Below are 60,524 nucleotides of genomic sequence, written 5' to 3' on the forward strand. Positions count from 1 at the left end.
CAGGCTTTGTCAATGTCAGTGATTTTAGAACACTGAAGGGCCAGATTTTTAAAGGTATGTAGGTGCCTGGTGTGATTTTCAAGAACAGGAGTTTGGGGGTTTGAAAGTGTAGGGCTGCTCCCATCTCATCTGAGGCAGGGACCTTCTCACCTCTAGCTCACACACATCAATTTGCTCCCAGCTGGGTATCAATTAAAAGTTATTCCATTCGCTGGATATCTGACAGTCCATGGTATCTGGGCATCTTTGAAAATTAAGCCCTTTTGAAAATGCCAGCTGAAGGCTTTGGGAAGCGGAAATTTACCCAGCCTCAAATTTTACAGTTGGCCTATCTTTTATCATTGGTCAAACAAAAACAACAGAAAGAATCAGGCCTGAGCTTTGGAGTGTTCAACGCCCGGCCTTGCATTCATCGCTGTGCGCATAGGGACCATTCATCCCTCAAGTCCACTAGTGCCAATGTTGGCACAAGCATCTAAGCTGTATGAACTGGATTGGGGATTTGTGTACAGTTCATAAGAACGGTCAGGGCCGGTTTTAGCCAGTGCGGGGCCCGATTCATGGGGCATGTACTCTCCCTGTGGCACTTCGGATTTCCGCGCTCCAGCAGTGGAAGCAGGGCCATAGGGCTCCGGCTGGGGGAGCGGGGCAGCCACACTTGCCACTCTCGGGCCAGGGAACCAAGGCTGCGGTGATGCGGAGCTCCGGCCAGGGTAGCAGGGCCACGGGGAAGCAGGGCTCTGGCTAGAGAGTGAGGTTGCTGGCCTCTGGCTGGGGGCGCCAGACCGCGGGGTTGTGGGGCTCTGGCCAGGATAGCGGGGTTGTGGGGCTCGGTCTGGGATAGCGAAGCTGTGGGACTTGCTGCGCTGCGGCGGGGGGGGGGTGGGACTGCGGAGCTCTGGCCAGGAGAGCGGGTTTGCGGGGCTCTGGCCTGGGTAGCGGGGCCGTGGGACCTGCTGCGCTGCAACCAGGGTAGTGGGACCGTGGAGTTGCAAGGCTCTGGCTGGGGTAGCGGGGCCACAGGATTGAGGGGCTCTGACCGGGGGAACGAGACCGTGGGGTTGCGGGGCTCTGGCCAGGGGAGCAGGGCCAAAAGGCAAAAGCTGACATTAACATTGTTTCAGTCTTTGTCAGGGGCGGCTCCCGGCCCCAGCACGCCAAGCCCGTGCTTGGGGCACCAAGCCACGGGGGGGGGGGGGGGCGCTCTGCCGGTTGCTGGGAAGGTGGCAGGCAGGCTATTTGCAATGGCTTGCCTGCGAGGGTCTGATGGTCCCGCGGCTCCGGTGGACCTCTTGCAGGCACGGCTTCGTGGAGTGGGCATGTCTTTGTGCTTGGGGCGGTGAAATGTGTAGAGACTCCCCTGGTTTGTGTGTTACTTGACATTGTGTATTCATTGCCACCATAGAAGGGAAGGGCTCTGCATAGATGGGAATTTGCCTGGGCATCAGTAGAAAATGTTAAGTAAAATTTACATTAAAAATTAAACCTGGCGCTTTGTCATCTTGTGTCATCATTTTTATTTCTTAGCTTTCAGTTATTTAAGTAAACTCTAAAACTTTCCTACTGACTGTTTACTATCTGACATTGTATCTCTCTAATCTCCTTCATAACCATCATGGACTTTTTTCCATTTTAATACTATCCCATAGTATCAGAGACAGTGAGAAAAAATAGCAAATAAAGGTACATGACTATCTTTCTATCTCTATGGAGAATGATAGATATACCTGCATCTGTCTCGCATAGAGACATGTGATGTATTCCCCGATGGTCATACTGGGTCAGATCAATGGTCCATCTTGCCCAGTATCTTTTGTTTGTGTTAAACCTGCTGCCTATTAATTTCATTGGGTGACCACTTGGTCCTTCAATTATGTGAATGAGTAAATAACACTTCCCTACTCACTTTCTTCACACCATCCATGATTTTATAGACCTCTGTCATATCCTCCCTTTGTTTTCTCTTTTCTAAGTTGAATAGGCTCTTTTAAAATAGTCTTTTAAATCTCTCCTCATATGGAAGCTTTTCCATATCCCTAATCATTTTTGTTTCCTCTCTCTGTACTTTTTCTAACTCTAATATATCTTTTTTGAGATGGGGTGACCAGAACTGCATGTAGTATTCAAGGTGCAGGCGTACCATGGATTTATATAGAAGCATTATGATATTTTCTATCTTATTATCTATCCCTTTTCTAATAGTTCCTAACATTCTGTTAGCTTTTTTGACTGCCGCTGAACATTGAGCAGATGTTTCCAGAACAATATCTACAATGACTCCACTTTCTTGAGTGGTAACAACTAACGTAGACCCCATAATATTGTACGTATAGTTAGGATTATGTTTTCCAGTGTGCATTACTTTGCATTTATCAACACTAAATTTCATCTGCTGTTTTGTTGCCCAAACACCCAATTTTGTGAGATCCCTTGGTAACTCCTTGCAGTCAGCTTTGGACTTAATTATCTTGAGTAAATATGTATCATCTGCAAACTTTGCCATGCCAGTGTTTGCCCCTTTTTCCAGATCATTTATGAATATATTGAACAGCACTGGTCCCAGTACAGATCCTTGGGGGACCCCACTATTTATCACTTTCCAGTAGGAAAACTGACCATTTATTCCTACTCTTTGTTTACTATCTTTCAACCAGTTACTGATCCATGAGACGACTTTCCCTCTTATCCCATGACTGCTTATTTTGTTTAACAGCCTCTGGTGAGGGACCTTGTCAAGGCTTTCTGAAAGTCCAAGTACACAGTGTTGAGAGTATCACGCTTGTCCTCATGTTTGTTGACACCATCCAAGAATTTTAATAGATTGGTGAGGCATGATTACTATTTACAAAAGCCATGTTGGCTCTCACTCCAACTTATTGTATTCATCTATGTGCCTGATAATTCTATTCTTTACTGTAGTTTCAATCAATTTATTGGTATTGAAGTTATGCTTACTGGCCTGTAATTGCCATGACTGCCTCTGGAGACTTTTAAAAAAAATCAGTGTTACGTTAACTATCCTCTAGTCATCTGATCCAGAGACTGATTAAAGCGATAGGTTACATACCTCAGTTAATAATTCTGCAATTTAATATTTGAGTTCATTCAGAATTCTTGAGTGAATACTGTCTGGTCCTGGTGACTTATTACTGTTTAATTTACCAGTTTGTTCCAAAACCTCCTCTATTGACACCACATTCTGGGACAATTCCTCAGATTTATCACCTAAAAGGAATGGTTCAGATGTGAGGATCTCCCTCACATTCTCTGAAGTGAAGACTGATGGAAAGAATTCATTTAGATTCTCTGAAATGGCGTTGTCTTCCTTGTGTGCTCCTTTAGCACCTCAATCATCCAGTTGGTCCACTGACTGTTTGACAGGCTTCCTGCTTCTGTTGTTGTTATTGTTATTATTATTATTATTTATTATTTTACTGTTAATTTTTGTTTCTTTTGCAAGTTCTTCAAAATCTCTACTTAGGCAAAGCAACAGAGCTCCTTAGCACTATGCCAATTTACACAAACTGGGGATCAGGTCCCACTGACTTCAATAAAATTACAGCTGATATATATTAATGTCATGAATCATTGCACCTGCTGCTTGATGAGCTGTTGTCTGAGGTAAGAAAAAAATGGAATTGCTGAGAAAGAAAGAAAGAAGTTGGGCCATTCATCCCAATAGAAGAGGAAGACTAGATACAGAAAATCTTAGCAACACTGAATTCCTTCAAGTTCTATCCTGAGGATTCAATGAATCAATCCTTACCCATTAAAAGTTACACTTCTAATTAATCTCAAAGGCAAAGAATTAAGGACGTGCAGAAGAGTTAGGAACTTGTGACTTCAAATATGGATTTGAAACTGTAATGGAACAGATCCCCAGCTGATGTCAATTGACATCGCTCCATTGGAGAGAGTGGGCCAGATCCCATCCTGTGTAACTCAGCATAACTCAGCTGAGCACATGGAAACCACTGTGGACTAATACAATGATGGGTGCATGACAGGTGGATAGACTAAACAATCCTGATGGGTGAGAACTGAAAGAATCACATGCTGAGACAAACTCCACAAAGACCAGCACAGTAAATTTTCTATCTCAATTACATATATTTGGGGGGATTAATATACAGGGGACATTTAAGAACATAAATGTGAAATTACTATCTGACTTGTTTTTGACTTTTAGTATCAATGTAATGAAATATCTACTGCTGGTCAGAATTTTTGGTTATCAAAAATTTCATCAGAACGTACATGGGGGTGTGAAGTTGGTGGTTGAGGGCTATGGCTGTGATGATGAGAAGGTTCCCCAGTGTGGCGCTAGACCAGGAGCTCTTAGTTCTACTCCTCGTGATTTCCCATATGTCCTTGAACACGGTCAGGATAGACAGGGTTTGGCTGCTTGGTTCAACTCTAACCCAGGGTTAAAAGAGGATAGTCTGTATAAAACACAGTCTGGGTGCTATCAACTTACTAGTTATTCAACTGTTACCTTCTTACAACTCTCACTTTGATAGAGAAATCACACAGATGCAATAGAATAAATGGACTTGAAATTAATGCTTTGTCAGAGAATATTAATTTTCTCCAATTTATTTAAAGTTTAAGGCAGGTTGGAAATTTCTAGCTGAAGCTTTTATAATGGACATTGTTTTTTTTTAGATAAACAACAACAAATCTCAGAATCTGTCTGCTTTTCTCAAACATATTGTGTAAAGAATCAGAAAACTCAAAAAACTCAAACTCACAAAACACACATTTTTTGATTTTGTGATTAAAAAAATCTAGTTTTCAGTATAAAGATTTCATTTGCCACAAATTTTTTTTTAAAAAATTGATTTTGCATTTTCAGTGAAAAGTCAACCTTTTCCTGAGAGGTAGAAAAAATCCTATCAGCAGTAGATAATTGATTAAATGGAGAGTAAAGTCTTAACGAGTTCATATTGTGATTCATATTTATAATCTGAATTTCCTCCTGTATGATTTCCCCTGTATATTGTTAATTGAAATAACAAACTTACTGTGCTGATCTTTGCTGATTTTATTTTTCCAAAATATGATGCATTCAGAAGTGTTCTATCCTGACATGGCCCTTGCCCATCCCTCCACAGGCAGCACATGATGTCCTGGGAAGGAAAATGTCCAACCAAATTACTGTGACCGAATTCCTTCTCCTGAGCTTCTCTGAGGCTTGAGAGCTGCAGATTTTACACTTTGTGGTGTTTCTAGGGATTTTCCTGCCAGCCCTGATGGGGAACCTCCTCATTATTGCAGCTGTGGCCCTGGACCACCATCTTCACACCCCCATGTACTTCTTCTTCATGAATTTGCCACGATAGACTTTGGATTCATCTCTGTCACTGTCCCCAAGTCCATGGCCAATTCCCTATTGAACACCAGATCGATTTCTTATTCTGAATGAGTTGTCCAGGTCTTTCTCTTCATTTTCTTCTCTGCGGTTGACTTTGGTTTTCTCACCATCATGGCATACGACCGCTACATCATCATCTGCAAACCACTATACTATGAGTCTTTGATGAACAGGAGAGCTTGTATTGAAATGGTAGCCAGTGCTTGGATCAGTGGTATTTTCTGCCTCGCACTGCACACCGGGAACACATTTGCATTAACCTTCTGTGGAGGCAACATGATGGATCAATTCTTCTGTGAAATCCCACAGCTACTCAAGCTCACTTGCTCTGACCCATATCTCAATGAAGTTGGGGTTATTGCCTTTTTTGCATGTTTAACTATAAGCTGCTTTGTTTTAATAATTATGTCATGTGTTCAGAACTTTACCAAGGTTCTGAGAATCCTCTCTGAGCGGGGCCAGCATAAAGCCATCTGCACCTGCCTCCCTCACCTCACTGTGGTCTCCTTGTTTGTTTGCACTGGGATCTTTGCCTATGTGAAACCACTCTCCATCTGTTTATCAGGTCTGGATCTTGTGGTGAGTGTGCTCTATTCCGTGGTGCCGCCAATCATGAATTCAATCATCTACAGCATGAGGAACAAGGAAATTAAAGGTGCTGTGAGGAAACTGACTCGGTGAACATTATTGACCAAGAATAAAATTTCCAGATTTTTCCCATGATCATGACTTCATTCTGTCTGTCTTTACAGATAGAATTATTGTCTCCACAGGAATGTGATGTGCAATCTCTCTATGTGAAATGAGTGGTAGTGATCAAAAATCAGTTAACTACTGTTAATGGAGTTACTTTAGGCTTATGCCAGTGTAAATTAGATAAGATCGAACTATCTATCTAGTTCTCTCTCTCTCTCTCTATTGCAACAAACCTAAACAAATCTTTAGTTAACACTGTAGTTTAGTTAAGATTGTCCCCTGGAGCTGGCAATAGCTAGTGGTAATCATCTGCTTGCACACTAGCAGCATTGACTATGTCCACTGCAGCTGTATTGAATGGTAAAGGCAGATATTGGCACACACATAGGAGGGAAATAGGGGTTGTCAGCCATACCTGTTCTACCTCTATTTCCCCCCAGTTCCCTGTCATTCACTGTCACGTCTGCCTTCACAGTGCCCCACCCTTCCCCTCCACTCCACCTAGCTCCCATTCCTCTCCAACTGACCCACCACCCCATTTATCCCTCACTTTAATCACCCCTCTGTTGCTGCCCCCAAAACTCCTTCTCAGGGGAGCCTTTGACAACTACCAAAATGCCTAGACCACTGCCAGTAGCTGGACTCCTGATTATCTTGCTCATTGCTAAAAGCAGCTCAGGAGTTAAGCCATCACAAGACGTGAGCATGAGCCTGCATCCTTCCTGGTAAGCTTTCTTTTGAAATTGCTGAAGTTTGCATCTTAGAAAAACAGGAAATCTGGCTATAGTTTCGACTGCTGTTATGTGGAAATACAGCTGCAAGGCTAACAGCTCAAAATTGCTTGCAAATTTTTTTTTTAAGTGACGTGTTTTAACACGTTTCTTGCTTACTGGTTGGTTTTGATTGGTAAGCTATGTAACACTTGTAAGGATAAGAAGGGGACAAGATTTGGGTTAAGTGAACTCTGCTGTGAACCCATCTTGAGTTCCTCAGCAGCAGACAGAAGGCTGGCCACTGGAAATCTGTCACTGGACACCGGAGGACCACTCCAGACCTTGGGGTAGCTACAGTTTGGGGTGCTCCAACATAACCTGTTGCTTGTGTGTGTACCTGCTGGAGGCTAAATAAAGTAAAAGCTTTAAGTGCACTCTTTATATCCACCCCTTATCAGATGGGTGTGCTATGTCCCCATTGATTTATTTCCTGACACTGCCTCATAAGGAGTAAAGTTACTGAGAGCTTTGGGTTCAGAAAGGCACCGGGTAACACCCGCTCCCATTGCTCCCCCCCATCCTCTCTGCCCAGCAGGAACGTGCATGTGTAACCTATTTTCATTCCAAAAACAGTTTCAGCACCTTCCAAATTTTCTGCTGTGCTTGGGTGACACTTCCAAAAATTAAAAATCCTTGGACAGAGGCAGATGCCACCTTCTTTTACTTTCAGACTTTGACCCACTATTAGAGTCAAACGCAGTGGCCAAGTGGGGCTCAGATTTGATGGCCAGACCATTCTTGGGGGAAGAGGAGGGGTGGGGCCACGGAGGGATGGGCAAGGGCAGTGTCAGGATAGAGCACTTCTGCCTCCTCACCTCTGATAATCACACCACGAGTCAGGTGCATTATCATCACAGCAGTGTAAATCGGTATAGCGCCCTTACAGTCAAAGGATGGCTCCATTTCCACCATCTGACTATCCATCCAAGATGCGGCTCAATAAAAATCAGTGTAAATATGGAAAAAGTTACAACACAAATGGAACAATCTTAGGAATGATGGTCCTGCTATTGTGACAATGGAGAGCTATTTTAGGAGAGGAGAATGAGGCACTGCCTGCACTCTGAGCTAGGGATGTGATTCCCAGCTTGCATACACACACTTGCAATAGCTCAATGAGAGCTAGTGTGAGTATAAACTGCAGTGTAGCCACCATAGCATGGGCAGTGACAGTGGAGGCACAGCTGAGCCCTGATGAGTACATTCCTGCAGGGCACAGGTGGGTTTGTACCTGTGCCCATGGCCCCACAGATACACTGCAATGTGTACTTGTACTAGCGCTCATCAAGCTAGTGCAAATATGTAAGCTGGAAATTACACCGCTAGCCCTTAGTATAGACAAAAGAAGTTTGGCTAGTGTAGCCTAGCAAAACCCCAGCTGAGAGGGGATATGATCACTCTCTGCAAATAGATCAGGATGGTAAACACCAGCGATGGAGAAGAGCTGTTGATGCTAAAGGAGAAAGGAGAAAGGAGAAAGAACAAATGACGATAAACTGGCCATGAGTAAATTTAGACTGGAAATGCAGAGAAGGTTTGCCTCCTTCAGAGGAGGGAGGGCCAGGAACAGCCCTTAGAGCAAACAACTCAACTAGATTAACAGGGGGATGGGTCAGTTTATGATGGAGATTATATGACAGGATTGCAAGTCCAATCCTCTACTACCACTGGTTTAAATCCCTCCTCTGCCTGATGAGGAAAAGGGACTTGGTGATATGAAAAGGGATCTGTCATCTCCCAAGGGAGTCCTTTAACCACTGCACTGTTGGATATTCTGAGACGAGTGCCCTCAATTTGACCTATTCTATCTTGGATAAAGACATCACTGGGACAAAGAGAAAAGAAGCACCAGAGTGACTCTCTAGCCTGGTGGTTAGTGCAATCCCCTGGGAGGTAGCAAACCCAGGGTACAGTCCCCTGCTCCAATGACTCTGTAGTTATTTATTGACAGGGAGCCCTTCCTGATAATACCCCATAGTACTGATGATGTGGCCAGTGGCACTACATCCTTTCTCAGAGCAAGTCCTTGCCACTGTTTGTCTTTCTCTGGTCATCCACACTTTTGCCCTGTTATTCAATCCCAGCTGATAGATTTGATTTTGGGGCTGTGGCTGGGTCGGTGACCAGGAATCACAGGAGGGAGCCTGACCCATCAGAGCAAGGGGGACCAGTGGGTAGGACAGACCCAGCGGAAGTCTCTCTGGAGAAGCCCAGAGTCTGGAATGATCCTGAGGAGCAGAGAGAGCTGGACCTGATGCTCTAATTGAAGGGTAAAGACTAGAAGAATTTCAGGGCACAGGGAGTCTCTTGAAGGGGACCCAGAGGGGACCCAGGGTCAGAGAGGACTTGAGAAGAAGCTCTCCAGAGGGGAGGATTGGCTGGAGTGACCTGTACTGCAGGGCAGGAACAGAACCCGCAAAGGGAATTAGGAGCCCAGGAGGAGTGTAATGGCCTGGTGAGTCTAGAGAAGGCAGCCCGGAGAGACTGGCTTTGAGATAAACTTTTATTTTATGTCAAAACCAGACCCCAGAAGCAGAGATAAATTTACATGCACCAATTGTAGCAGTTTATTTAAATGGGAAAGAGGAGAAACTAAGGCAGTGGCAAGTCTGACAAAACACTTAAGCATGAGATTAACTTCCAGTTTTCAATGGGACTACACATGTATTTAAAGTTAAGCATGCCCTGAAGTGGTTTTCTGGATCAGGGCCTTAGTGCAAAATATTCAATGGAGGGGAGTTTCAAATTCACAACCATGAGTGTTCTGAACAGATCCTTAGGTTGTGTAAATTCTCAGAGGTCTGTTAACTTCAAAGGAGACATAACAATTTACACCAGCTGAGAATTTGTCCCTTCCTTTTTAATGACCCTGAATGGGACAATGAATGGCTGAGTGGTCTAAGACTCTGTTTTTTCCCACAACTGGGTGGTCTGGTCTGGTTTATCTATGGAGACATGGGTTCAAATCCCACTCCTGATATATCTTTTTGTATAAGTAGGAGCATTGCCAGCAGATAAAGGGATGTGATCATTCCCCTCTATTCTGCATTGATAAGGCCTCATCTGGAGTACTGTACCCAGTTTTGGGCCCCACACTACAAGAAGGATTTGGAAAGAGTCCAGCAGCGGGCAACAAAAATGATTAGTTTCAGAGTAACAGCTTTGTTAGTCTGTATCTGCAAAAAGAACAGGAGTAAATGTGGCACCTTAGGGTACGTCTATACTACCTGCTGGATTGGTGGGTAGTGTTTGGTGTATCAGTGATCAATTTATTGCTTCTCATCTGGATGTGATAAATTGATCCCTGAATCAATGCCCATACTCCACCTCAGCCTGAGGAGTAAACGGAGTCAATGGCGGAGCTGCGGGAGTCAACTCACCTCTGTGGGAATGGCCAGGCAAGTTGAACTAAGTTACTTTGAATTCAGCTATGTGAATAGCGTAGCTGAAGTTGTGTTCTTAGTTTAACAGCCCCCCCACCCTGCGCTAGTGTAGTCCAGGTCTTAGAGACTACGAAATTTATTTGAATATCGGGTGACCAGATGTCCCGATTTTATAGAGACAGTCCCGATTTTGGGGTATTTTTGTTTATAGGATCCTATTATCCCCCAACCTCTGTCCCGATTTTTCACATTTGCTGTCTGGTCAGCCTATTTGAGCATAACCTTTCGTGGGCTACAGCCCACTTCATCGGATATATAGTGATATATATATATATATATATACATACAGAGAACATGAAAAGGTGGCAGTTGCCCTACCCATTCTAAAAGGCTAATTAATTAAGGTGAGCTATTATCAGCAGGAGAAAAAAAACTTTTGTAGTGATAATCAAGAGCCCATTTGAGACAGTTTGACAAGAAGGTGTGAGGATACTTAACATAGGGAAATAGATTCAATATGTGTAATGGTTCAGCCATTCCCAGTCTCAATTTAAACCTAACTTGATGGTATCTAGTTTGAATATTGTTTCAAGTTCAGCAGTTTCTCATTGGGGTCCGTTTTTGAAGCTTTTCTGTTGCAAAATTGCCGCCTTTAAGTCTGTTACTGAGTGACCAGAGAGGCTGAAGGGTTCTCCTACTGATTTTTGAATGTTATGATTCCTGATGTCAGATTTGTGTCTATTTATTCTTTTGCGTAGAGGCTGTTGGGTTTGGCCAATGTACATGGCAGAGGGGCATTGCTGGCACATGATGGTATACATCACATTGGTAGATGGCTGGAGCACATGACTTATGAGGAGAGGCTGAAGGAACTGGGATTATTTAGGCTGCAGAAGAGAAGAATGAGGGGGGATTTGATAGCTATTTTCGACTACCTGAAAGGGGGGTCCAAAGAGGATGGATCTAGACTGTTCTCAGTGGTACCAGATGACAGAACAAGGAGTAATGATCTCAAATTGCAATGGGAAGATTCAGGTTGGATATTAGGGAAAACTTTTTCACTAGGAGGGTGGTGAAGCACTGGAATGGGTTACCTAGGGAGGTGATGGAATCTCCCTCCTTAGAGGTTTCTAAGGTGGGGCTTGACAAAGCCCTGACTGGGATGATTTAGTTCAGGATTGGTCCTGTTCTGAGCAGTGAATTGGACTAGATGACGTCCTGAGGTCCCTTCCAACCCTGATTTTCTATGATTCTATGAAATGATCCACTCAGGGGAGGGAAACAGAGCATGTTAAAAATGTATCCAGTTGAAACAGCTTAAAGTTCAAACACCAAGTATTTAGGATGAGTTGTTTGTAGCTGAGCTGTGGAGTAAGATATTGTGAGAGAAATTCTTTGGTAAATATTGTTTAATAACTATTTTTTATAATAAAATCATGATCTGGGCATAGTCTTGAATAGGAAATGAGTCTCAATAATTTGCATAAAACTATTCATTATCTATCTATCTATCTAATAATTCACAATCAAAGATAAATCTATCATTATGACACAATTAAGTTATGTGTTAGGACAAAGAATGGTCCTCTCTTTTTCTGTCTAACTAATTTCAGACTCTGCCTTTGCCTGTCATATATGCAGTGTACACAACCATGCACAAAGATAGTATTCTAATACTAATAACAAGCCAGCTTCGTAGATCCTTTCTTAGCTTGGATGTGACTAGATTTACACTGGATGGCATATGGAATACCAGATCGGTGCACGTGATGGCATTTTCCCATTCACACCAAGATTATAGCAAAATGACCCCTGACAAATAACTTGCACTAGAGTTTATGTTACTGCTGAACTTAGTCCCGTTTCATTGGTCCAAGACCTTGTCAATATTAAACTGGTGGTGTCAATGGAGCTACTCTGCATCTGCTCTGCTTTAGCTGAGATGGGAATCTCACCCTTATATCTCTGTTGCATTCATTTTCTCCAGGCTGCCTGGACCCACACTTGGATCCTTGTGTGCATTGGCCACTGACCAAATCATGATTCCTGTGAAGTGAGTGGCTAAATTCCACTTACTTCAATGGGATCAAAATTTGGCCTCATTATCCAGAGTCTGATTGTCTTCAGGAAACGTTGCAAAACCTTCCTCTTAAATAAGCCTTTCAACAACATCAAGAATAACACAACATTGATTTATGCAGTGGTGTTGTCACCATGTTGGTCCCAGGATATTAGAGAGACAAGGTGAATGAGGTAAGATCTTTTATTTCTCAACTTCTGTTGGTGAGAGAGAGAAGTTTTTGAGCTTACACAGAACTCTTCTTCAGGTCTAGGAAATGTACTCAGAGTGTTACAGCTAAATACAAATTGGAACAGATGGTTTAGTGTAAACAGTTAACACATATTTCAAGGGACCATTCAAGGTGAATTGGCCTGTTGATGACACGGTATCATCAAACAATTACAATCCATATTCAATGGGGACCATGACCTGAAAGAAATCTTTCCATCACTCCTTCTTCTGGCCCTCAGACAACCTTCCAACTGCTCCAAGCTCATCCTCTGAAGCAGGCTTTCCACAGAACAGGACACACCAATGCAGAGCGACACCAAACCGTGCCAGAACAACAGATATAAAACCTGCAGACATATCTCACTGCTATGATGTTCAGCACCCCCTACAAAACATCTGTCAAGATCCATGAGTCCTACACATACCTATTACAACATGGGGCATGCCTCATCCAGTGCACTAAATGCCCCAATAGCAATTATGTGGGTGAAACCAAAGAATCACTACACTCTTGAATGAACTCACACAGGAAAATGATAAAAGACAAAAACACCCTATTGCCTGTGGGTGAATGCTTTTCATAAAGTGATCATCCTATATCTGCAAAAAAATTCTATATCTGATCTCTCAGTCCTACTCCCAAAGGAAACTTGTACAACACCTTCAAGGGATGGGCCTGGGATCTTAAATTCATAACGTTGCTAGATGCCAAAAATCATGGACTGAATAGAGTCACTGGATTTATGGCTTATTACAACAATCCGTAATCCATTAACCACCCCACCCCCTGCCTCCTTCCCTATGACTGGTGACGTGTTAATGGACATCTTACTTACATTGTTATAAACCTAGAACAGCTACATTGACTTTGTGGAGCAAGTCTGGATTTACCACTATAAATACAGCATTTTGCAAAAAAAAACCCAAAACAAATCACACAGCATATTCTTGTGGGGACAGTAACTAAATGTCATCAATAGATTGTGTTTGTAAAAAAACACAGATAAAATCAATGTTCATAAAAGAAATAGAGACACTTTATTCTTGCTGAATAACCTCCACCCAGTAAGTTTCCTCAGGGAAGCTTTGATCTCCTTGTTCCTCATGCTGTAGATGATCGGATTCATCACTGGTGGCAGCACAGACTAAAGAACAGCCACCATGAGATCCAGACCTGATGGAGAGCTGGAGGTGGCTTTCAGGTAGGCAAAGATGTCAGTGGAAACAAACAAGGAGACCACAATGAGGTGGGGGAGGCAGGTGGATAGGGCTTTATGCCCGACCTTGTTCAGTGGGGATTCTCAGCACTGTTTGGAAGATCTGAGTGTATGAGAGAATTATGCACTCAAGATGAGTACCTCAACTTCACCAAGGTATGTGTCAGAGCAGGCGAGCTTGAGTAGCTGGGGAATTTCACAGAATAACTGATCCACCTCATTACCACCACAGAAGGAGATTGCAAATGTGCTCCTGGCCTGCAATGAAGGATAGACAATTACACTGATCCAGGCACTGGCTGCCATTTGGACACAAGCTCTCCTGTTCATTATAATCTCATAGTGCAGTGGTTTGCAGATGGCAACATATCGATCGTACGCCATAACAATGAGTAAGGCTAAGTCAGATACCGCAAAGAAGACGAGGAAAAAGACTTGGGTGACACATCCAGAATAGGAAATGGACCTGGTGTTCATGAGGGAATTAGCCATGGATTTGGGGACGGTGACAGAGATCGTGCTGAGGTCTAGGATGGACAAATTCATCAGGAAGAAGTACATGGGGCTGTGAAGGTGGTAGTCTAGGGCTATAACCATGATGATGAGAAGATTCCCGATCATGGCTGTGAGATAAATCACTAGAAACATCACAAAGTGCAAAATCTTCAACTCCCGAATGTCAGAGAATCCCAGGAGAAGGGACTCAGTTATGTTGGTTTGGTTGGACATTTTCTTTCTTAGTTCATAGTGTCTTGCTGGTGGAGGGAAAGACAAGGACAATGGTCAGGATTATAGTGAGAGACGGAGTGACCCTGTTTCCCCTCTCTATAATATCTCATGATGTGAATGTCAAAGGTGCACAGCATTCATCACTTCTATTGACTGGAGTAGCTAGTGTTCCTCACCGCTCACAAACAGAGTACTACTCTGGTGTGTTGTCACAGGAGCATAAATTGGCATCGCTCCCTTAAAGTCAATGTAGCTTGGTCAGTATACACCATCTGAGGATCTGGCCCAATATGTGGCTTGATCAAATGCAGTATGGAGGATGGAACAAAGTACAACCCAAATCCAACAATGTTAACCACTGTTTTGCCCCTATTGCCACAGACACCAGGCTGATAACTTGGCCATGAAACTAAAATGCCCACACAGCCTGATTCCCAATTTCCTGGGAAATGCAGTGTAGACCTATCCGGAGTCCCATATAGCAGCTCATCTGTGATGATTCCATCCCAACACCACACAGACGGCCAGCTGCCTGTTTACACATTGATTTATGGCACCAAATTGTAGCTGCATTTCCATCTCTGGGTGATGATGGGCTGGTAGAATTGCTCAGTTACTGCTAGGCTGTATTGTTTCCCTCTGTGACTTTATGTCTGTACTGTGCGGGTCAGTGGCAGTCAGGAGACTTGGGTTCTACTCTTGGCTCTGCCACTGACCTTCACTGTGACCTTGGGGCTGTCACTTCTGCCTCTCTTTCCCCTCCCTCCATTTGTCTGTCTTGTCTCCTTTGAATGTAAACTCTTTTGGGGATGGACTGTTTCTTCCTAGGTGTATGTTCTGAGCACGTGTGGACAGTATTTTTGTTAAGCAGGCCGTAGTGTGGGAGAGAGGCTATGTGGTAGAAGAGGAGAGCTGGGTTTTAGTTCCATCAACCTCCTGTATGTCCTTGGGTAGGATTAAGATAGACAAGCTTTGTCTGGGGGCTTCAACTCTCTGGGCTTCAGTTTAGAGAGGTTAGGATATTTAAAACATATTCTATGGGCTACCAACTTCACTACTTACTTAGTTTTACCATCCTGAAGCTTTGAAAGACATTTAAAAAATTGCAAGAGAGGGAATAGGTTGGAAATTGTGGTGTTCTTTGATAATATTCATGTTCCCCACTCTGGCTTAAAGCTAAGTTTCCAGTTAGGAGTAGTCACACAATTTCTGCTTTATTTCAAAGGAAAATTGAATACATTTTCATGGAAAGACTCTGCTAGCCATAAAAATGAAAACATTTTTTTATTATGACTAAAATTTTTGAGTTTCCAACAGTTTTAGGCTGAAACTGTTTGGTTCTCACAACCTCAATGAAAAGTCAATTTTTTCTGATGAATTTTTTTTTAAAATTTGATCATCTCTAGATGTCTGCATAATTTGATAGTTAAAGTCTTAAAGAGTTCTTATGGCAATTCATAGTTCTGATATTAAATTTTCCCTGTATATTAATAATCTAACACATTTAATTGAAATAGGAAACATACTTTCCTAAACTCATAGAATCATAGAACTTGAGAGGACCTCGAGAGGTCATTTAGTCCAGTCCCTTGCACTCATGGGAGAACTAAGTATTATCTAGACTATCCCTGACAGGTGTTTGTCTAACCTGCTCTAAAAATCTCCAGTGAAGGAGGTTCTATAACCTCTCTAGGCAATTTATTCCAGTGTTAAACCACTCTGACAGTCAGAAAGTTTTTCCGAAGGTCTAACCTAAACCTCCCTTGATGCAAATTAAACCCATTGCTTCTTGTCCTATCCTCAGAGTTAAGATGAACAATTTTTCTCCCTCCTCCTTGTAACAACCTTTTATGTACTTGAAAACTGTTTATCATGTCCCCCCTCAGTCTTCTCTTCTCTAGACTAAACAAACTATTTTTTTTCACTCTTCCTTCATAGGTCATGTTTTCTCAAAATTTAATCATTTGTGTTGCTTTTCTCTGGACTTTCTCCAATTTGTCCACATCTTTCTTGAACTGTGTAGCCTAGAACTGGACACAGTACTCCAACTGAGGTCTAATCAGCATGAAGTAGAGCAGGACAATTACTTCTCGAATCTTGCTTACAACACTCTTGATAATACATCCCAGAATGTTGTTTGGTTTTTTTTGCAACAGTGTTACACTGTTGACTCATATTTAGCTTGTGATCCACTATGACCCCCAGATCCTTTTCCACAGTACACTTTCTTAGATAGTAATTTCCCATTTTGTATATGTGCAACTGATTCTTCCTTCCTAAGTGGAGTACTTTGCTTTTGTCCTCATTGAATTTCATCCTGTTTACATCAGACCATTTCTCCAGTCTGTCCAGATCACTTTGAATTATAATCCTATCCTCCAAAGCACTTGCAACCCCTCCCAGCTTGGTATCATCTGCAAACTTTATAAGTGTACCCTCTATGCCATTATCTAGACCACTGAAGAAGATATTGAACAGAACCAGACCCAGAACCGATGCCTGTGGGACCCCACTCTTTACACCCCTCCAGCATGACTGTGAACCACTGATAACTACTCTCTGGGAACAGTTTTCCAACCAGTTATGCACCCACCTTATAGTAGCCCCATCTAGGTTGTATTTCCCTAGTTTGTTTATGAGAAGATCATGCCAGACAGTATCAAAAGCCTTACTAAAGTCAAGATATACCACATCTGCTGCTTCTTTTCTGTCCAAAGGGCTTTTTACCCTGTCAAAAAAAAATACCAGGTTGGTTTGACATGATTTGTTCTTGACAAATCCATGCTGACTGTTACTTATCACCTCATTATCTTCTAGATGTTTGCAAATCGATTGCTTAATTATTTGCTCCATTATCTTTCTGGGTACAGAAGTTAAACTGACTGGTCTATAATTCCCTAGGTTGTCCTAATTTCCCTTTTTAAAGATTGGCACTATATTTGCCCTTCTTCTGGAATCTCTCCCATCTTACATGACTTTTCAAAGATAATCGCTAATGGCTCAGATATCTCCTCAGTCAGCTCCTTGAGTATTTTAGAATGCATTTCATCAGGCCTTGGTCATTTGAAGACATCTAACACGTTTAAATAATTCTTTCCCTATCATAGCCTCTGATCCTACCTCATTTTACTGGCATTCACTATGTTAGACTTTCAGTCGCCACCTACCTTCTTGGTGAAAACTAGAACAAAGAAGTCATTAAGCACCTCTTCCGTTTCCACATTTTCTGTTATTGTTTTTCCACCCTCATTGAATAATGGGCCTGCCCTGTCCTTAGTCTTCCTCTTGCTTCTAATGTGTTTGTAGAATGTTCTTTTGTTACCCTTTATGTCCCCAGCTAGTTTGATCTTGTTTTATGCCTGGAGCTTTCTAATTTTATCTCCACACACTTGTGATATTTCTTCATATTCATCCTTTGTAATTTGACCTAGTTTCCACTTTTTGTAGGACTCTTTTTTGATGTTTAGATCACTGAAGATCTGCTGGTTAAGCCAGGTTGGTCTCTTGCCATACTTCCTATCTTTTTTACGCATTGGGATAGTTTGCTTTTGTGCCTTTAATAATGTCTCTTTGAAAACTGCCAACTGTTTTCAATTGTTTTTCCCCTTAGACTTGCTTCTCATGGGATTTGACCTACCAACTCCCTGAGTTTGCTAAAAAGTCTGCCTTCCTGAAATCCATTGTCTTTATTGTGCTGTTTTCCCTCCTACTATTGCTTAGAATCATGAACTCGACCATTTCATGATCCCCTTCACCCAAGCCACCTTCCACTTTCAAATTCTCAACCAGTTCCTCCCTGTTTGTTAAAATCAAATCTAGAACAGTCTCTTCCCTAGTAGCTTTCTCCACCTTCTGAAATAAAAAAAAATATCTCCAATGTATTCTAAGAACTTGTTAGATAATCTGTTCTCTGCTATGTTATTTTTCTTAACAGATATCTGGGTAGTTGAAGTGCCCCATCATCACCAAGTCCTGTGCGTTGGATGATTTTGTTAGTTGTTTAAAAAAGGTCTCATCCACCTCTTCTTCATGGTTAGGTGGTCTGTAGTAGACCCCTACCATGACATCACTCTTGTTTTTTACCCCTTTTATCCTTACCCAGAGACTTTCAACAGGTCTGTCTCCTATTTCCATCTCAACCTCAGTCCAAGTGCATACATTTTTAATACATAAGGCAACACCTCCTCCATTTTCTCCCTGCCTGTCCTTCCTGACCAAACTGTACCTTTCTATACCAATATTCCAGTCATGCGTATTATCCCACCAAGTCTTCATGATGCCAACTATGTCATAGTTGTGTTTATTTACTAGCATTTTGAGTTCTTCCTGCTTATTCTCCATACTTCTTGCATTAGTATACAGACATCTAAGATATTGATTTGATTCCCCACCCCCAGTTCTGTCTCATCTCTCTCTTATTTCTGTTATAGCAACCCATGCTCCCCCTAGATTCCGACCCTTCTCCCAGGTCTCCAAGTTTTTGACTTACCTGTGGGCTTTGGTCACCTGCCCTCATTGAACTTAGTTTAAAACCCTCCTCACTAGATTAGCCATCTGTAGCCAAATATGCTTTTGCCTTTCTTCTTTATCCCAATTTGCTGTACATTTGATCTTGCAGTGTTAAGAATCATTCGTCATTATCTATCTATCTATCTATCTATCTATCTATCTATCTATCTATCTATCTATCTATCTATCTGTCTATCTATCTATCTATGTGCCCACTGTCAGGATTAATTGGTTCTCTCTCTCTCTCTCCCATGCCCCCATCACTGTATTCGCTCTATTGTTGCACCCCTTCACTGGATGTCCTGAGTTGCAGCGTCTCTCTGCAGTTCCTAGCAGAGATGAGTGCTCCCTTCTTCCCTCCTAGGGCAGGCTTGGATGAGAGGCAATGGACTAAATGGGATCAGGGAATGAAAGCCCCTCCCAGCTCTTAGAGCTGATGCAGGCTTGCGTATACTTCAGACACAGTTGCAGCCCAGGATGTTCATGTTCTGGGGCTAAATAGCTGAATCCAGTCTCCGAGGCTGTGAGCCCAGCTCTGATCTCACCTCTGGAGCAAACCACCTTGACAACCTGCATTAGCTGGTCCTAACCGCACAGAGGGGGAACATCACCTGCCCTGAATCTCACCTGATGGCAGCATCCCTGGAAGGACTCTTGGCTAAAACAAGGCAGGGCTGAGTCACAAAGGTGGTTCCCACAGGATGGCAAAATAAAATATAAATTAGTAGCACAGACATGTGACCTACAATAGCTAAGAGCCTAGTGGTACCAGAGCCTCAGTTGGCCTGGAATAGCCTGTTCCTTAATTAACTCCACATAATGACCTCAGAGTGAGCAGAGATGCTTTTCTCCTGCATTGCACCAGCAGCTCTTGGGATGCAGCCCCAGAGGAGCCCTCAGCTCAGGCTGTCCTGTCTGCTTGAAGTTGGTCACTAAGAGGTACCCAGAGGTAAGCACTAAAAACTAAGGACCGGGTCCTGAGCTGGTGTAAATGGATGGTGTAAAATTCCATTGACTTCAGAGTAGCAAGGGCTGTTTACACCAGTGGGGATCTGGCTCAATGACTTCCCTGGAGCTACATCCATTTACACCATCTGGGGATCTGGCCCATGATGCACTTTCCAATCCATATTCTTTGCCTGTGAAACTGAACCAAAGAAGAGTCAAAAGTCTGTAAGCAGTCTGCTCTTTCCTAGCGCTTTGTCCATTGGGATTAGTTGTAAGTGTAACTTATTAAGGTGATAGTGATTCATTTCCATCGGGGACAGAACTTTGGAGGAATTCTGTGTTGTGGACATTTTCGGTATCAGATATTCAGCTTCTATTGGGATGAATGGCCCAGCTTTTCTTTCTTTCTTTCTTTCTTTCTTTCTTTCTTTCTTTCTTTCTTTCTTTCTTTCTTTCTTTCTTTCTTTCTTTCTTTCTCAGTAGTTACATTTTCCTTTCTGCAGACAACACTAAAATAAAAGGCTCCTTTGGCTGCAGATGCCCTGTTTAAAAGTGTTACATTCACATTAGACATTCATCTCAGAGAACGAAAGACAAAGGGCCAGATCCCCAGGGGGTATAAATCAGCCCTAGATCTATTGGAATCAGTGGTTCAGATCCTCAGCTAGTTCAAACCAAGGTAGCTTCACTGGAGTGAATGGATCAGAGCCTCAGTTTTCATAAATCACCTCTAGCTGCCTTGGAGTCAAAGGGTCCAGATCCCCAAACAGCTGTTGTGTAAATCAGCCCCAGCCCCACTGAAGTCGATTAGACCAGTTTCTCAGTGGCTGGAAATTGGCATAGTGCTATGGAACCTGGCCAGGTGACATGAGCTGAATATCTGTGCCCTGATGTCTAGTTTTTTGTTTGTTCCTGTATCTGAATTCTCATTGATGGACATCACAATCCTATCTCAATGCTCATGGAATATTCCAACAACATGGTTAATAGAAACCTATGAGATGGGTACCCAAACAGTAAATGAACTGATGAATATTATAACTACACAGCAATACCCCGATAGTGAAGGTTGCATCATGACTTCTGTTTAAAGTTCCATCTCTCTTTAAAGAAAATGATACGCTTAGTCAAATTTCATAGACATTTAATGTGCCTTAGGAGGGTGCAGGGTAGGGTTAGTGACCTAAGTTTGGGGTCATTTGAGCGAAGGGTTGTGGAGATATGAGCCCAGTTACAAGGTTTTAGGTTTCTTTGTTTTGCTCAGAGCTAGAGTAAATTATTCATGTGATGCTGGTCAAAATGGTCTCAAGCTGTTGAGTTTTACCCAATGTAGTGCATGGCCCCCATTAAATCTTTAGGGGACTCAAATTGAGAATTAAATTTAAGAAAATGTGTACATTTTACTGTGCACTTGTGCCAATACAGAAGAAGGGATAGAGGGTTTCTTTTCCTGACATTTTGTAGCTTATTGAAGCTCATTTTTGTAAGTGCACTAAAAGCTGAATGGTAACTCAGGTTGCTTTGAAATTTGGTGTGCATCATGTGGGCATGGGGTGTCACTAGAATTCCAAATTTGTTGTCATTTGACTAAGAATTTCCAGAGTTATAAGCCCCTGCATAACTCCCATTTTCCTTCTGCTGCCTTGGACTGTTAAACTGCGTGGTACTAATGACTGGATTAATCAGACCTCACTGTGATTGAGGGCTGTAAACTCACCCTTCAGTTAGCATAACTAACCGTGAGTTAACCAAAAGCCCTCAACTAAGACAATAGAAGTTTTGGGCTGAATGGCAGGAAGTTGTTATAGTTTGAGTCCTGGGTGGCAATTTTTTTTTTGTGAGGGAGAGTGTAAACAAAGCTTCTGGGTGACAAATTAGACATGTGAATGTTTCCTGAGAGGGGAGGGGTAATTGGGGGCAGAGGAGTGGGGAATAGGGCAAGAAGGGCTTGGGACTGCAGCAAGGGGAGGGTATCAGAGGGGTAGCCTTGTTAACCTGGATCTGTAAAAGCAGCAAAGAGTCCTGTGGCATCTTATAGACTAGCAGACATATTGGAGCATGACGAAGTGGGTATTCACCCACAAATGCTCATGCTCCAATACATCTGTTAGTCTATAAGGTGCCGCAGGACTCTTTGCTGCTTTTACAAGGGGAGGGTGTTATTGGTAGGGGATAAATGGGAAAGGTTGGTAGGTGGGGAAGGGGGGGCTCAAATGAGGGAGGCACAGCACCCCTTTGCTCTGGCAGTGCATCCCAACTCCTGCACCTCCAACTCAGTCAGTGTATCCAACTTCTGCAACCCCAGCTCTGCCAGTGCACCCTACACCCTACAGCTCTACCAATGTACCCTAGTCCCTTGCACCCCCCCAGATCTGCCAGTGCCACCCAACCCTGCTACATCCCAGCATTGCCTCTTCACCCAGCCCTCCCCATGCTTCCAGCTCTGAAAATGCACCCCAAACCCTGCACAACCCTTGCACAAATCCACCAGTTCTCTTAAGCCAGGTCTACACTACAGACCTATATTGGTATAACTACATCACTCAGGGGTGTGAAAAATCCACACCCCTGAGCGATGTAGTTATATCGACCTAACTCCCAGTGTAGACAGCACTAGGCTGGTGGGAGAGCTTCTCCCATCATCATAGCTCCTGCCTCTCATGTAGGAGTGTCTTCATTTAAGTGCTACAGCATTGCAGCTGTGCCGATGCAGCATTTTAAGTGTAGACATGTCCTTTGACTGTGAGTTCCCTGGGGCAGGAACTGTCTCCATTATTATAGTCTTGCAGCAGCACCGTTACGATTATAGTTCAGGTTAGAATAATAGAATATGAGTGTTGGAAGAGACCTCAGGAGGACATCTAGTTCAACCTCCTGCTCAAAACAGGACCAACTTCAACTAAATCATCCCAGCCAGGGCTTTGTCAAGCCTGATCGTAAAAACCTCTAAGGAAGAGATTCCACCACCTCCCTAGGTAACCCATTCCAGTGCTTCACCACCCTCCTAGTGAAATAGTGTTTCCTAATATCCAACCTAAACCTCTCCCACTGCATCTTGAGACCATTGCTTCTTGTTCTGTCATCTGCCACCACTGAGAACAGCTGTGCTCCACCCCCTTTGGGATCCTCCTTCAGGTAGTTGAAGTCTGCTATCAAATCCTCTCTCACTCATCTCTTCTGCGGACTAAATAACCCCAGTTCCCCCAGCCTCTCCACATAAGTCACGTGCCCCAGGCCCCTAATAAATTTTCATTGCCATCCACTGGACTCTCTCCAATTTGTCCACATCCCTTCTGTAGTGGGGGGCCCAAAACTGGATGCAGTACCCCAGATGTGGCCTCACCTGTGCTGAATAGGGTGGAATAATCACTTCCCTTGGTCCTCCCTTGATCTGCTGGCAGTGTTCCTACTAATAAAGTCCAATATGCCATTAGCCTTCTTGGCAACAAGGGCACACTGCTGACTCATATGCAGCGCATGGGTCTCCTTTATTGTGCACTAACTCGCAAGTATAGCCAAGGCCGAAGTGTTCCGTTAACACTCCTCCAGTCATAGAACAAAACAGAGCACACAGAAGCCCAAGTGGCAGCTGTGCAATCTTCCCCCACTCAACAGAATCTGGAAATGTGTCTCTACCTTGCCCTGGAAGGACCCTTTCTGTACATAAAAAGGAGATTCCCTTCTCCATATCCCTGCATGCTTCCTTAGTAATGGACCACAAGGGTGCAAATTATGGCCAGTAGTGACTCAGGTCACAGGGAGCTCATCTGTAACCTTTCCTGGATTACATTCTGATCAGAGTTCAGTCTAAAATCAGCAGTGTGCAAAGCCACCTCTCAGATGTTGAGTCTATTCCAGGTGCTCAGCTTTGTTAGCGGAAAAATTCCCTGGTTCCACCTCAGCAGAATAACTCACCTATTGGTGGAAATAAAGCAGGGACCCACCAATCATTAGGAAGATTTCAGAAAATCCAGGCATTTAGCATCATCTCTGAGAGCTGCAGGAGGCTTACAACTGCTAGGACTTCTAGTGTCGTGCATAGGGATCACTCCATGGGCACAGTCACATATCAGACATCTTCAAGCCTTGATTATGACAGTGGGACAACTTCCTATAATGCATGAAAGATCAAATATGGGTTCTGAAACTAGTGTTCAACTCTTTACAATGGGGGTCAGTTCATGACAATGTCTGCTATGGAATGACCATCTCCTTCTATTCCCCTTAGTTCTCACAATGGACATTAGGCTGGAGGGCTGGCGATCTCACTTGAGAAACCCAAACAGCCCAGGGTCTGTGGAGCCAGGAGGAAAAGGTTCACAGCATAAACCTTCTGGATTGGAGAGTGGTCAAAAGTTCCAGCCCACCCTCAGGGAGAACCAGATCCAGGTTCAGTCAGACAGGAGTTAGGTGCTCAAGTTCCACTGAAAACCTAACTTCTTTAGGCCCCTTTTAAAAAACCAGCTTACTGGGGCAATATTGTTACTTGGGCCATGATAGCCGATTGACTTCAGTGCAGACTCCTGAGTTTCTTACTGAGCCAAAGTCCAGTCAAGTTTCTGCCAGGGTCTATGCTCTTCATTTTGGTGGATGCAGGGAAGGCCTCAATTGTCTGATCTGTCATTTCTCATGATCCCCTAGTACATTGAGTCTCATTCTCATCATATTGTCACTGGCCTAAATCACAAGCTACTGTGCTGAAACCAACAGGCATGATTCTCCTTTCCATGTAAATGAGGGGGAGCTCTTCTGAAGGGAATGGAGTTATGTTGGTTTAAATTTGGAAGAATTCCACTGGAGTTTCCACAACCTAATCATGAGTAATCTACTTACTTATTTGGTCCTATATGAAAGAAGATCCCAACCCACTATTAATAAATCCAATGCAACTTAATTTTGATTTTTTTAGGTTGCGACTTTAAATGAGTCAAAGGGAGATAAGTGCCCAGTTCCCATTGGCTTAGTCCCCTTTGAAACTCCCAGCTTCAATTTGTATAGCACTGCAATCACTAAACTAGATGGGCTTCCTAGAAGAGCCGCCCAAATGCTAAATCAGGTGGGTAGATTGATTTATTGAGCAAGCAGTGGGAGTCCTCTGTATTGACAATGGTGCAAATCATAGCTGAATCTAGCTCCACTGTACATCCGAGGTCAAAAATACTCATTAAAAAATGTAATATAGAGTCCTCAGCTGGTTTATACATCATAGCACCACTGAGAATGCTGTGCCTATTTCTCTTTAGGCACAAATTGGCACCAATCCAAGAAGTGAATGGGGCTGTCCACCTATTTACCCCAGTTGAGGATCTAGTCTATCATGGTAGAATCTGGTAGAATAACAATAACTATTTAGTTTACCTAAATAGTCAAGATCTGAAGCTAGAGGATCCTTTATTCACTGGAGATGACTTCTTTTTCCAAGACCTAAGCGTAAGGCAGTAAAGAATGCCCATCAGTTTAGGTGGGATAATATTAAAATTGCTGGTCTGCCAGATCCTGGGACTGGATGACAGGCAATGGATCATTTGATAACTGCCCTGTTCTGTTCATTGCGTCTGAAGTATCCTGCATTGTCCACTGTCTGAAGACAGGATACTGAGCTAGATGGACCATTGGTCTGACCCAGTATGGCTGTTCTTATGTTGTTACAGTCTTAGGGTAAAACAAGAGTTAGTCCTTGAAGTTCAATCTATTAAGGTACCAAAGAGCTTAAGGGGTGGCTTGAACATGGCCTATAAAGGTCAGATTTTTATAGGGATTTAGGTGCCTAAAGATACAGATAGACATGTAGTGTAGCTTTAAAAATCACCTCACTGCCATTGACTTAAATGGGAAATAAGCACCTAATTTGTCTAGACACTTTTGAGAATCCCACTAGGTGCCTAACTGCATTTTTAGAAGCCTAAATACCTTTAACAATCTGGCCCTAAGTACCTGCAGAAGAGAAGATTCCGGATAGTCGAGGTGTCCTTAATCTAGCAGATCAAAGCAGAATGAGATCCAATTCAGCCTGGAAATAAGAAGCAACTCTTTCACCATGGGGGTAACTAACCATTAGAACCACTTGTCAAGGGTGTGGTGAGTTCTCCATCACCTGAAGTCTTTAAATAGAGGTTGAATGTTTCCTTCAAAAGAGATACTGTAGCTCAGACACAAATTATGGGTTTGCTGAGGGAATCATTGGGTGAAATTCCCTGGTTGGGGTTATACAGGAGGTCAGAAGAGATGATCATAATGGCACTTTCTGGTTTAAAATCTATGAATCACTGAAGTCAGTGAGCCTGATTCTCCCCTCACTCACCCCAGTGTAAACCAGGAGTAACTCCACTGGAGTGAATGGAGTTGAGTCCCCTCTCAAACACCTAAGGTAAATCTTCCCCTTTCTGTGCCTCAGTTTCCCACCTGTAAAAGGGGGATAATGATCCTGGCCTCCTTGGTAAAGTGCTTTGAGATCTACTGATTTAAAGCGCACAGTCAACCTGTGGAACTCCTTGCCTGAGGAGGTTATGAAGGCTAGGACTGTAACAGGGTTTAAAAGAGAACTAGATAAATTCATGGAGGTTAAGTCCATTAATGGCTATTGCCAGGATGGGTAAGGAATGGTGGCCCTAGCCTCTGTTTGTCAGAGGATGGAGATGGATGGCAGGAGAGAGATCACTTGATTATTGCCTGTTAGGTTCACGCCCTCTGGGGTACCTGGCATTGGCCATTGTTAGCAGACAGGATACTGGGCTGGATGGACCTTTGGCCTGACCCAGTATGGCCGTTCTTATGTTCTTAAAGAACCACATAAGAGCTAAGTATTATTGTTATTCTTTGGCTAGCAGAAAAATATGTCTCATTATGCTCTGTTGTTCAGCCAACTCTTTTTGGGACAAGATCCGAGAATAATGGGTGGAGATTTGACACAAGGCATGAGCATGTGAAAGTTGTTCAGAATTCAGTGCAGAGGAACTCTATGAAGGTAGATGTATGAGTTTACAAAACCCACATGGGGATGTAGGAATTTGAGGAATTTATTTAATGACCCTACAAGCAATGCACTCAAAGTTCCTGAGAAAGTCTGTGGATTTCTCTGAAGATCATGTCCCAAGGCTGCCTCTGAACAGATGAAATAAGCCTCTCTGAGGAAAACACCTTTATTTTGCCTGAACAGAGTAATTAAGAAGACAGTAGCATATATGTTTACTTTCAGTTATAGGTATATAAAGAGATATGCAAACAATTTATTAAGGACAGTTGATGGTTGACTCCATTAGGGCAGGCTGAGGGCTAGAACCATTTGACAAGTTTCAAAGGTTGTGTGTTAGAGAAACAGCATTATTGTCTGCTTTTTAAAAGAAAAATAACAGTATTGGTTTTCTCTCCATGTTCAGAGATCAGTTACTTCTACTTCTTATGTGATATCATTTTTTTCCCCAATTCTGGATACAGCCACGGATCCAGCACAGTGTGTATGATTTGAAAATTCTTTGAATATCTTCCCAGAATACGTAGGATTTACACAAGTTGAGTTGAAATCAGAATGTTTTCTTGTTATTATTATTCCTGACGTTCAAATTAATACTAGTTTAGATTCCTTGAACAGAACAAATTTTGCTTTCTGATTTTCTTTTCATTGTTTGTGCTGGGGGGTTTTAAATTGGGATTTTCACCAGAGTCTAAAGGAGTTAGATGAACAAATCCCACTGAAATGTAATGTATATGAGTGCCCAGTTCCCTCCGGGTTCTTTGAGAATGCCAGCCTGTGCTTCTGCATTGTGCTCACACTACAATATAAAAGCAGGTTAGACAGTTTCTCTTGTGTTTATAGTCAGTTTCGGATCAGTTTCACCTTCTTGCTGTCTTGCAGAGTAATTTAATTACTACAAATCAGATCTAATGTCTTTAGAGAGAAAAAAATTATTTTTTGCCAAGAAGAAAAGAAAAGAAAAGAGAATGAAAAAGCTCTGTTGTCAGCACATTTCAGAAAGGACACAGAGTCCATTCCAGCCTGTGTACCATCGACATCATTATTCACTACGTTCACCTCAGTTACACTTGTGAAAACATACTAAAGACAGTGCAGTTTGCGGAAGGGCACATTAAACTGAAGAAAATGAGGTCACACGTTGTATTAGGGCACTATTTATAAAAGCTTTCTAAATAGGCTTGGATGGTTTAGATTTTTATCAGGAAATGTCAATAAATCCTATTTCACCAGACACACATAAAATGATGACAAAATACTTTCATTAATAACAATTGAAATTGATAAGTAGGGAAAGTAAGGAAAATGTTGCTTGACAACTTTTCAGCATGTATGGTCATTGAATAATTATTGCCTGATGGTGCCCCACCCTCCCAGCCCCATTGTCTGCCCCTGCCATAAGTTCTCACACTGTGGAAATTCAACTGATAAAAATAAAATAAAAATGTTTAAAACCCATATTTCTGCACAATTGACAAAAAATCAAAAACAAGGCTTAAAAATAAACATTTTAATCCATCAAAATTATTTAAAAAATGATTTTTTCCAAGCTTCTTATAAGCAATAGATAGATTGCAAGTACATTAGAGACATGAGCAGCATATGCTCCAGATCCTTATAAGCGCATCATTAGAAAGCTTTACAAATGATAATAAGACATGGTTGTAAGCAACATATTTTGACAGGTAGAATCAATACAAATTCCTCAAGCATTTATTAAAGGATCAATTATTTATTAATTGAATCTTATTATAAAGTATGACCAAAATGAGAGGTGAATGGAGTCCGGAAGTCTGGGTACCATCACCATTACCAATGATTCAGAGGAGGTATAAGTCAAATACAGGGGTATCACCATCATCATCGACAGCAACAACATTGGACTGTCCTTTTGTTGCTAGAGTCAGAGGCCCAAGTTGCCCACTGGAGGCCAGGCCCTTCCTTTAAGATGTCTCAAAGCGGAGATCCAAAAACAGAGGCACCCCCAGATCAATAGTCTCTTCTGAAAATATAGGTCAGGACTCTTGGGTGCTATTTTAGGCACGGGGTGAGAAGTGTGTTCTAACAGCTCAGAAAAAGGAACTGGGAATCTGGATGCCTGGGTTCTCTTTCCAGCTCTGGTAGCCAAATGGTTGCTCATCTCTGTCTAATGCCCTGAGCTGATCATGTGCTGAGGGTTTCCAGCTCCCACTGAGAGCTAAATGTCCACCACACCATACAAATTGTGTTCAGAATCCTGATATATATGTGACTGCTCAGTTTGTTGTCCATCAACAATGACCTGCCTCTAACAAAATCAATTGTGTATTTCTTCATCTTTTCCTCGTATGTTTTGGCAGGTACACCACCTGGCCCCAATGGTGAAGGGAAATCAAACAAATGTGAAGGAATTTATTCTGCTTGGGTTCCCTGGCTCTCGTTATTTGCAGATCTCACTCTTCATGCTATTCTTGTTCACGTACCTCCTGACACTCACAGGAGGTCACCATCATATCCTTAGTGGGGACCCACCGTCGCCTCCACACCCCTATGTACTACTTCCTCTGCAATCTCTCCTTCCTGGAGATCTGGTTCACCACAACTAACATCCCCAAGACTCTTACCAATCTTATGTCCCAAAGCAAAACCATCTCCTTCCTCAGCTGCCTCCAGCAAATGTACTTTATCTTCTCCCTAAGCTGCACTGAATTTCTGCTCCTGGCCATCATGGCCTATGATCGCTATTTGGCCATATGCCACCTATTGAGCTATAGCTCCATCATGAACAGCACCTTGTCCACTCAGTTGGCCATTGGCTCATGTGTAGGTGGCTTCCTGATTATTTCTGTGCCAGCATTTCTGATTACCAGGTTGTCCTTCTGTGGCCCTACGGTCATCAACCATTTCTTCTGTGACATAGATTCTTGGCTAGAGCTCTCCTGCACAGACACGCGCCTCTCTGAGATGGTGTACGCTACTATCTGCTTTATTGTCATCCTGGACTCCTGTCCAGTCACCCTGGTCTCCTACATTTACATCATCTCCACCATCCTGAGAATCCCATCTGCCCAAGGCCAGAAAAAGGCCTTTTCCACTTGCTCTGCCCATCTCACTGTTGTGGTTATATTGTACAGCTCTGCCATCTTCTTGTATGTCGAACCTTCTAAACAGAACTCACTGGACATGAACAAAATTGTCTGTGTCTTCAATACTATTGTGACACCATTGCTTAACCCTTTCATTTACACTCTAAGGAATAAAGAAGTCAAGGACATCTGAAGAAAGGCTTTCAGTAGGACATGATCTTATTGTCCAATGGTCTGGATATCATTGATTTAGGCAGCCAGTGAGGTGAAATCAAGTGAACCATCAAAGCGTACTAATATTAAATAAATCCTTAGAAATATCTAAATAAAATCAAATAATAATAATAATGGAGAATTTGGCCTAGAATTTGGAAACTATATTTCTGGGACTGAGTGTCATTTAAAATAAGACAAGTTTGGATTCTTTTGGCAGTGTAAACAGGCCTTAAAATGGGTGTGACTGTAATTTACAAGCTCTTAAAGACACCTTTACACTGCTCGAATGATGGAAAGGGATCTTCTTTTCAATGAGGATCAGGCCCTCATTCTTTGTGTATGGAAACTAACCTGATATGATATATTTCTCCATTTTACCCAGAGCTCCACAAGCATTGAATTCACATTGCTTACAATCCAGAAAATGTTGATAAGACTGTCTGAAAACTTGGAGAAGACTTGGACATGACTGGAAAGCTGTAATAATACTTTGTCACATATGTCCACAAGATGATGCAAATTGGACAGCTTCTTACAATTTTTCACATGATTTGACATCTTTCTATCTCTATTACAACATTTTGACAAGGATCTATGGTTCAGAAGCCAAAGGTATTTAGGTTCTAAACTCAGTATGGGACTTTCCAGGGAGTCTAAAGGAATTAGGCACCAAGACCTCATTCAATTTTGATGAGAGTTGTGGGCCTAACTCTCTTAGACACCTTTAAAAATTGCAACCTAAACAACAATACAATATAATCATGGGTCTAAGTGTGGGTATTTTGACATTTGATGTTGACAATTTGTGTTAGAATAGCTTATAAAGCTTAACTTTTTTAACCTGAATGTCTATTGCCAGTAAATAATTGCCTGGCCATTTCTCCTCCCACCCCCACCCCCTATAATTTCCCATAACTGTGAAAATTTAAATGGATTAAAATAAAAAAAAATACTTAAAAGTAAACAGTGATATTTCCCATCGAATTCTGCCAAGCCAATGTATATAACTTTACCCACTCAGGGTGAAATTTAAGTCCATGGTGCTACTCTTGTGAGTACGATCATTACAGTGTGGCCTAGTGAACTCCAGAGATTTTCTGCTTTCTCCTATAATGTTTTTATACTGTGTATTTCATGTTGTCTTAATTAGACTGTAAATTGTTTGGGGTAGGGACTATTGTTTGGTTAATTACCTAGTACAATGGGGTCCCGGTCCATGAATGCATGACTGGGGCTCTCCAGCAAAGTTGTCACTGGGAAATAGTTGCTGGGATTTTCAAAGGGGCATCCAATTCTCATTGAAAATCACCATCCAGTTAGTCAGCTCCTCTGGTAATCCCTTTTGAAAAGTTGAATAAACCTTTTCCCATCTGAAGGATGATCCTTCGTCACTGGTGTGACTGGTTACTGGCATGGCAGGTTCAAAGACAGATTGGGTCCTGCCCTAATCCTACCCTACTCCAAACTGGCGAACACGTGTGAATAGGGAACAGGAGTGTCACAAACAGAGGGTTAAGGGTTAATGCCTCTTTTATCTGTAAAGGGTTAAGAAGCTCAGTAACCTGGCTGACACCTGACCAGAGGACCAATAAGGGGACAAGATACTTTCAGATCTTGGTGGGGGGACGTCTTTTGTGTGTGCTCTTTGTTTTGGGAGTTGTTCGCTCTTGGGACTAAGAGGGACCAGACATCAATCCAGGCTCTCCAAACCTTTCTGAACCAGTCTCTCATGTTTCAAACTTGTAAGTAACCGTCAGGCAAGGTGTGTTAGTCTTATTTTTGTTTTCTTAACTTGTAAATGTTTCTTTTTGCTGAGAGGATTTTACCTCTGTTTGCTGTAACTTTGAACCTAAGGCTAGAGGGGGTTCCTCTGGGCTGTATGAATCTGATTACTCTGTAAAGTATTTTCCATCTTGATTTTACAGAGATGACTTTTACCTTTCTTTCTTTAATTAAAAGCTTTCTTTTTAAGAACTTGATTGATTTTTCCTGTGTTAAGATCCAAGGGGATTGGATCTGGACTCACCAGCAATTGGTGGGGGAAAGGTAAAATTCTCCTTGTGTTAAGATCCAAGGGGTTGGATCGGTGTTCACTAGGAATTTGGTGAAAAAGCCTCTCAAGGCTGCCCAGGGAGGGGAAGGTTTTGGGGGGACAGAGAGTGATCCAGACACTGAAATTTCTGGATGGTGGCAGATCTAAACTAGTACTTAAGCTTAGAAGTGTCCATGCAGGTCCCCATATCTGTACCCTAAAGTTCAGAGTGGGGGAGGAACCTTGACATGGTGGCAGAGCGGTGGGATCATTTTAAACCAAAAGCCAGTAGGATTTTTTAACCTTTCCAGCTGCTTAGAAAGCAGCCTGAGGGCAGAGGTGTTAAGTTTTTTTAACAAGGGTCTTTGTTAAGAGGAGGCTTCAAGCTGTAAGCCAGCAGACAGCAAAAGGAATTTACAAGATGAATTGTTTTCTTTCTTTCTTTCTACCTCTCGGGTATAGCTAGTTAGAAAATCTCTGTTAACCAAGCAGCCCTGAGCTGAGTGCATCCCACTTTCAGTGAACTGCAGAGGGGTGTGACTAGCACAAGAAAGCAGGAAAATGAGTACCAGTGAAGCAGCTAACAAACTAGAACTGGCTAGGCTGGAAGCAATAGAGAAAGACAACGAACAATAAAGATGGATGGAACTAAAACAATTAGAAATTAATGCAGAAATAGCCAGGGAAGAAGCTGCCCACAAAAGAGCTATGGAGGCGAAAGAAGAAGAGATGAAAGCGAGAAAAAAAGAGAAAGAAAAAGAGAGAGAAAGAGAAGAGAAAGCCAAAGAGGCTGACCACCGGAGGCTATGGAGATCCGGAGGGACGCCCACAAGCGTGCCCTGGAATTAACAAGGGCTAAGCAGAATGTACCAGCCAACCCTAACAACCCTTCTCCAGGTACTGTTTCCCATCCCAGAAAATTCCCCGCCTACAAGGCAGATGATGATACCGAGGCCTTCTTAGAAAATTTTGAAAAGGCCTGCCATGGGTACAGCATCCCTACAGACCAGTACATGGTAGAGCTGAGGCCACAGCTCAGTGGACCCATAGCGGAGGTGGCAGCTGAAATGCCTAAGGAACACATGAACGATTATAAACTTTTTCAAATCAAGGCCGGAATCAGAATGAAGCTAACACCTGAGCATGCCCGTCAGCGGTTCAGAGCCCTAAGGTGGAAACCAGATGTGTCATTTACCCGACATGCCTACCACATTGGAAAGAATTGGGATGCCTGGATATCAGGAGCAAGTGCTAACTCTCTGGAAGAGCTGTCCCTCCTAATACAATTGGAGCAGTTCTTAGAGGGTGTTTCTGAGGAAATAGAAAGGTACATCCTAGATGGGAAGCCCAAAACTGTAACCGAGGCAGGGGAGATTGGAGCCAGATGGGTGGAAGTGGCAGAAAAGAAAAAAATTACTAACAGTTGGAGCGAATATCAGAGGGGGCAAACCGAAACCAAAACCTATCACCAGATGCAACCCAAGACCCTACCTACAACCCAAGGAAAGCCCCAGACACCCTATTGTCCCCCCTCACTAGTCTCCAGCAACTCACCTCGACCCAGTGACCAGTCAGCTGGGAGATGTTTTAAATGTAATGAACTGGGACATATAAGGCCCACTGCCCCAAGAACCCCAGATACCTCTCAAATACCTTAGGAGAGAAGGGAAAACTTGAGAGTGGGCGGAAAGAAGGTTATCACATGGAGGGACACTGGGGCACAAGTGTCAGCTATCCACCAATCCTTAGTGGACCCCAAATCCATCAACCCAGAGGCCCAAGTGACAATTCATCCATTCATGTCAAAATCTTTAAACTTCCCTACAGCTGAGTTGCCTGTCCAGTTCAAGGGCTGGTCAGAAATGTGGACTTTTGCAGTCTATGACAATTATCCCATCCCCATGCTACTGGGGGAAGACTTGGCCAACCATGTGAAGCTGACCAAGAGAGTGAGAATGGTTACACGCAGCCAATCCAGGCAAGCTTTCAGACCCATCCCTGTTCCTGAGCTGTCCACAAGGGTCCCCATCTGTGTTACCAGAGACCCAGACAGAGGTGGTGGACCTGGATCCTCTGCCAATGACAGCAACAGCACAGTGCATCCAGTCCCAAAACCGGAACTAGCAAAGCAACCAGCACCAGAACCGTTGCCAGCACTGACTCCAGTGCTTGCAAACCCATCTACAACTCCAAATGCCAGAGGGCACCAGCGGGCCTGAACTGGCAGAAGTGGCAGACAACCCTACCCAAGAGGCTCAGCCAGAGCCTGAAATATCGCCTAGTGCACCAGCGGCAAGCGGTTCACCATCAACGAAAACAACCCCATCACCTACATCGCTTCCAGAGGGACCAAGCCCAAGTCCACAATCTAAGGAGGAACTGGTGTCTCCAGCCTCAAAGAAATAGTTCCAGACTGAGCAGGAAGCAGATGACAGCCTTCAGAAAGCTTGGGCGGCGGCATGGAGCACCCCACTGCCTCTCAGCTCTTCTCACCGATCCCGGTTTGTTGTAGAACAAGGACTTTTATATAAGGAGACTCTTTCTGGTGGACACCAGGAAGACTGGCATCCTCAAAAACAGTTGGTAGTTCCAACTAAGTACCGGGAAAAGCTCTTAAGCTTAGCCCATGATCATCCCAATGGCCATTCTGGGGTGAACAGAACCAAAAACAGGTTGGGGAAGTCCTTCCACTGGGAGGGGATGGGCAAGGACGTTGCTAATTATGTCTGGTCTTTTGAGGTGTGCCAAAGAGTGGGAAAGCCCCAAGAGCAGGTCAAAGCCCCTCTCCAGCCACTCCTCATAATTGAGGTCCTATTTCAGCAAGTAGCTGTGGATATTCTGGGTCCTTTCCCAAAGAAGACCCCCAGAGGAAAGCAGTACATACTGACTTTCGTGGACTTTGCTACCCGATGGCCGGAAGCAGTAGCTCTAAGCAACACCAGGGTTAAAAATGTGAGCCAGGTCTTAACAGACATTTTTGCCAGGGTAGGTTTGACCTCCGACATCCTTACAGATGCGGGAACTAATTTCCTGGCAAGGACCATGAAAATCTGTGGGAAGCTCATGGGGTGAATCACTTGGTTGCCAACCCTTCCCACCATCAAACCAATGGCCTGGTGGAGAGGTTTAATGGGACTTTGGGGGCCATGATATGTAAATTCGTAAATGAACACTCCAATGATTGGGACCTAGTGTTGCAGCAGTTTCTTTTTGCCTACAGGGCTGTACCACATCCCATTTTAGGGTTTTCACCATTCAAACTTGTGTATGGCCATGAGGATAAGGGGCCTTTACAGTTGGTGAAGCGGCAATGGGAGGAGTTTACGCCTTCTCCAGAAACTAACATTCTAGACTTTGTAAGCAACCTACAAATCACTCTCCGAGACTCTTTAGCCCTTGCTAAAGAAAACCTAAAGGATGCTCAGGAAAAGCAAAAGGCCTGGTATGATAAACATACCAGAGAGCATTCCTTCAAAGTAGGAGACCAGCTTATAGTCTTGAAGGTGCAACAGGCCCATAAGATGGAAGCATCATTGGAAGGGCCATTCACGGTCCAAGAGTGCCTAGGAGCTGTTAACTACCTCATAGCATTTCCCACCTCAACCCTAAAGCCTAAAGTGTATCATGTTAATTCTCTCAAGCCCTTTTATTCCAGAGACTTAAAGGTTTGTCAGTTTACAGCCCAGGGAGAAGATGATACTGAGTGGCCTGAAGGTGTCTACTACAAAGGAAAGAGTGACAGTGGCGTGGAAGAGGTGACCCTCTCCACAACCTTGGAATGTCTGCAGCAGCAGCAGATCAAGAAGCTGTGCACTAGCTTCACCCCATTGTTCTCAGCCACCCCAGGACAGACTGAATGGGCATACCACTCTATTGATACAGGTAATGCTTATCCAATTATAACTCCACCCTACCAGGTGTCTCCTCATGCCCAAGCTGCTCTAGAACAGGAGATCCAAAACATGCTACAGATGGGTATAATCTGCCCCTCTAACAGTGCATGGGCATCTCCAGTGGTTCTGGTACCCAAACCAGATGGGGAAATACGCTTTTGCATGGACTACCATAAGCTAAATGCTGTAACTTGTCCCGACAACTATCCAATGACACGCACCAATGAGCTATTGGAGAAATTGGGATGTGCCCAGTTTATCTCTACAATAGACTTAACCAAGAGGTACTGGCAAGTACCGCTAGATGAACCCGCCAAAGAAAGGTAAGCCTTCATCACCCATGCAGGGGTGTATGAATTTATTGTGCTTCCCTTCGGGCTGCGAAATGCACCCACCACCTTCCAAAGACTTGTAGATGATCTCCTAGCAGGATTGGGAGAATCTGCAGTTGCCTACCTTGATGATGTGGCCATTTTTTCTGATTTATGGGCAGAACACCTAGAGCACCTGGAAAAAGTCTTTGAGTGCATCAGGCAGGCAGGACTAACTGTTAAGGCTAAAAAGTGTCAAATAGGTCAAAACAGAGTGACTTAACTTGGACACCAGGTGGGTCAAGGAACAATAAACCCCCTACAGGCCAAGGTGGATGCTATCCAAAAGTGGCCGATCCCAAAGTCAAAGAAACAGATCCAATCCTTCTTAGGCTTGGCCAGGTATTACAGGCGATTTGTACCACACTACAGCCAAATCGCTGCCCCACTAACAGACCTGACCAAAAAGACCCAGCCGAATGCAGTTAAGTGGACTACATAAGTGTCAGAAGGCCTTTACCCAGCTTAAGGTGACACTCATGTCTGACCCTGTGCTAAGGGACCCAGATTTTGACAAACCATTCCTAGTAACCACAGATGCATCTGAGCGTGGTGTAGGAGCAGTTTTAATGCAGGAAGGACAGGAGCAAAACTTCCATCCTGTCATGTTTCTCAGCAAGAAACTCTCTGAGAGGGAAAGCCACTGGTCAATCATTGAAGAAGACTGCTATGCCATTGTGTATGCCCTGAAAAAGCTACGCCCATAAGTTTGGGGACGGCGTTTCCAAATACAACCCGACCATGCTGCGCTAAAGTGGCTTCATACTGCTGAGGGAAACAACAAAAAACTTCTTCGATGGAGTTTAGGTCTCCAAGATTTTGATTTTGAAATTCAACACATTTCAGGAGCTTCTAACAAAGTAGCTGATGAAAGTTTCCCAGAATCAACTGGTTAAAAATTGTCCTTAAAATGTTAAAAGTCTTGTATTTTACATAATTAGTAGTATATGCAAAGGTGCATGTGTTTTATTGATTTGTTTATTCTAAAGTTCTAGGAAGAAATCACCGCCAGTGTGGTTCCACACTGTCTGAGATTTGAGGGGCATGTCATAAACAGATAGTTAAAGGTTAATGTCTCTTTTACCTGTAAAGTATTAAGAAGCTCAGTGAACCTGGCTGACACCTGGCCAGAGGACCAAGGGGGGGACAAGATACTTTCAAATCTTGGTGGAGGGAAGTCTTTGTTTGTGCTTTTTGTTTTATTCTTTGTTCACTCTCGGGACTGAGAAGGACGGGACATCATTCCAGGCTCTCTTCCAATCTTTCTGAATCAGTCTCTCATGTTTCAAAATTGTAAGTAATAGCCAAGCAAGGTGGATTAGTCTTATGTTTGTTTTCTCAATTTGTAAAGATTTCTCTTTCCTGGAAGGATTTTTACCTCTGTTTGCTGTAACTTTGAATCTAAGGCTTGGGGGGTGGTCTCTCTGGTCTATATGAATCTGAGTACCCTGTAAAGCATTTTCCATCCTGATTTTACAAAGATAATTTTTACCTTTTCTCTCTTTAATTAAAAGCTTTCTTTTTAAGAACCTGATTGTTTTTTCCTTGTTTTAAGATCCAGTGGATTGGGTCTGAACTCACCAGGGATTGGTGGGGGGAAAAGGAGGGGGAAGGTTAATTCCTCTTTGTTTTACAATCCAAGGAGTTTGAATCTGTGTGCAGCCTCTCAAGGCAACCCAGGGAGGGGAAAGTCTGGGGGGAGAGGAGGGGGATGGTTTATTCCTCTTTATTTTAAGATCCAAGGGGTTTGGGTCTGGGTTCCCCAGGGAAGGTTTTGGGGGAACAGGAAGTGTGCCAGACACTAAATTCTGGCTGATGGCAGCGTTACCAGACCTAAGCTAGTAATTAAGCTTAAAAGTGTTCATGCAGGTCCCCACTTTTTGTACTCTAAAGTTCAAAGTGGGGAAAAAACCTTGACAATGGCAATGAAAACTTTCCATAGAAATGGGAGCAGAGCTTGGTCTCCTGTGTTTGAGGCCCATTCTCAATCAAGCTGATCGAAAAATGTTCAAGAAAAAACATTTTCCATTTAAAAAAACAGCTTTTCACCAAACCAAAATGTTTTTCAGAAACATATCAGTTTCAGTGACAATTTCATTGGGAAGTTTAGGAAGGTTCTTCAGGGCCAGGGTGGAATTTCTGGTAAGAAAGAGGCAGAGCTATCCCAGAATAGCCCGTTGTCTAGTGGTTAGAGCTCTCACTTAGGATGTGGGAAATCCCTTTGAAGTTCGTCCTCTCACTCAGGAACAGCAGAAACTTGAATGTTGACTTCTCACAGCTCAGGTGAGTGCCCTAAGCACTGTGCTATTGGTCTATCTGGAGTGTGTCTCACTCTCTTTTGGAAGGTTTCTTTTTCGTTCCAGTGTGGACTGAAAACAAATTTTGAAACCTCAGTTTTTCACAAAATAGAATTCTTGTTTTCTGACCAGTCCTAGTGATCAATCCACTGAGTCACATGGTCTCCTAGCGTGCTTAGTCATCCTCTAGTGGCTGGGCTTCCTGGAGGATAACAGCCTTCTACTGCTACCCAGCTGACAGCACTACTCTTTTATCTCAGGGGTAAAGGCTGTGCCTTGTGTTGAGGCTTCCAGATTCAGCCTTTGCTGGTGACTCATGGTGGGAACTGGTGTCTAAATACTTCGGGAACATTGGATGAAGGATGAGGGCAGGATAGTGTGATGATTTTTACGGAATCAGGTGGCTGGGTAGCAGGGAATGATGTGGGGGAAGGGAGATGTCTATGTAATGTGGAAGGGAACTTTTCCCCTTATTTCTAGGAGATGTTCCCCATAAACACCTGCAAAACAAACTCATTATCCTTCAAAGTCCACCTTAAAACTCTCCTTTGCCATGATGTGTACAAAAACTTGACAACAACTAGGCTGCTGGGGTGTTCAGACCACTCCCTGTTATGCAGACCAGTATTGTTTGCTTGTACTCCCCTGCTGGTCTATCTGTAGCCATGTGTTTGTACATCACCTCACCCAGTGGAGTCTGGATCCTTGACTAGGGACCCTATACATGATGGTAATACACATGATAAAATCATACTAATAATGGAAATGATTTCAGGATCTCAGTGGACAAACAACTGAACAGTGAGATGGTGCGGCCTAAAAAGAGCATCCAGTGATAGTGACAAGGGAACAAATTTAAAACTCAGGAAAATAAATACTTTTTGAAACAATGCCTGGTGACTCACTGCTGTGTATCACTGGGGTCTCAGATTAACTGTTCAGAAAAGGAATGTGTAACCGGGTGGCCTCACCCCCGCAGTGCCTCCTACTGATCGTTCTTGTGAATTAGCTCAGTCCAGTATCCAGAGCGCCCTCTGCAAGCCAGTGATCCGCCTTTCCAGCTACTGGCCCCGTGTCCCTCCCTGGACCCAGTGCCCTTTTACATAGGGTGCTGCCCCCTGGCAGTAACCGCTTCTTCTCAGGTTCTCCCCTCCCTAGGGAACCCCCGCCCTCTATCCCCACCTTGCCTCAGTGTATGGCTAATGCCAGTCATTGTCTAGCCCCACACCCTGGGGCAGGCTACAGTATCAGCCAACTCATCACTGGGAAGGAGGGTTTGGACCTGCTGCCTTGTCCTACCCCTGGGCTGCACCTTGCAACCCCCAGTACTAGCTCCCTGCAGGCAGGCCCTTCTCCCTCTACAAGCAGAGGGAGACTGTTTGTGCTCCTGGCTTCTCTGCCTTGTATAAGGGCCTGTTGCTCAGTTTGGGGCGTGGCCCCAGCTGCTGCCACTTCCCCCAATCAGCCCAGCCTAAAAGGCTGCTTTCTCCAGCCCCAGCCCTTATCCAGGGCTGTTTTAACCCTTTCAGGGCTGGAGCAGTGGTCCACCCTGCTACAGATGGATGTTTATTAGGGCTGTCAAACTATTAAAAAAATTAATCACAATTAATCATGAGATTAAAAAAATCACAATTAATTGCAGTGCTAAACAATAGAATAGAAATTTAATTTTAATAATTTTAATAATAATACTATTTAAATAATATAAAGTGAGCGTGGTCGACTTTGCATTCTGTGTTGTAATTTATATCAATATATTTGAAAATGTAGAAAAACATCCCAAACCACTTATAATAAATTTAAATTGCTATTCTATTATTTATTAACAATGAGATTAAAACTGCAATTAATCACAATTAATTTTTTTAATCAAGTCTATTTGTTTGAGTTAATCGCTTGAGTTAATAATGATTAATTGACAGCCCTAAATATTAGCCCTTTTGTCCTGAGCAGCTAGCCAAAAAATCAGGGTCTTGTAGGTTGCTCCAGTTAGGACATATTGATGCTGGAGCCTGCTATCTATGATGCAATCATGTTTATTTACAAAAAATGTACACAGTTCTGTTTCCCTGAACATGAAGGGAATCAAACAACAGGAGACGGTATCCTAGATCACAGCAACCAAACCACTTTCAGCCACCACCCTGAGAAAATGCAGACTCATTATTTCACCATCCTATGAATTATTACTATTTATTGCTTGTATTAAAGGAGCAACTACTAGATCTGACTGTGCTAAGAGAGATCAGGGCTCCACTGTGCCAGATGCTGTACAGACACACATACAGCAATCTAAGGCTTAGCTTTTCAAAGGTGTGCAAGCAATTTGAATTGCCAATTCCCATTAGAATTTTTGTGCTGTGGACGTCCACATCCAATCGGTGGCTTTGAAAATCTCAGCCTAGATAGACAAGGCTGACTAAGGGCAAGGAGGTGAATGAACATGAAGAAGGGAGAAGGGAAAGAAAAGAAAGTTGGGATTCTCAAAGGGGACTAAAACAGTTAGTTAAAAAAACAGACATAGCTTGTCAAAAAAAATCAAAATCTTTCTCTGATTAAAAATTTTGAAGAATAATTTCCCTTTCTAATTTTTTCAGTTAAACTTTTCAGTGTTTTGACTAAAAATTCTAAACAATATTTTTGTTTTGTTTTGAATCCTAATTTTCTTTTCATTTTGGTTTTCTAAAGCCTAAAATGTTTGTTTTTGAAATTTTGTTTTTTGAATTCCCGCTCCCCCTTTTTCTCATATTCCTCTCATTCTTTCACCCCCAGGGGGGAAAAAAAAGGAGGAAATGTTAAAAAACAAGGTGGAGGGGAAAAATCCAAAAACAGATTATTTTTTCTAGGTTTTGAAAACAGAAACAAAACACAAGTAGCTGTATGAAAATAAATGAAAAATCATATTTTTTCCATTGGAAAAAATCATTGAAATCAACCTCTTTTTACAAAGTATTTTGATTTCTATATTGTCTTATTCTTTGAAAAAAAATTGGTCAAAAATTATGACTAGTTCTACTCAAATTTTGCATGTAACACCAATGGGTACCTTTGAAAAGGCCAACCAAGTGATTCTTAAGAGAACAATTTTCTTTGTAAGGTTCTCCACAGAGCCCCTTTTACCTCCTTGCTCCTCAAGCTGTAGGTGATTGGGTTTAGCATGGTCATTACCACTGTGTAGAACAGGAAAAGGAGCCTGTCCCAGTCCAGGTAGTAACTGGGTATGAGTTGTAAGTACATAACTCTAGCAGAGTACTAGAATAGCGCTATCATGATGAGGTGAGAGGAACAGGTGTAGAAGGCTTACATCTGCCCTCCACCAATGGCATTTTCAGGATGGTGCCTATGATACATGAAAACACAACAAAGAGTCCTGTGGCACCTTATAGACTAACATGCATGCGACAAAGTGGATATTCACCCATGAAAGCTCATGCTCCAATACGTCTGTTAGTCTATAAGGTACCACAGGATTCTTTGCTACTTTTACAGATCCAGACTAACACAGCTACCCCTCTGATACTATGATACATGTGTAAGACCCCACTTTGAAGAGCAAGGGCAGGACAGTGATGAGCGTGCTGCTAGCTAGGATTGCAACTGCATCTGAAGACATATTGATGCAGGCCAGTTTTAGCACCTGAGGGAAGTCACAGAAGAAATGGTCAATTTCATTAGGCCCACAGAATGGCAAGATGAATATCCAAGCCATGTTTCCCAGTGGGATGAGGATGCCACGCAGCCAGGAGATCAGTGTCAGCCATACACATGCCACCTTGGTCATTCTGCACGTGTAGTGCAGTGGGTGGCATATTGGCAGGTAATGGTTGTAGGACATGGAAGCAAACACTTGACTGTATCCAAGAAGAGGAGGAAATACATCTGTGTGGCACAGCCAGCGAAGGAGATAGATTTGTCCTCTGAGAGTTGGCACTGCACAGAAATGTGCCATAGACCCTTTGGGTGAGATATTCAAAAGCACCTAAGGGTACGTCTACACTGCAATAAAAAAATCTGCAATACTGAGGCCTGGTCTACACTTTGCGTTTAAACCGAATTTAGCAGCGTAAAACCAATTTAACCCTGCACCAGTCCACACAACAAGGCCCTTTATATCAATATAAAGGGCTCTTTAAACCCTCTGTACTCCTCCCCAACGAGAGGAGTAGCACTGAAATCGGTATTGCCATGCTGGATTAGAGTTAGTGTGGCTGCAAATCGACGGTATTGGCCTCCAGGCGGTATCCCACAGTGCACCATTGTGACCACTCTGGAAAGCAATCTGAACTCGGATGCATTGGCCAGGTAGATAGGAAAAGCCCCATGAACTTTTGAATTGCGTTTCTTGTTTGCCCAGCGTGGAGCTCTGATCAGCATGAGTGACGATGCAGTCCCAAATTCAAAAAGAGTTCCAGCATGGACCATACGGGAGATACTGGATCTGATCGCTGTATGGGGAGACAAATCTGTTCTATCAGAGTGCAGTTCCAGAAGATGAAATGACAAAGCAAGGAAGGATTGAGTGACAACATTTACCCAGAATCACCCGTGACACTGTGTCAAGGTTTTTTCCCCACTTTGAATTTTAGCATCCAAAAAGTGGGGACCTGCACGATCACTTTTAAGCTTAATTATTAGCTTAAATTTGGTACACTGCCACCAGCCAAAAATATAGTGTTTGGCACACTTCCTGTTCCCCCAAAACCTTCCCTGGGGAACCAAAGACCCAAACCCCTTGGATCTTAAAACAAGGAGAAATAAACCATCCTCCCTCCTTTCCCCCCCAGAACTTCCTCTCCCTGGGTTGCCTTGGGAAGCTTCACACTGATCCAAACTCCTTGGATCTTAAAATAAAGAGGAATAACCATTCCCTTTCTCCTTTTCCCCCACCAATCCCTGGTGAGTTTAGACTCAATCCTTTGGATTCCAAAACAAGGAAAACTCAATCAGGTTCTTAAAAAGAAAGCTTTTAATTAAAGAAAGAAAGGGTAAAAATTATCTCTGTAAAATCAGGATGAAAAATGCTTACGGGGTACTCAGATTCATATAGCCTAGAGGGATTCCCCCATCTCCCCGCCAGCCTGAGATTCAAAGTTACAGCAGAGGTAAAAATCCTTCCAACAAAAAGAAATCTTTACAAGTTGAGAAAACAAACATAAGACTAATCCGCCTTTTCTGGCTATTACTTACTATTTTGAAACATGAGAGACTGATTCAGAAAGATTGGAGAAGACCTGGGTGTAGTCTGGCCCCGAGAGTGAACAACGAACAAAACAAACATCACAAACAAAGACTTCCCTCTACCAAGATTTGAAAGTATCTTGTCCCCCTATTGGTCCCCTGGTCAGGTGTCAGTCAGGCTCACTGAGCTTCTTAACCCTTTACAGGTAAAAGAGACATTAACCCTTAACCGTCTGTTTATGACACACTGTTTTTGCACTGGGGTCTCCACCCAGAATTCCAATGGACGGGGGAGACTTCGGGAACTATGGGATAGCTAAGGGATAGCTACCCACAGTGCAATGCTCCGGAAATCTAAGCTGGTCTTGGTACATGGACACACACAGCCGAATTAATGTGCTTAGTGTGGCTGCGTGCACTCGACTTTATACAATCTGTTTTACAAAACCAGTTTATGTAAAATCGGAATAATCTCGTAGTGTAGACATACCCTGAGTCTCAATTGACTTGGGCTCATGGGGCTTGGGTTGCAGGGTTACAAACAGCAGCACAGATGTTCCTGCATGGTGTGGAGCCCAGGCTCCGAGATCCTCCCTGTTTACCAGGTTTCAGAGCCCAGGCTCCAGCAGGAGTGGGAGCATCTGCACTGCAGTTTTATAGCCCGTTGAGCCCAAGTCAGCTGACCCAGCCAGCCAGGCCATGCATGAGATTTTATTGCAGTGCAGATGAACCCTAAGTCATCTAGGAGCAAGCGTCCCATTCATGCTCTGGTACTTGTGACAATCCCACCCTTACATGGTGACCAGCAAAGGGCTGAACTCTGTGAGCTCAAGTGGCCAGAGATGCCACTTTTGCAGCAAGATGGTCTGGGTTTTACATATGAGTCTATGGTGCTCTCCAGCCATAGCAGTCATGACCAGGCTGTGGGCAGTCTGGCCCAGGACTTAGGTCTTGTGGTCAGAGCAGAAGAAGGGCCTAGTGGCTGGAGCAGGGGTCAGATCCAGAGTCAGAAACCAGGAGTTAGTCCTAAATTCAGAGTCATCATCAGGAGTCTAGTCAAAGATCAAGATCCAAGTCAAGGGGCAGAGCCAGGTCAGGAGTCAAGCCAGGAATCAAAGCTGCAGAACACAACCAGAGTCCAAAGCAGGGAACAAGAGCAGGCACTGTTGCAAAAACAGGCCAGGTCCTGCCAGGTTACAAATACAGCCTCCTGGAATGCCTTCCATGCTTAAATAGTGCCCGTTGGAGGCTGTAAATATTTGGGGTTTGGTTGCTAAAATAGTTTCACCAAAAAGTCCCTATTTTCTGAACAGCTCTATCTGAGATGTCCCATATCTCCAGCTATCACAATCCCATGTGACCTAATGGGAGTGATGAATGGGGCAAGGGACATTTTCAGATGGGCCTAAGTGAGTTAGCTCCCCAACTCCCACCAAACAGATAACACTAATGTAGTGATATTTTTAAAGGGACCCAGAAGAATTAGGCATCTAACTCCCACTAGATTTCAGTGGACATGGGGTTCCTAACTCACTTAAACCCATCTGAAAACTCCCAGCCTATGCTTCTGCATGATATGGTGGGTCCCAGCATATGCCCTTGATGACAAACACCCTCAATGTTTGCAAGGGAACAAGGTGCCACCATCATAGATATATGCATGGTGTTACTCTTCTTGGACCAAGGAATTTGGGTAGACTTGGCATTCCAGTTCTGGCAGTCATACGCTCTGGCCAGCTGCCCAGCCACCCTGAGCACCTGAAGCATGATTGAGCCAACAAGCACATATGGGGGCAGCAGGATACAGGCCATTTTTTCATTGACCTTGTAAAGGTACCTCCTCCAGAGTTTGGAATTGCCAGGAGCCAATCACTTTGGATTCAGGGATTGTCCCATTACTCAGACTCGATGCTCAATGATGAGTGGCCATTACAGACTGCAGTCTGCCCCAGAGAAAGGGGGATGGATGATGACTGACTGTAGCCACTGAAGCAAGGTGGGCATAGGAGGCGGGGGTTCCCCTGGGAAGGGAATCCCAGAGTGTATAGGCGCTGCTTTGGGCAGCACCTCAAGAAAAAGGGGCACTGGGTCTGGGAAGGATACAGGGGCCTGCAGCAGATGAGACACTGGCCAGCAGGAGATACTCGGGCTGGAAAAGAGCTAATTCCTGGACTGACCAGCAGGAGGTGCCGTGGTGGTGAGTCAGAGATCTAGTACAACTTTTATTATAATAATGTTATTGAGCTGTAACTTGTATCAATTTATCCCTTCAAAATTAAGCTCCGCTAAGTAGCGCACAATGAAAGGATGTTACTATTAATGGGTCCCACGGGGCATTATTAAAAAGTCTTTGCCATGATCATGAAAAGGTGTTTCAATTTCAAACAGGTAGCAGAGAGGATTGTTAAAATTCAGTGGGCCCATTTGGTGTAGCACCAACAGAATTGACAGCATTACATTCAGGATGAATTTGGCCCATTTCATTCAATGCCTAGAGATGGGAGGTGCTTCAGGACTTCTCAGTGGTGCTTAAGGCTAATATGAAATTCATGCTAAATTATAGCAACTAAAGGAGATCTTGCAGGATAGACCAAACAGGAGGAACGAAACTTGCTGGGCCATATCCTCAGCTGGTGTAAATTGGCATTGCCTCATACAAATCAATAGAACTATGTTTTTTTTCTCACCAGCTGGGGATCCGGTCTCATTATGTGTAGCAGAATTGATGCATGACTTCATTCTCACAAGAGGAATATCCTCCAACACTCATTCACCTTGGGTCCCAGAATAGCAAGTGATGGAAATGTCTTTGGGGCCAAGCCAATTCTTCCTTGGTAGAAACAAAACAGCTATTAACTCCAAAGGTTAACAGGGGGAATCCAGCTAGTTCTTTGTAAATATCAGTGGGACAGATTTGTTCCTGGACTAACTCTGCTCTAGGCAGTGGAATTACTCCATGGGTAAGTATGGTCTAAATTCTATTAGCAGAACCATCAGAACAATTCAGTGCTGCACAGCTCCGGGATGCAGGTTGTTTTTTCAAATCTATGTCACACTGGTTAAAATCTGCCATCTTGGGTGCTAGTGACCAGTTCTGGGTGCTAACTGAGGATCCTCTTATGAACCCCGTGGTCGTGTTAGTGAAGAGTCGCTCGCACACATGAATAGCTCCTCTGAAGTCAATGAAGCTATCAGTGACAGTATTTGTTTACCAGTACGAGCGAAGGATTCACAATGTTGCCTTTACTTAGCACTCCAACCTCTGAGAATTTAAAGGTCCAATTCTTCCTTCCTCACGCACATGGAGTAATACCTTACTCTGTGACTAGTCCCACTGATTTCAATAGGTTGACTCAATTTTTTTTGACCAGCTCTATTTATGATTTGAAGAGGCACAATTAGGGCTGTCAATTAACAGTTAACTCAAGCAATCTACGCTTTGTATTCTGGATTGTATTTGAAATCTGTATATTGGAAAATGTTGAAAAACATCCAGAAAGATTTATAATACATTTGAATTGGTATTCCATTATTGTTTAACAGTGCAATGAAAATGGAGGTTGAGATTTTCTAAGCTCTGTAAGGGATTTGGGCTCCCAGTTCCTATTAGCTCAGCCACAGTATCCTCACTTTATTTTATTTTTACAGGATCTGAATGGTGCTTTGTGGAATTCCCCCTGCAGGTCAGAGAGAATCCACAGAACCTTGTGCTGAAGGAGCTCCTTTAACGTCAGCGGAGTGACTCTGGATTTACCTTGATGTAACTGAGGTCAGGATCTGGGTTGTGAGGTAGACACATCCTATCACTCTTTGGGGCGGAGCCTGGTTATGGCATCCCACAGTCAACATCCAGGGGTTGGCCCTTAGGCTTCTACGGTGTGGCCTAAAGTTGAGAGCTGCTATCTTTGTCCTGAGATTCAGACAGTAAGGCCCAACAGCCAGAGTCAATAGAACTGCCCAAGGGTTCAGGGCCAGCAGAGCAACCGTAGGCTCTGGGGTTCCTCCTATATGCTTACAGGGGGTCTTTCATGCGGGTCCCCACATCTGTACCCCAGAGTTCAGAGTCGGGGGGTGGAGGGGACTCTGACAAGCATAGTTTCCAGTTCTTGACAGACAGTGGCTCACATCTTCTTGGGGAGGGACCTGTTCTCATCTCACACTCTCTGTCCCAGGGCATAGTGATGTGATGGCTCATGAGAGTGGTCCGCCCCACGTGTGTCAATAAGACATCAGAGAAATCTTGCACGAGTCGTTGCAACCATTCTTGCTGGGAGGCTTTGAGCCTCTCTCACTAATACCCTGACCTTGTAGTTGACTGGTCCCATGCACTGGGCCACTTCAAAGGGTCCTTTTCACTTAGTCAAAAGCTTGGACTCAGTGGAGGGTAACAGGAGGAGAACGCTGTCACTGGGCTTGAAGCTGCCTGCCTTAGCCCCTTCGTTGTATTGCCATTCTTGTGTCTTTTGGGCTTCTAATAGGTTGTTCTAAACGGAGGTCCCTGTAGTTGCTCGTGAAGCTGGAAAGTGTACTGGGCAGTTCCCTAAACTTGCCTCTCCTGTTTCTCCCAATCCTCCCTTAGGAGGTCGAGAATGCCCCTTGGCTGCCTTCCATAGAGGAATATGAAGGGTGAGAAGCCCGTCGAGGCTTGGGGTACAAACAGTAGGGCTGTCAACAGGGAGCCCCAATGTCCTGGGTTGTCTTCTATGAACTTATGCAGCATTGACTTCAGTGTACAATTAAAATGTTCAGCCAGTCCGTCAGTCTGTGGGTGGTAGACTGAAGTCCTGAGGGTTCGGATGCATAGGAGGTGACACAGTTTGGCCATCAAACACAAGGTCACGTTAGTGCCCCGGTCCATCAAGATCTCCTTCAATATCCTGACCCAGGCAAACATCTTCATCAGCTCGGCCATGATGTTGAGGACAGTCACTGTGCATAATGGAACGGCTTCGGGATACCACATTGCATAGTCAATGACGACTAAAATAAACTGACTGCTTGTTTTATTCTTCTCCAGAGGCCCCACATGATCGATACTGATGCACTTGAAGGGTTTGCCTACCACGGAGAGGGAAAGGAGGGAGGCCCAAGGCACTCTCTTTGGCCCAGCCTGCTGATATTCCAAACAGGAGGTGCAATAATCCCTTACCTCCTGGTGTATATCTGGCCAGAATAAGTGACGCGTTACCCGCTGGAGTGTCTTTTCCCTGCCCAGATGACCCACCCAGGGTACTGCATGGGCCAGGTACAGTAGGCTTTGGCACAACCTCCGCGGGACTAAAAGCTGTCAGATGACTTCTTGCATCTGAGGGTCATGTACCACCCGATATAAGTGATCCCTCTTGATCCTGAACCAGAGTCCCTGTGGTGTTTGGGGGGGGAAGCCCCCCCCATCTTGTTTGGAATGTGTTGCCTGCCCCCAAGCCCTACTCAAGGTCGGGTCTTTCCTTTGTTTCTGGACGAAGTCCTCATTGCGTTCCAGCATCTCTCACAGGATGTTCTGTCTCTGAACATGCAGCCACAGCTGTATCTGTGGAGTGAGATGGTCCTTCTCTGAGATCAGACTCAGAGGGACGGCCTAGTAGTTCTTTTTGGACAGGACCCTCCCCCACTGTCCCAGGGTTCCAAAGGTCATATTCCCTCAGGATCTTCCAAAAAGGCTGGCCAATCGCATCCTAATACCACAGGATAGGTCAGTTTGGGGACAACGCCAACCTCAAGGACCTCCTCTCCGTGCCGAATCTCTAGCCTTACTGTGACGGTCAGATAGGGTTTGATGTCCCCATGGATACATTGGAGGTGTATCATTGCTTTGAAGAGTGGGAGGTCAGGGACCAGGCCTTCCCGCACGAGCGTCTGGCTGCAGCCTGAGTTGACTATAGCTATTGTGGGTATTCCCTTCACTCAGACAGGGGTCAGGAGCTTAGTTGGGCCCTGTTTCTTGGCCCAAGAGCCAGCTACCCAGGCCTGTCCATTGGCACAGTCCATATATGAGCAGTCTCACTGAAAGTGCCCCCTTTGGCCACATTTCCAACATACATAACAAGCTTACCTGGTCCCTGGATCAGGTTTTAGTAGGCTAGGTTCCCCCAATGGGTCTCCCTCTCTCCGGGCCTGCGCCAGGCTGATCGGTAGCCTATGTTCAGGGTTCGAGGGGCTGACTGGTCGTGGAGGAAGGCAGAGTAGGCCCACTGGCATCATCAGGCAATGGATATCCCCGGCCACTATATCCTTCCCTCTTGGACTCCCTGACCTTTGAGGACATGGTTCAGACCCATCAGTGGCCAAGTAGTCCTCCATTAGGTCTATGGCTTCGGCCACTGTGGTCGGTTGGTGCTGCTATGCCCACTCCTTGCCCCCAGCCACGACGATTTGAGTGAACTGTTCTAGCACCACAGTTTCCACCACTTGGGCCACTGACTTATGGTCTGGTTCCAGCCACCACCAGGCACTGTCACGCAAGCGTTATGCTGTCACCTGGGGTCAAGCCACTGCTGAGTACCTTTCCTGACAGAATCACCATTGTTAAGTGACTGGGTTAATACCCATTTGGTCCAGGATAGCAGCCTTCACTTTCCTGTAGTCCAAAGCATCTTGGGGGGTCTAAGCCCCAGTATGCTGCCTGAGCTGGCCCCATCAGGTAAGGGACCAACAAGGCAACCCTGTGTTCTGGGGACCACCTAATGGCTGTGGCCACCCATTCAAAGGTTACTAAGAATGTCTCAGGATCATTTCCAGCTCCCATTTTTGACAGGCGTACGTGAAGTCCAGCCAGGAGGGACCCTGCATCTTGTCCAGAGTTGGTTACCCTTGCCAGTCCCATCTGAAAACCGGGGTATGGAGTCAGGAAGCTAGTCCATCCTGCCAACCATGCAGCTGCCACTACATTACTATTTTTTGTGCCGTAGCTTGATCAAAGTCAGAGCTGGTACATTTCTTCAAGTTCAAAATTTCAATGATTGCTGGTTGTTGGAAGGGCCTCTTGACACTATCATCACTTTACTGCAATTTAGGGAAACCCAGAGGGTACTCTAAGTGGAAAGAAGATGAACGGGCCTTCAAATTGGCCTAGAGAACAGAGAGCCATAAAAGCATCTGGCAGCATCTTGCAGCGATCTTTCCTTCCTCCCAGCAAGTTACTGGTGCTATGCATGGCACACTATGGACAAAGCAGATAAACTAGGCCACTAATGTCAGCAGATTTAGCCTAATTAAACACCAATGTAACTGAAAAAAGGAATAAGGATCCTTGCCTTTGATTGAGTTATTGAGCTGATTCACTTTGGGATTAATGAGCCTAGCAGCACGTCTTTTGATGTTAATTAAGCTATTTTGATTCTCACCCAACTAAGCGCGAGAAGAATCAGGTCCACTGATTCCATTGTAGTTACTCTTGATTCACATTGGGATGAGGAGAGGGAAATTAGTTCCATTGATCCCAGCAGAGTTACCTTGGTTTACAGTGCAGATTTTGCTGGGGCCAGACCCTCAGCTCCACTCTGAGGAACGCATGAAGAACACCTGCCTCACTTGTTGTGGCTTGAAGCCCAGGAAAGGGTTCTTAGATAAATAGGAAGCCAGAGGAATCAGATTCTTTCTGTGGAAGGAATTTTCTTTTTGCTAGGAAGCAGATAGTTACCTTTTCCTTCTTTGACCATGTGATCCTCCTGATATGTAAAAATTGTTTCTAGAGAATAGTTTTGGAAAAGGGAATTATGGGCGATACTCTTTCTGAGACTCTGCTGTTGCTTGTACTTTGTTTGGGTAGAAGGTAAAGACAGATAAACCTGGATTGGATGAAATTTTCTATGATAAATCATGTATAACCTTAACTCTGCCCCCTTGTGTGATAGAATGTGATCTCTCATGTGAATAAGGAATATGTAGCCGTAACTCTGACTTCTTAGGGAAGGCACTATGTGCAACTTTAACTCTGCACTCATGTTGCTACAGTGATAAGCAGAGAGGAGACAGGGATCAGTGGTAATGGATATAAAACTGAATATTAAGTGTGTCTGCTGGACATGGATCTGTGGTTCTCTAAGGTTTTCTAGGTCCCAGATCACCTCTTAAAACCTGTACAGCCAAATTTCACCCCACAGGATCTCCTTGAATCTTGGGATGGAGTAAATATTGATGGGAAAGAGTGACCTCTGGTGGTGTGCACAATGCTGCATCTCCAGAATTAATGCATTCCCTCTTTTTGTCTCTCCAACTTAATCTTTAATGTGGTTGCATCACTATCCAGCTTTCAGATCAACAGCTGTGGTGTCAGACCAGATTTACTCTGCTTTCACTAGTTGACTTCAGTGGCCTTACTCCAGAATTATACAAGTCTACATGAGCTCAGAAGATGGGACAGAAAGGAAGTGTGGTGCAAGGGCCATGGTGTTAGCCTGGAACTCGGAAGACATGCATTCAACTCCCTGTTCTGCCACAACTTTCTTGTGTGACAAATAACATAGGCACAGGTTTTGAAAAGTATTCAGATATTGAAATCAATGGGTTTTAGGTTAGCAGGGGCTTTTGAAAATCCTGCTAGGAACCTAAATACCTTTAAGAATGTTGACCCTTGAGAAAATTTTAAAAGGACACCAGGCCCTGATTTTTAAAAGTATTTATGTGTTGCATACTCAAAATTGCAACACCTAACTGATTTAGGCGTCTAAGTATCATTTTCAAAAGAGATTTAGGCACTTAGGAGACAAAATCTCATCTACAGTCACAGGGATTTAGGCTCCTAAGTGCCTTACTCCATTTTGAAAATGAGATTAGACTCTTAAATCAGTTAGGCTGACCACAGCATCATTTATACCTTTAACAATCTTAGGGACACGATTTTCAAAGGTATTTATTTAGTTACCTAAGGTTGCAGAGGGATGCCCACTAGTATTCACAAATGTAGCTAGGTCAATGGGAGTTAGGTGCCTAAACTGCTTAAAAATTTCTGAAAGTCCCATTAGGCACCTATCTGCATACTGAGGCACCTAAACACTTTTTGAAATTTGGCCTTTGTACCTCATTGCTCCTGTGACGTTGCACCCCATAGTGCTTTTTGGGAATATGCTTATGAATGTACATATGACATAACTGGGATATGTTTTAAACTACATATCTCTGCAAAGGTTATGATCTACTGCATATGTTCATCCTATTTGTATGCATGTATCATTTTTGTATTCAAAATTATGAATATTGGTTGTGTACTTGGTTGATTTTAAGTAGCCTTAGTAAGGCATTTGGTCAGCTTCTTTAGAAAGGAATTTGCAAGTTAAAGTGTCCAATCAAGAAAAGTTTAATGGACAATGGATCTTGGAAGGCTCCAATCCACATCAGAAGTCTTCCTGAAGACGTTCAAGGTAATATGTGAACAATGGTCACTACCTGTAAGTTCTGAGTCATGCATGGACATGTGACTTGCCCATGTGTCTCTAAAACTCCATTTTGGAACTGAATTCTGGATAGGAGAGAGGAGGGGGACAACCCATGAGAGAAAGTCTATTTAAGCTCCTGGAAATGCCTCCATTTTGTCTTCAGCTGACTCAAGAGATAGCCTCTCCACCCCCAAATGATAACTGAAAGGCCTAGTCTACACTACGCGTTTAAACCGATTTTAGCAGTGTTAAACCAATTTAACGCTGTACCTGTCCACACAACGAGGCCCTTTATATCGATATAAAGGGCTCTTTAAATCAGTTTCTGTACTCCTCCCCAATGAGAGGAGTAGCTCTAAAATCAGTATTACCATATTGGATTAGGGTTAGCGTGGACACAAATTGACTGTATTGGCCTCCGGGCGGTATCCCACAGTGCACCACTGTGACCGCTCTGGACAGCAATCTGAACTCAGATGCACTGGTCAGGTATACAGGAAAAGCCCCGTGAACTTTTGAATTTCATTTCCTGTTTGGCCAGCATGGAGCTCTGATCAGCACAAGTGACCACGCAGAGCTCATCAGCACAGGTAACAATGCAGTCTCCTGAGAATCGAAAAAGAGCTCCAGCATGGACCGCACGGGAAGTACTGGATCTGATCGCTGTAGGGGAGAGGATTCTGTGCTAACAGAACTCCGTTCCAAAAGACGAAATGAAAAAATATTTGAAAAAATTTCCAAGGCTATGATGGAAAAAGGCCACACCAGGGACTCAGTGCAGTGCAGAGTGAAAGTTAAGGCGCTCAGACAAGCCTACCAGAAAACCAAAGAAGCAAACGGAAGGTCCGGGTCAGGGCCGAAAACATGCCGCTTCTATGCTGAGCTGCATACAATTCTAGGGGAGTGCACCACCAATACCCCACCCCGTCCGTGGATACGGAGGCGGGGGTTGTAATCTCAGCCATGGCTGAGGATTCTGTGGACGGGGAAGATGACGAGGAGGAAGAGGAGGACGAGTTTGCAGAGAGCACACAGCACTCCATTCTCCCCAACAGCCAGGAGTTTTTTGTCACCCAGACAGAATTACCCTCCCATCCCTCCCAAGCCACTAGCCCAGACAGTGAAGCCATGGAAGTGACCTCTGGTGAGTGTACCTTTGTAAATATAAAACATGGTTTAAAAGCAAGCGTTTTTTAATGATTGATTTACCATGAGGGCTTGGGATGCATTCGCGGCCAGTACAGTTATTGGAAAAGTTTGTTAACATGTCTGAGGATGGAGCAGAAATCCTCCAGGGTCATCTCCATGAAGCGCTCCTGGAGGTACTCCAAAAGCCTTTGCAGAAGGTTTCTGGGCAAGGCAGCTTTGTTCCGTCCACCATGGTAGGACACTTTACCACGCCATGCATGTAGCAAGTAATCGGGTAGCATTGCATGACAAAGCATAGCTGCGTATGGTCCCGGTGATTGCTGGCACTCAAGAAACATCCGTTCTTTATCTCACTGTGTTATCCTCAGCAGAGTGATATCGTTCATGGTAACCTGGTTGAAATTCAGGAATTTAATTAAGAGGACAGAGATGGCCATTCCTACTGGGCTGTTTGCCTGTTGCTTAAAAGAAATCCTTCCTTGCACATAGCCAAGCGGGGGGAGGGGAGGAAGGGAATAGTGCTGAGCTTTTTCGTGTTTGGCTATCAGGGATCTTCCCTGCCACGAGCCACATGGTGGTGGGGGAAAGGGAGATGATTAACAGTGATCTTCCATGATACCCGCTATGCGGTGGTGGGAGGGATAAAGCGATCATCCCACAGAATTGGAGTGGGGGTGGCTTCTGCTGCTGCATGTTAACAGGAAAGAAGCATCACTGAACGGGATTTGCTTGGTATTTGGGAAAGGAGGGCACTGTGTCTATGAAGGCTGCAGAAGCCGAAAGACAATGGCTTACCATGGCCACATGCAAGCTGAATTGTGATGCCCGGGCCTGCGTCTGTGAGATCTGTAACACCAGAGCCACAGATACTCAATATTAAGATGCAAAATGCGACCTTGTAGTGAAATCACATGTGCTATGTAAGGTGAATAGCGTTGTTCACTGTGAAAGAGTATAACCATTGTTCTGTAAAATGTCTCTTTTTAAATATTTCTCTCCCTTTTTTCCCTCCCTCATGCAGCTGCAAATTTTTCAAGCCTCCCTACTCCACCCGAAGGCTATCTCAGATAAGGCGGAGGAAAAAGAAGACACGAGACGAAATGTTCTCGGAAATCATGGAAGTGACCCGCAATGAAAGAGCTCATCTGAGTGAATGGAAGGACGTGGTATCAAATTACAGGAAAGATGGCAGTGAACGTGAGGACAGGAGGGACCAACGTGAGGATAGGAGGGACGAACGTGAGGATAAGAGAGACGCTCGAGATGAGAGGTGGCGGCAGGAAGATCAGAGATGTAGGCAGGAAGATCAGCGGTGGCAGGTTGCAACGTTGGGGCTGCTGCGTGATCAAACTGATATCCTCCGACGTCTGGTGGAGCTTCAGGAAGAGCAGCGGGGTCACAGAGTGCCGCTGCAGCCCCTGTGTAACCACCTTCACCACTCACCATGTTCCATGTCTTCCTCACCCAGACGTGTAAGAACGCCTGGGGGAAGGCTTTGTGCACCCGCCCACTCCACCCCCATGGATAGCCCAACCAAAAGGCTGTCATTACACTGAAATGTTTTTAGTGGCCTTTTCCTTCCCTCTTATCCTCCTCCCAAATCACACCCGGGATATCTTGTCAGTTCTCTCTCTCTTTTTATAATGACTTTTTAATAAAGAATGCATGATTTTTAAACGATAGTGACTTTATTTCCTTAAGCAAGCTGTAATCAAAGGGGGAGGTTGGGTTGCTTACAGGGAATGAGTCAATCAAGGAGTGGGGGGGTTCATCAAGGGGAAACAAACACAACATTTACACCATACTCTGGCCCATGATGAAACTCGTTTTCGAAGCTTCTCTGATGCACACCGCTTCCTGGTGTGCTCTTCTAATTGCCTGGGTATCTGGCTGTGTGTAATCAGCGGCCAGCAGATTTGCCTCAGCCTCCCACCTGGCCATAAATATCTCCTTCTTACTCTTACAGAGACTGTGGAGCACACAGCAAGCAGCAATAACAAAGGGGACATTGGTTTGGCTGAGGTCTAAGCGTGTCAGTAATGTGCGCCAGCGCGCCTTTAAACGGCCAAATGCACATTCTACCACCATTCTGCACTTGCTCAGCCTGTAGTTGAACAGCTCCTGACTACTGTCCAGGCTGCCTGTGTATGGCTTCATGAGCCATGGCATCAAGGGGTAGGCTGGGTCCCCCAGGATAACTACAGGCATTTCAACATCCCCAACTGTTATTTTCTGGTCTGGGAAGTAATTCCCTTGCTGCAGCCATTTAAACAGATTAGTGTTTCTGAAGACTCGAGCATCATGAACCCTTCCCAGCCATCCCACGTGGATGTTGGTGAAACGTCCCTTGTGATCCACCAGTGCTTGCAGCACCATGGAAAAGTACCCCTTGTGGTTTATGTAATGGGTGCCCTGGTGCTCCGGGGCCAAGACGGGGATATGGGTTCCATCTATCGCCCCCCCCCACAGTTAGGGAATCCCATTGCAGCAAAGCCATCCACTATGACCTGCACGTTTCCCAGAGTCACAACCTTTCATAGCAGCAGCTTAATGATTGCTTTGGCTTCTTGCATCACAGCAGCCCCCACAGTAGATTTTCCCACTCCAAATTGACTCCCAACTGACTGGTAGCTGTCTGGCATTGCAAGCTTCCAGAGGGCTATTGCCACTTGCTTCTCCACTCTGATGGCTGCTCTCACCTTGGTATTCTGGCATTTCAGGGCACGGGAAAGCAAGTCACAAAGTTCCCTGAAAGTGCCCTTATGCATGCGAAAGTTTCGCAGCCACTGGGAATCGTCCCAAATCTGCAAAACTATGCAGTCCCACCAGTCTGTGCTTGTTTCCCGGGCCCAAAATTGGCGTTCAATGGCTAGAACCTGACCCATTACCAGCAGGATCTCCAATGCGCAGGGGCCCACGGTTTGACAGAATTCTGTGTGCATGTTCTCATCACTCTCTTCGCCACACTGCCGTAGCCGCCGCCTCCTCCTCGCCTGGCTTTGCAGGTCTTGGTTCAGCATAAACTGCACGAGAACGCACTAGGTGTTTACGCACTAGGTGTCTACGATTGCAGTATTGATCTGAGCAGGGTCCATGCTTGCCATGCTATGGCGTCTGCACAGTTCACCCAGGAAAAAAGGCGCCAAACGGTTGTCTGCTGCTTTCACGGAGGAGGGGGTGAGGCTGTACCCAGAACCACCCGCGACAATGATTTTTGCCCCATCAGGCATTGGGATCTCAACCCAGAATTCCAAGGGGCGGGGGAGACTGCGGGAACTATGGGATAGCTACGGGATAGCTACCCACGGTGCAATGCTCCAGAAATCGACGCTAGCCTCGGACCATGGATGCACACTGCCGAATTAATGTGCCTAGTGTGGCCGCGTGCACTCGACTTTATACAATTTGTTTTACAAAATCGGTTTATGTAAAATCGGAATAATCCCATAGTGTAAACATACCCAGAAAAACTGGAACAAAGGACAGTAACCATGAGGGGTTTGAGTAATTTCTGGACCCAGACTAGAAGGAGGCTAGGCTGTAAAAGAAGCTTACTGGAACATCTCTGAAGGTGAGATTTCATCTGTAATCATTTTCTTATGGTATAAGGCATAGACTTGTATGTTTTCCTTTATTTTGTTGGCAATTAACTTTGTTCTGTCGGTTATTACTTGGAACCAAGTAAATCCTACATTTTTATATTTAATAAATGATTTTTTAATTGTTAACTATCCCAAAGTATGTATTAATACCCGGGGGGGGCACAAACAGCTGAGCATATCTCTCTATTGCTGTTATAGAAGGTGAACAATTTATGAGTTTACCCTGCATAAGCTTTATGCAGTGTACAAAGGATTTACATGGGGTATGGGCATCTGAGTGGTGGAGACAGGAATGCTTAGAATATCAGGGACCTCAGAGCTTGTATAGTCCAGCCTCCTGCTTAAAGCAGGACTAATCCCTGGACACCTCCTTACCCCAGTTCCCTAAACAACCCCCTTGAGGATTGAACTCACAACCCTGGATTTAACAGGCCAATGCTCAAACCACTGAGCTATCCCTCCCCCAACATTGTTTAAGATGTTTTCAATTAACCCCACTTTTGGGGGATATTGTTCAGACTGGGTCTCTGTTTGCAGCAGGCAAGTCTGTTTGGCTCAGATCAGGCAGGGCACTGAAGTCCTTAGCTGCCAGGGGAAACAGGCTCACTACATAAGGTGGTCTCAGCACATAAGGTGGCAGCCCTCAAGGAGGTTTCTGTGATCCAGCCTGTCACAGCTCCATCTTTACAACTGAAATTACAGCATTTTCCTACTGCACAGAGGCAGTGTGAGGTTAAATCCATTAAAGATTGTGAGGTGCTCAGTTACCATGGTAATGGGGCCAGATAAGGTCCTAACACAGATATAAAGCCCTTAAAAGAACTGAGCTGGAGACATTTGCAGTCAATCAAATTCCTTTATTCAATGGAACCTTCTTCTCCGCACCATTTTCCAGAATGCTCCCTCCACCTCCTTGTTCCTCAGGCTGTAGATGATGGGGTTTAACATGGGCGTGATGACTGTGTATGACAGAAAGAGAAACTTGTCTGTGTCTGGTGAGTAGGAGGAATTGGGCTTCAGATACATAATGCAAACAGAGCCATAGAACAGTGTCACCACCACGAGGTATGAGGAGCAGGTGGAGAAGGACTTTTTCCTGCCCTCCTCCGATGGCATCCTCAGGATGGTGGAGATGATGCAGACGTAGGACATGAGGATCAGCATGAAGGGAAAGGTGACAAAGGACATAACCACCATGAAGACAGCCATTTCATTGCGGGAGGTGTCTCCACACTCCAGCTTCAGGAGTGGAGGAATGTCACAGAAGAAATGATTAATCTCATAGGATCTGCAGAAGGGTAAGATGAATACCATGCTGGTGTGACCAAAGGACATGAGGAAACCACTGAGCCAGGATCCAGCAGCCAGTCCAGTGGACACCTTCCTGTTCATAACCACGGGGTAATGCAGAGGCTTGCATATTGCAACATAGCGATCGTAGGCCATGGACGCCAGGAAAAAACACTGAGCCACCAGGGAAAAAAGAGAAATGGGTTTGTATAGGACAGCCCATGAAAGAGATGGCTTTATCCCCAGAGAACAGATTTCCAAGCATCTTGGGGACATTGACTGATGTGTATCACATCTCCAAGGACAGGTTCCTGAGGAAGAAGTACATGGGGGTATGTAGGGCTGGGTCAGCCAATGTGAGGACAATGATTAGAAGGTTTCCAGCCAAGGTAACTATGCAGGTGACCAGAAAAACCGAAAAAAATAAATACTGCAGGCTGGGAATGTCAGAAAAACCGAGGAGAATGAATCCAGTGATTGTCATGCTGTTTCTTCCCACTGTTTCATGGCCATTTTTCATCCTGAAGAAAAAAAGGAAACTATAAGTTGTCACAGAATACTTTCCCCCCACTCTGCCGTCCTCCACTGTCATACAATTTCTCCAGATAATCTGAGTCTTCCGGTGAATTTTAGGAAGCTAAGAATGTTGTCTTTTTTACAAATTGCTGCAACCTGTGTCTCTAATGCACTAATCCTCAGAGCTGTCCTGTGCAACATTTCTTGGAACCTGAATGAATATCTAATAAAATTTGAATTTCTGGGTACTCTGTGCTGGATCTTAGAGCAGTTCAGTGATGGATGTTTTATGTTGCTTTTACCCATGGATCCTTCCTCTCCCACTCCCAGTTTTGTGACTAAAATGTGTTATGAGATCCTGCAAATTTTCAAACAAGGTTAATTTGGGAGTGAGCGGGAATGTATCTCATGAATCCCTTAACCAAATGACTTCAGTTTTAGAACACTATTTCTAACCTAGTCCATCCAATTTTCAAGTGGGTCTGCCTATGCATGTGGACTTCGAGCACTTTGAAAACTCACCTTTCAAACAGACACCTCTGTGTAATGTTAACTTTGATGCAGTCCCATAAGGCCAAAACTGTAAAAGTGGCCAGTGATTTTGTGTCATTCTTCACTCTCTCACGAGCTCAATGCAAATGGAATTGCT

At 44.1% G+C, this 60,524-nt stretch overlaps 3 pseudogenes; 1 reads left to right on the top strand and 2 right to left on the bottom strand.

Moving 5' to 3' along the window:
- Nucleotides 1–13,535: 13,535 nt before the first annotated feature.
- Nucleotides 13,536–14,465, bottom strand: LOC127042205 (olfactory receptor 14A16-like; annotated as a pseudogene).
- A 14,764-nt stretch (nt 14,466–29,229) lies between these two features.
- LOC127042208 (olfactory receptor 6F1-like) lies at nt 29,230–30,206 on the top strand (annotated as a pseudogene).
- A 28,539-nt stretch (nt 30,207–58,745) lies between these two features.
- On the bottom strand, nt 58,746–60,292 carry LOC127042193 (olfactory receptor 10A2-like; annotated as a pseudogene).
- Between the last annotated feature and the right edge of the window lie 232 nt (nt 60,293–60,524).

This window comes from Gopherus flavomarginatus, unplaced genomic scaffold, assembly GCF_025201925.1.
Source record: "Gopherus flavomarginatus isolate rGopFla2 unplaced genomic scaffold, rGopFla2.mat.asm mat_scaffold_34_arrow_ctg1, whole genome shotgun sequence".
Classification (NCBI taxonomy): Eukaryota; Metazoa; Chordata; order Testudines; family Testudinidae; genus Gopherus; species Gopherus flavomarginatus.